Below are 72,089 nucleotides of genomic sequence, written 5' to 3'. Positions count from 1 at the left end.
CACCTTGTCCGAGAAGACAAGGTGAGCGCTACCATCAGTCCTGTGTCATGCCAACAGTAAAGCATCCTGAGACCATTCATGTGTGGGGTTGCTTCTCAGCCAAGGGAGTGGGCTCATTCACAATTCTGCCTAAGAACACAGCCATGAATAAAGAATGGTACCAACACATCCTCCGAGAGCAACTTCTCCCAACCATCCAAGAACAGTTTTGTGACAACCAATGCCTTTTCCAGCATGATGGAGCACCTTGCCATAAGGCAAAATTGATAACTAAGTGGCTCGGGGAACAAAACATTAACATTTTGGGTCCATGGCCAGGAAACTCCCCAGACCTTAATCCCATTGAGAACTTGTGGTCGATCCTCAAGAGGCATGTTTTCTCTTCTGGGTGTAACTTCCTGAAATGCTCTGCAAAGTGTCCCTTCTGGGTAAAGTGAGTGCCACACATATGGCAATGAAATAATTTCTCCCCTGTATGTATTTGCATATGTCTTTGAAGGTATTCCTCTGTAAGGAAACATTTACTGCACACATGGCAGCTACATGGTTTCTCCCAGGTTTGGATTTGTTGGTGGGATTTTAGATACCTTTTGTCAGAATGCTTTCTCAGAGTTAATGTACTACTCACATTGATGTGTGTTTTTTCATGTTGAATCAAATTAGTTTTAACATTAAAATACTTCCCACACGCCTTGCAACAATAAGGAGCATGGCTTTGACTGGGTGATTTCAGGGGGAGCAAATTTGTGGTTGTCATGTCTTGACTTTTGCTTTTCCTTCTTCGTGCTCTCCTTGTCAATAGCGGCTCTGACCCTGACAGTATCCCTCCACTCTCCACATCATCGACACATTCATTGTTTTCACTCTGAGCGGCAGAAATGTCTGAATTTACTGGAGAGAGGGGCTGTAATTCACTGTTTGGTATGTATAATCCGTAGTCCTCTACATCAGGTTCTATTTTGATGTCAAGTGAATCTACAGTATGTTGGTGTTGTGATGTCACGAGAGGCTGTGTCCTGGAGGGACGTTACATCCCCCTGAGATGGCTGCAAACCCAGACAGCTATGGCTCCATCTGCTGGTATGGTCGGGAACTCCACCCCTCTATGGCCAATCTTCCCACGCAGCTGAGACAAATGAGGAGCTGATGAGCTGAAGGTTTGGGAAGGGAAGACACACAGTCTCCAACCTGGGCTCTCTGGAGGACAAGAGTGCTGCACGTCCACTTCCATGAGGAATATAAGGATTTGGAGATACTTACCTTTGGGAAATACTCACCTTTGGATATATGCACCTGTGGAAATACGTGAGAGACATTTGGAAGGACGTTTTGCTGGGTTGGCCACTAGCTGCAACGTGGAATACAGTAAGACTGGGGAAAAGTTATTTGAGCGAGGGAGAGTTATGATTTTGGAGGTGGAAGAGACATCCCTGAACTGTTAACCCTTAAAGAGCCACCAGAGTACAGAATTGTGTTATACTTTCGTTAGTTTCCCAAGACCTTTAATAAAATCCTTGTTTTGGTTGAACCTGGTCTCCTTGCACTACTTGAGCAATCCCGCTGAAAGCTGTGTAGCCTCTCGTGACATCACAGATGGTGGAGAATACAGGCACGCTCAAGCGTTAATAGTGCATGTCAGAGGAGGATACCGAAGGTTTGATCACCCAGTTTTCCAAGTTGGCCGTAGGCTCCCCGCCCGACTGAAATGGAGGACATATTGAAAGCCCTTGTTGCTGGCCAGCAAGCCCAGATGCAAGCAAACGTGGCTCTCTTGGAGGAGCAAAAGAAAGCCAACCTTCTGAAGGCAGAGGAATTGCAGTTGCAGAGACAGAGGGTGGTCCAAAATACCCGCCCAATAAAGGCAAGTGACTTTATATCTAAGATGGGAGCTACCGATGACATTGAGGCATACCTGCATGCATTTGAGGCCACGGCCACTAGGGAAGCCTGGCCCAAGCAACAGTGGGTTGGTCTGTTAGCCCCCCTTTCTAACCGGGAATCGCTGAATGCTGTCCGGGACCTGGGCCCTGACCAGGTTACTGACTATGATGCCCTGAAGTCTGAGATCCTCAGCAGATATGGACTCACAAAGTTTGGTATGGCCCAGCGCTTTCACAGCTGGACCTTCCAACCAGACCAACCTCCTCGGGCGCAGATGCATGAACTTGTCCGAATCGCAAGGAAATGGCTGGATCCGCAGAGGAATACAGCAGCGGCGGTGGTGGAGGCCGTTGTGGTGGATCGTTACCTACGCGCCCTGCCTTATGAGGCAAAACGGTTCATCAGTCAACAGGCCTTGACCACGGCTGATCTGACCGTGGAAGCTGTGGAAAAGTACCAGGCCACAGCGGAGATGCTGAATGCTTCCCGAAAAGACCCCAGGAGGGCGGCCCCACCACAAATGGGAAGAACCCGTCCAAAGGACCCCAAGGTCTCGAACCCAGCCACGTCAGGACTTATCCCGGCTCCAGGGGGAGCCAGAAACCAGGCGGGTCCAAGAAGAGTACACCAGGAGGGGGAAACTCGACAGTGTTACCGGTGTGGGGAGATGGGACATATCTCCTGGCAGTGTGGGAAACCAGCCGATGAACCTATGCCCACTGCGGAGTCCTCCAGCTCAGCACCCACACACCGTTTTGCCTCGCTCTTGGGAGTCGTAGATGGCGGCCCAGATCGACCCCCCCACCTGCCCGGTAACTGTGAATCACCATGATGTGGAGGCCTTACTGGATTCTGGTAGCCGGGCCACCCTGGTGCGTAAGGATTTGGTGGGCCCAACGTGTCTGACCCCGGGGAAAGTCCTCCCAGTTTCCTGTGTCCATGGGGACACCAGAGAATACCCCATTACTGAACTTACAATGACCAGCACACGGGGAACCATACACACGACGGCGGGGTGGTTGATTCCCTCCCTGTCCCTGTCCTAATTGGACGAGACTGCCCAGCCTTTTACCCACTCTGGAGAGAGTCTCAGGAGAGGATAACCCGAGTACCTCGGAAACGGAGAGGCAAAACTCATCCTGGGAAGGCTCCGGTGCAATCCTCCGAATTACTCACTCCCGCCCGGGCTCTGATAGGGATGGCAGGTGCCCAGACCGACACAGAGACGGAGCTACAGAATCTGGACAAAGAACTGTCTGGTCTGAAGGGGACCGCTGAGAGGTATCGTTTGTTAAAGCAACAGTTAGACATGAAGACAGAAGAGTTAGATATCCTCCAGGCTAAACTCCAACAGAGCTCCTTCCCTAAGCAACAGGAGGAGCTGGAGAGGCTGCGCAGGACCATCGAGGAGTGTGAGGAGACCCTGCGCAGTAGTAAGGAGGTCCAGAAGAAGGCAGAGGAGAAGTACAAGGTGTTGGAGAACAAGATGAAGAATGCGGAGGCAGAGAGAGAGAAGGAACTGAAAGCTGCTCAACAGAAGCTAAACTCTGCTAAAACCAAGGCTGATGCGTTCAGTAAGAAACTCAAGGAGCGACAACAGGAGGCTGAGTCCCTGGTCCTAGAGTTGGAGGAGTTGAAGAGAGAGCAGTCTGGCAAGCACCACGGCAATGCGGACGCCCTCTCCCGGCGTGATGCCTTCTTCGCTGCCTTTACCCCGACGAGGACGTCGGTCCCGAGGAGGGGGATGTGTGATGTCACGAGAGGCTGTGTCCTGGAGGGACGTTACATCCCCCTGAGATGGCTGCAAACCCAGACAGCTATGGCTCCATCTGCTGGTATGGTCGGGAACTCCACCCCTCTATGGCCAATCTTCCCACGCAGCTGAGACAAATGAGGAGCTGATGAGCTGAAGGTTTGGGAAGGGAAGACACACAGTCTCCAACCTGGGCTCTCTGGAGGACAAGAGTGCTGCACGTCCACTTCCATGAGGAATATAAGGATTTGGAGATACTTACCTTTGGGAAATACTCACCTTTGGATATATGCACCTGTGGAAATACGTGAGAGACATTTGGAAGGACGTTTTGCTGGGTTGGCCACTAGCTGCAACGTGGAATACAGTAAGACTGGGGAAAAGTTATTTGAGCGAGGGAGAGTTATGATTTTGGAGGTGGAAGAGACATCCCTGAACTGTTAACCCTTAAAGAGCCACCAGAGTACAGAATTGTGTTATACTTTCGTTAGTTTCCCAAGACCTTTAATAAAATCCTTGTTTTGGTTGAACCTGGTCTCCTTGCACTACTTGAGCAATCCCGCTGAAAGCTGTGTAGCCTCTCGTGACATCACAGTGTGTAGAGAGTCCCTCTCTCTGTTCTCCCTATTTTGAGTTTGGAAAAGAGGTGAGTGCTGAGGTGGGTCCTGAACACATTCACTTTTCACACATGGAAGAATGAATATAAACTCTTTGATATCAGACTCCAGACCCAGAAGCTGCTCATCCTCCTTACTGGTCCTGAGCTCCTCCTGCTCCTCTTTAGTCTGTGTGGGCTCTGGGTTCTCTTGGCCCAGACTGGGGCTCCACTCCTGCTCACAGTGCTGCTGCTTAGGGGGAACCACCTCTTCAGGGACAGGGAGAGAGGGCTGCTGGGGATCTGTAGAGATGAAGAAAGGAATAGCTAACTATATCACGATATACAGTGCACTCCCCAAAGAGTCGTTCCATGTCATTTCAGAAAGCCATGACACCCACCATCTCGATTGTTCTGAATTGTTTCTGCAGTTAGAAACAGATAAGATTGGCATTCCTGAAACATTATTTTGTTGAAATTACAATTAATTTCAGAGAAATTAAGCTAACTAATTGCACTCAAATAGGCCATTTTAATCTACAGGATTCAGATAATATTCAGAAAATACAGTACCCAACATCCGGACCTAACTTTTTCCTACTAATGAGTAAGACACAATTGTCAAAAGCCACCCACGGAAACCCCACTCCCCATGCCAATCCCACCCCAACAACCACTATACAGTATCAGTTCTCTGTTTGACAAGTAGTACAGTATGAAGCTGTGGCTTGGAGTATTGCTTCTCCATACTATGTAATGTATTCCCTGTGAATCTGGTGATGTTTTTTTCCCCCGTTCAGAGAAATTTGTAATTGAAGTCACATTATTTACCATAAAGTAGTGTGAAAGTAGCTGGTTCTGACCACTAGATGCTGCCGTTCCTGCTATACTGCCACACTCCTTTATCCATTGTGCTGGTCTCTTGTGTTTATTAAATAGATCACAACATTTCCTTTGCAACTTTGGGTAGAAAACCAATATATTTGGCTGATTATGAAAATAAATTGTGTGGTCATCCTCACAATTCAAGCCAGTCCTCCATGAAAGCAAATCAGTTTGTCCTTTTATGCTTAATCTCTGACCAGGAAACGGCCCCTTTATTCCCTTCAAAAAAGTCTGGACTAGTTACTGTAGACCATTCCTGGTGAACAAGCAAACTAGAAGGCTAAAGCAGTTCTAATGGTAAAAATCCCAAACACGTTGGATTTAATGGTAAATGTCTCTAATCACAATACATATAGAGCTGTTTCCTGATAATTTTATTACATTTTAGTTATTTAGCAGACACTCTTATCCAGAGCGACTTACAGTTAGTGAGTGCATACATTATTTTTATATTTTTCATACTGGCCCCCCGTGGGAATCAAACCCACAACCCTGGCGTTGCAAATGCCATGCTCTACCAACTGAGCTACATCCCTGCCTGCCATTCCTCCCCTACCCTGGGCCAATTGTGCGCCGCCCCATGGGTCTCCCGGTCGCGGCCGGCTACGACAAAGCCTGGATTTTAACCAGGATCTCTAGTGGCACAGCTAGCACTGCAATGCAGTGTCTTAGACCACTGTGCCACTCGAAAGACAAAATACATAAAATGCCATGGAATTAATTATTTTATTAGGGTTGATACAACAGTTTAGTCCCTAGCCCATTTCTCCATCAATGTTTTGGGCTTGTAGGAAAAGTCTTCATATGAGAATTACATAGGGATAGCCCTCTCAGAGAGCGGCCACTTGTTGGACTATTCAAGGAAAGTTGAGTTGAAGCATTTGGTTCCTAAGAGAAGGACAAACTAAATTGCTTTCATGGAGGACTGGCTTGAATTGAGGATGGCCACAATTTATTTATGAGTCAAATCTATTGGTTTAGAACCCAAAGTTGCAAAGGAAATGTTGTGATCTATTTAATAAACACAAGAGACCAGCAAAATGGATAAAAGAGTGTTGCGGAATAGCAAGAACAGAAGCATCTAGTGGTCAAAGCCTGGTACTCTCACACTACTTTATGGTAAATGATGCAAGCAACTTCAATGACTAATTTCTCTGAAGAGGGGGAAAAAAACATCACCAGGTTCACAGGGAATACATTACTTAGTATGGCGAGGCAATACTCCAAGCCACAGCTTCATAGTATTTGTCAAACATAGAGAACTGATACTGTATACTGGTTGTTGGGGTGCGATTGGCATGGGGAGTTGGGGGTGTGTGGGTGATTTTTAATAATTTTTTACAATGACTAAGACAATTCCTTATGTCTTAGTCATATGTAGGAAGAAGTTTGGTCCAAATCCGATGTTTCCACACCTGGATTGCACAATATTTGCCAATTGTTATTTTCAAAATTCTTCAAGCTCTGTCAAGTTGGTTGTTGATCATTGCTAGACAACCATTTTCAAGTCTTGCCATAGATTCTCATGAAGATTTAAGTCAAAACTGTAATTCGGCTACTCAGGAACATTCACTGTCTTCTTGGTAAGCAACTCCAGTGTAGATCTGGCCTTGTGTTTTAGGTTATTGTCCTGCTGAAAGGTGAATTCATCTCCAAGTGTCTGGTAGAAAGCAGACTGAACCAGGTTTTTTGTTTCTTTTTTATCCTGAAAAACTCCCCAGTCCTTAACGATTACAAGCATACCCATAACATGATGCAGCCACCACTATCCTTGAAAATATGGAGAGGGGTACTCAGTAATGTGTTGTATTGGATTTGCCCCAAACATAACACTTTGTATTTAGGACAAAAAGTTAATTGCTTTGCCACATTTTTTGCAGTATTACTTGCAGTAATATTTTTTATTCTGTACAGGCTTCCTTATTTTCACTCTGTCAATTAGGTTAGTATTGTGGAGTAACTACAATGTTGTTGATCCATCCTCAGTTTTCTCCTATCACAGCCATTCAATTCGAACTGTTTTAAAGTCACCATTGGCCTCATGGTGAAATCCCTGAGCAGCTTCCTTCCTCTTTGGCAACTGTGTTAGGAAGGACGCTTGTATCTTTTGTAGTACCTGGGTGTATTGATGCACCATCCAAAGTGCAATTCATAACTTCACCAAGCTCAAAGGGATATTTAATGTCTGCTTTTATTTTGACCCATCTACTAATTGGTGCCCTTCTTTGCGAGGCATTGGAAAACCTCCCTGGTCTTTCTGGTTGAATCAGCTTTTGAAATTCACTGCTCAACTGAGGGACCTTAAAGACAATTGTATGTGTGGGGTACAGAGATGAGGTAGTCATTCAAAAATCATTTTAAACACTATTATTGCACACAGAGTGAGTCTATGCAACTTATCATGTGACATGTTAAGCAAATTGTTACTCCTGAACTTATTTAGGCTTGCCATAACAAAGGAGTTGAATACATGGTGAACACTCAAGACATTTCAGCTTTTTATTTGTAATTAATTATTTAAAAATTTATAAAAACATAATTCCACTTTGACATTATGGGGTATTGTGTGTATGTCAGTGACAAAAACGTTCAACTTAATCTATTTTAAATTAAGGTTGTAACACAACAAGAATGTGGAAAAAGTCAAGGGGTGTGAATAATTTCTGAAGGCACTGTACAACTAGTAGCCATTTTGGTTGTGAAGTGCATTAGCAAAAGGCTTTGTCCTTTCTTTAGAACAAAATGCAATTCACCACTTGGCTGTCTATTATATCACCCTTTCACACCACCTCATAAGCTTGCCTGCTGCAGTTGTTCAAGAGATGTCAATTTTGCAGCCAAACATGCAACATAGAGAAGACCAGCAAGGGGGCCCTCATCAGCATCATGCAGACATGCCCTTGCTGTGAGCATTCCTATGAATGGAACATTCATCCACATGTTGGCAAGTATCCAACCATACAACCTTCACCTGTCAGCGGCAACAGCTTTCACAGGTTCATAATTCTTACAAATACAGAGTGTAATCCACTTAATGACTTTGATACATTTGATAACCCAACTGTGAAACATAATTTATGTAAACTGACATTATTTGTTACTTATTTTCTACTTCTTAGAAAATACTTAATATAATGTCCAGGGCATAACCTAGCCTGGTGGAACCAGACTGATCGCTGTGTTCACCATTCTATTTCACTTCAAATGTTATGATATCTGAATGAAATAGAAAGGTGAATGCAGCGATCAGGTTGGTTCCCCCAGGCTATTCATAACCACAATTGATAATGTAAATCAGTGCTCTGTCTGTGTGTGTGTTTGTGTGACCGACCAGTCTCTTTGATGAGGGGCTAGAAGCTGATCTACACTGCTATGCCCATCAATGGGGCTCTGGCAAAGACCTCATCTCTTGCCTGCTCACCAATAGTCGTCGATGGGGAAAACGGAATTAGGTAGGTTTAGTCTGACTTGTTCAAACTTCAACATAGTATACACTACCGGTCAAAAGTTTTAGAACACCTAGTCATTCAAGTTTTTTTTCCTACATGATTCCATATGTGTTATTCCATAGTTTTAATGTCTTCACTATTATTCTACAATGTAGAAAATAGTAAAAATAAAGAAAAACCCTTGAATGAGTAGGTGTTCTAAAACGTTTGACCAGTAGTGTATGTTTGTGTGTCAGATATCACCTATCTCTAACTGGTAATAGAACAGTGACTGTGTGTATGTGTTCACAGATGTATGAGATGCAGAGAGAGCTGGCACTCACTCAACACATCCACAATGAGGGGGTTTCTAATAGTACAGTACAGCACACATGTCCAGTAAAAGCAACACCCATTCATTCCATGTGTCACTGATTAACTCTGTCTCAACTCTGACTATTTCTACCGAAGGACAGGAGATGCTTTTGCCAGACGGCAGCCTCAGTCATTTGATGGGGAGACCATAATTGGTTACGTTTTATCTGACCAATTCAAACTTTCACTTAGTACCTGTTTGTGTGTCAGATATTACCTATCCTAACTGCCATTGGTAATAGAACAGTGACTGTGTGTATGTGTTCACAGAAACATTACATTTACATTTTAGTCATTTAGCAGACGCTCTTATCCAGAGCGACTTACAGTTAGTTAATACGTTATTTATTTTTTATAGTGGCCCCCCGTGGGAATCGAACCCACAACCCTGGCGTTGCAAACGCCATGCTCTATCAACTGAGCTACATCCCTGCCGGCCATTCCCTCCCCTACCCTGGACGAATTGTGCGCCGCCCATGAGTCTCCCGGTCGCGGCCGGCTGCGACAGAGCCTGGATACGAACCAGGATCTCTAGTGGCACAGTTAGCACTGCGATGCAGTGCCTTAGACCACTGCGCCAAACATGTATGAAGCCAGCACATGGAGACTTGCAAGATGATGTGATGAAGTCCAGACGGGCTTGATACTGATGTCTCTGAATGGAGAGAGCCCTGGTACTTTTAATTGTATTGTATTTTTTTATTATTGAATTGAATGGTATCAGTCAATATTGGGAGGGATAAACCCTGTGTAGCTATGACCACTCTGACATGTTTGCCAAGATTGCCCTATTACCTATTATCGGCTGAGAATGATAATGAAAGATGTACATTGTTATATTAGTAGAACACAGCATCTATGGTATTATGTAAAGGGTTGTTTATTCTACATGAACCTGTTACTACATTTGAAAGTTATTTACATTTTAGTCATTTAGAAGACACTCTTATCCAGAGCCACTTACAGTTAGTGCATTCATCTTAAAATATCTAGGTGGGACAACCACATCACAGGCTTAGAAAGTAAAATATTTCTCAATAAAGTAGTAACTGTTTGAAGAGGTAGGGTTTCAGATGTTTTCAGAAGATGGGCAGGGAATCTGCGGTCCTAGCTTCAGGGGGAAGCTGGTTCCACCATTGGGTAACCAGCTTTAAAAAAAACATGGTTTAGAATATCTACATAAATTCAGCAATTACATTCTTCTCTTATTACTCTGTAGGCTACTGACCTATTCAAAGCTTCTTCTGGCATCTCACAATACATCTGCCTGTAGTTATTGAACTCAACCTGCAGGAGGTTTGTTTGTTTTGATTGAGTGCGGGGAAACTGCTGCAGGCAAGGTTTTGACAGATGGGTGTGTCTTGGTGGTGGCAAGGACACACCCCCAAGCCAGATGCATTTACATGAAGGAAAAGATGGCGGAGGCGGAGGCGGACGATGAGGTGGATTGTGAATCTAATGGCGGTAGAATCAAGGAGGATTGGAGTATTGTTCAAAAGAATGGAAAAAGGAGCAAAGTAGGGTACAGTGCAGAGAATGTCCCTTTATATCTTGTAGGAGTAAGGTTTATTAGTGAGAAGCAGCTTATAGAAATAACAATCTTGAAGAATACATTTGAGCTATCCAAACTGGTGGAGAGAGTGATGTGTAAAGTGAAGGATGTGAGGATCACGAGAGGCGAGTTTGTTTAGATTTGTTGTACTTCTGAGGATCAGAAGGAACGTGTGTTGCAGCTCTCCCGATTTGAAAAGTTAGACATGTCGTGTGTGTCTCTTCAGAACAGGGCACCCCTCAAGTGGGTAATATCTGGCGTCTTGTGGGATGTCGATGTTAAAGAGATGAAAAATATTCCTAGATTGATTGATGCACGTCTGATGAATCAAGTGGTGAATGATGAAAAAGTGAAGAGTTGATCTGTTCTTTTGTTTTTTGATATGGAGTGTCTCCCTACTCAAGTGCAGTTGGAGTGTATAAACTACAAAGTCAGAGCATTTATCCCAAGACCAATGCAGTGTGATCACTGTAAAGTTTTTGGTCATGTGTCAAGGGTTTGCAGAAGGGAGAAACCGAGATGTCCAAGTTGTGGAAAATATAATTTAATGTGTTGTAAAGGTGATGAAAAAGTAAAATGTTGCAATTGTGGTGGGAACCATGAAGCCACGTGTTTTGAATGCCCGACAAGGGTGAAAGAAAATGAGGTGGCCAAAGTTAGGGTTGTACAGAGCATTTCCTATACAGCAGTGGTTAAAAGGGTTGAGGGTATATATGTTGCTCATGAAGAGACCATGGTGGTGGATTGGCCTTCAATGCAAGCTGCAGGGGTTGCCTTTCACCAAGATGATCCTGACATTTTAAAGGTTAAAAAGGTGGACTTTGTGGCCTTTATCGCAATGGTGATAAATGGCACTGCTAAGGTGGAGAACAGATCTAGGAAGATTGAAATCATTGTGATTGCGGCGGAGCGGTTCCTGGTGCTGAAAGATTTCACAGCAAAGGAGTTACATGGAACATTAGAACAATGCTTATGAGGAAGTAAACCATTGACCCACGCAGCCAACACATTTTTTTTGCAGGTGTGCAGTCCCAACATGCGACAACGCAATGAGAAAACATGGTCCGATAACTTCACGAACTTCCTTTGGACGACACAGATTTACTGAGGCCTTGGCTAGTTGTTCTTCATAGACGCATAAACACTCCCGTCCGCAGACTTCGTGCTTTGGATCTACGGGTATGTAGCGAGCATTTCTCCGATGCCAACTTCCTTAAACCACCACCAAACAGAAAAGTAATTGGTAACGAAAACATATTTGAAGAAAACAGCTGTACCAAACGTAGTAGGACGTCGCCGTGCCTGTCTAGGACCTACAGAAAGTGAAGTGGAGGTAATAAAACCCGTCCTGTGTTGATCACACTGAAATAAAATGTTTTGTATTTCACACTTTTCTCCAGGACAGCTGAACCCAACAAACAACTCATTTCTGCCCCTGTCATACATAGTAGCATGAATAGTGATATTAGCCCTATAAATAGTAAGCCAAATAAACTTTTACAATAGGACATTGTCTTTCAAAAGTAAAAAGATAATGTCCAATTGTAAAAGTGTATATAAAACACCATGAATGTGGTGTACTATAAAACAAAGAAAAATAGGTGCAGTGAATTGTTGGTTTTACAGGGTCAGCCATAGTAGTACAGAGCAGCCATGGAGCAAATTAAGGTTAAGTGCCTTGCTCAAGGGCACATCGACTGATTTTTCACCTCGTTGGCGCTTCGAACCAGTAACTTTTCGATTACTGGCCCAACGCTCTAACCGCTAGGCTAGGAGAGTGACTGTAGTTTGTCTTGTCCCTCTAGAGCCTGTCTGTGTCCACCAGCCCTTTGGACCTTCCATCCAGCTTAGACAGCCGACTCAGTATGACTGTGGACCTTCCATCCAGTTTTGACAGACCTATGGACCTCCAGAGCCTGTCTCTGCCTACCAGCACTGTGGACCTTCCATCCAGCTCACAGACCAGACCCAGTAGGAGGACTGTGGGTACGTAGCAGAGTATGTGAGCGGAGCATGCCCAATTTGACTGGAGCGCGGAGTGAGTTTCCCCAAGGCTGGAGCGTCTGCCTTCTCACCCACTCCAATTTTGCCCCAATACTGCTCTTGTAGCACTCACTTCACCATCTCAGGGCATGCCCTGCCCAACATGCATTTGTTGGCTACTTGTGTGCTGCTATATCCGCTTGCTTTAGCTACTGTCATGAAGTTTGCTAAATATTTTCATAAAGAAACTGATAAAGCACACAGGTGCAAAAATCTAGGTGACTTACAAAGATGAGGACCAAGATCAAGAGAAGGAGTGATGTAGTGTCCACAACTAAATAATCATTGTGGAATCTGAAAAGACGCGTATCCCGAAAGCATGATGGTGGACTACGTGCACATGTTAAAAGAAAGGAACGAGGTGGGTAGATAACTAAGTGTGTCATTGTAGCAAAGTATTTATAAACAAAAAATCTGATCTATTAAAAGTTGCATTCATTTTCGTTCTATTAGCTATACAATAGGCTATCATTGATTTTGGCCCATAGGCCTGACATATTACCTTTTTCAAGGAGCTTTCTTTTTTGATAGGGTAATTTTGCCTAAATACCTTTAGGCCTACCTATAGAAATGGTAAAAACAACTCTGCATCCCTGCCCAGCCTCGCAAGAGTGGCCGAAGTAGGGCTGGTTGATGTGGCCTAAAACTCATATCTCTATTTATTTATTTTTATTTTTACTTATGGCCGATTCACAATATATATCTAGAAAAATAAAATACAAAAATCTCTAAATAAGCTTTGTTGTACAATTAAAGGTCAAATACACTGCATTTAAAACAGTGCATAATGCACATTCACATTCACATTCACCATGCATAATGCACATTCACTAATAATGTAGCAGGCATTATAGAAAATTAAAGGTCTCATAAACAATATCTCAAGCACAAGCCCACGTGCTAGTGAGTAGCCAGCTAATATTTATATTACAAGTTTAGCCAACTTGTGTCTAGAAATAATTTCACAAGCTCTGAATTCAGCTAAACACAGCCTTCTGTCCCTCTCTTAACTGTTTGAACAGCATGCTAGCCTGTCCACTTTGTTCAGATGTTGAAATCAAGTGGCCTACTTTATTTCTTAGAATGAGAACGAGTTGCCAATTCCTTATAATTGTTTCATGCTTATTGCACATTTATAAAACACAGACTAAACAGTTAGTATAACAATCTTTATTTAACTAAAATGCTGCAAGCGATACGTGGTACCGTAATGCGTGCGCGACAAACTGAGCATACATTTTCCAGAATGAATGTTCATTGGTACATCCTTTTTAGTAGTGTCTGCTCTGCTCAAAATTTGAGGTGTTGAAACATAAACAAGGTATGGTTTGAAAGATTAACTTCTCCTCTATTACAGTAAAACAATGTCTCCATGAGTTTCGGTGTCCATATGACCGATTCTTTTGGACCAAACCTCAAATGCAAATAGCTAGTTGAAACCGTTTGTCAGAGAGGAAGAAGTGATCTCTCATCTTTGTTGTTGTGAATGGTAGGGGGAGGGGCTTAGGATAAAGCGGCGAAGTGAGAGGTTTCACTCTCGCCAAAATCTGTCGAAAATAAACCCAATGCGCTTATTTCGAACCTAAGCTTGTCGCCTGCCTTCCAGCCTTTGGGACAACGACTTTCATTGTTAGGGCGGAGACATGAGCATCTCGTCATTTGTATACAGATCTCTGGTGTGAATGGGAAGGTGCACAGCACAGAAGGAGCGAACGAGACGAGACCAAAAAGAACAAGCGGACATAAACGCTCATAAAAACGGAAAATAAAAAAATAACAAGATTATGCGATACAGGCATTTGAAATATCGCGCATAAACATTAATTTGATATATCGCCCAGCCCTAGGCCGAAGCGTGTTTAGCATCCCCCAGTGGCTCTGCAAGCGTGGAGAGGGTATTCTCAGCTGCTGGCCTGCTCTCCAGGCACCATCGCATGAGTCTGAAGCAGCGGACTCTGGCCAAACACGTGTTTCAAAAGTTAATTTAAAGGCATTTTTCGTTTCGTTTTTATTTAATTCTAACTAAGTCACAGCCTACATGCGCAATTTATAGAATATAATGATTTGATACAACTAAATATTAAAATGCTGAGCCTTAATGTTCCTGCCAGCCAAGTGTGTCACATTCCCATATGCTTCACACTTTATTTATTTGTAGGCTATAGCCTTGAAATAATTGAAATAATAGGCTAATAATATAACCTAAATTCGTTCATTCTTAGGCTACCTGTGTGGTTTCTGACCTATTTAGTGTTTATATGCTGTTTAATATGACATGTAGCCTATTTGAAATGATGAGCGCTTCTTATAGTCACCTTTTCAAGTTTATTAAAATACTCTTCATTCAAATAATATAGTTTGGTTTCAATACTTCAAAACCAAATGGTAGGTCCAGGTAGTCACAAAAATAGATGGATGTTGGTTAAATGCAGATGTTCTTTTTTTTAATGGTGCGGATTTGGAGCGGCTATTTTATGATATTTTTTGTAAGTGAGGAGCGGTTTTTAGCAGAGCCATTGGAAAGGATGTGGAGCACTGGTGCGGTGCGCAATGCAACATGAGCGGGATTGCCTACTGCTTTTTGTTGTGTGCTCCAACTCTTTTCTGCCTCAAATTAGTCCTTTTTGATTTTTTTCTTGGTAAACTCTTCTCTTGACGTTTGATTGACTGTTGTTCTATCTGAACATGGTGTTGTTCCCAGGTTGCCACGTAAGGCCGGGCAGGAGGAGTGTAGGAGTATTTGTCCACCTGTCAGAACCCGGGCCATCGCTGAACAGAGACAGTGGCAGACAGGCAGTCTACACGCAGTCAGTGTACACACAGACCTCTCCGATGCCCCAGCAGAAGCTACGTGGTGGTGATGATGATGTTGATGATGATAGTGACCAGCTAGAGAGGTAGGCCTCCCGGTCGGAAAACACCATCATAACAACATACTACAGTTGGATTGATTTTATTTGTATTTTATTAGGGATAGTTCGGGATTTTTGCAATGAGGCCCTTTATCTACTTCCCCAGAGTCCGATGAACTTGTGGATACCATTTTTAGGTATCTGCATCCAGTATGAAGGATGTTAGCTTGCTAGCTGTTCCGATAGACTTCCAGTCATTTTGCTAACGCTAGTTAGCAATTGCACAAATGCTAGATAGCAACTTCCTTCAAACTGCACGCAGACTAGAGCTCTTTTCACTCTGTCAATTAGGCTAGTATTGTGGAGTAACTGCAATGTTTTTGATCCATCCTCAGTTTTCTCCTATCATTAAACTAACTGTTTCAAAGTCACCATTGGCCTCATGGTGAAATTCCTTCCTTAAACACTATTATTGCACGCAGTCCATGCAACTTATATGACTTGTTAAGCAAATGTTTACTCCTGAACTTATTTAGGCTTGCCATAACAAAGGGGTTGAATACTTATTGACTCAAGACATTTCAGCTTTTCATTTTTAATTAATTTGTAAAAATGTATACAAACATAATTAGACTTTGACAATATGGGGTATTGTGTGTAGGCCAGTGACAAGTCTCAATTTAATCCATTTTATATTCAGGCTGTAACACAACAAAATGTGGAAAAAGTCAGGGGGTGTGAATACTTTCTGAAAGCATTGTAGACATTTTTTCCTGAACTATCCATTTAAACAAGGACCCAAGGCCTGTATCCACAAAGCCTCTCAGATTAGGAGTGCTGATCTAGGATCAGTTGTGCCTTTTAGATCTTTGTGGATTCGGGCCCAGGTCTCTTTTTCAACGGAGCGCACTACATATACTGTTGCTGGTACCTCCCTACCTGTTTGTGCCTAACTAACCTGTGTGTGTGTGTATGATAGGGCCGTGCCCATGTTCCCAGTGAGCGAGGCCTGTCTCCTGCAGTTCTTCCAGGACTGTCCTAAGTGTTGGAGTGACTATGATCTCCACTCTGCCACCCGCGGTCAGGAGATCACCATCACCCAGAGCTGCTGCAGCTTGCTGCGGTGCTGGAACAGCCTCAACTTCCCAGGCACCAGCCGCAGTGCTGGATGCTGGACTCTCACTCTAGAATAAGGTTGGTTTCAACATTGCATTTTGGCATTTAATTTATAATATATATCTATAATTGTTTTATGTTTCTAAATAAGCTTTGTTGTACAATTAAAGGTCAAATACACTGCATTTAACAGTCAGCAATAATCTAATGAATTCAGAGTTTGTGAAATTATATCTAGGCTGAATATATGCCTTCCACAATCATAAGACCCACTAATAATTAAGTAATTTCATCAAAATAGTTGTACCTGCTTTTTTTTGCAATAATCACTGATCTGGCTTTCAGGTCTGTCTATAAAAATGCCCTTTTTGTAAAAAAATTAACCAGAACCATGCATAATGCACATTCACTAATAATATAGCAGGCATTATAGAAAATTAACAGCGGTCTCATAAACAATATCTCAAGCAAATAGAACTATCTTCTGTATACCCCCCCCCCACCTTGTCACAACACAACTGATTGGCTCAAACGCATTAAGAAGGAAAGAAATTCCACAAATTCACTTTTAAGAGGGCACACCTGTTAATTGAAATGCATTCCAGTTGACTACCTCATGAAGCTGGTTGAGAGAATGCCAAGAGTGTGCAAAGATGTCATCAAGGCAAAGGATGGCTATTTGAAGAATCTCAAATGTAAAATATATTTTGATTTGTTCAACACTTTTTTTGGTTACTACATGATTCCAAATGTGTTATTTCATAGTTTTGATGTCTTCACAGTTATTGTACAATGTAGAAAATTGTAAAAATTAAGAAAAACCCTTGAATGAGTAGGTGTTCTAAAACGTACAAGCCCTTAACCAACAATGCAGTTTTACTAAATAAACTAAAGTAAAAAAAAGAAGTAACACAATAAAATAACATTGAGGCTATATATGGGGGTACCAGTACCGAGTCAATGTGCGGGGGTACAGGTTAGTCAAGGTAATTTGTACATGTAGGTAGGGGTAAAGTGACTGCATAGATTCACACCTTGAGAAGGTGCCTCTACTAAATCATCTCAAGTGAGGGGTTTGGTGTGAAATACACTCCCTTCTAGATGTGCTGGGTGGTACCGCCTCAAGGGTTACTACACTGAACAAAAATATAAATGCAACATGCAACAATTTCAAAGATTTTACTGAGTTACAGTTCAAATAAGGAAATCAGTCAATTGAAATAAATAAATTAGGCCCTAATCTATGGATTTCACATGACTGGGAATACAGAGCTGGATCTGTTGGTCACAGATACCTTAAAAAAAAAAAGTAGGGGCGTGGATCAGAAAACCAGTCAGTACCTGGTGTTACTACCATTTGCCTCATGCAGCGCGACAGATCACCTTCGCATAGAGTTGATCAAGCTGTTGATGTGGCCTATGGAATGTTGTCCCACTTCTCTGCAATGGCTGTGCGAAGTTGCTGGATATTGGCGGGAACTGGAACACGCTGTCATACACGTCGATCGAGTGCATCCCCCCAAACAAGCTCAATGGGTGTCATGTCTGGTGAGTATGCAGGCCATGGAAGAACTGGGACATTTTCAGCTTCCAGGAATAGTGTACAGATCCTTGCGACATGGGGCTGTGCATTATCATGCTGAAACATGAGGTGATGGCAGCGGATGAATGGCAGGACAATGGGTATCTGCATTCAAATTGCTATTGATAAAATGCAATTGTGTTCGTTGTCCGTAGCTTGTGAATGCCAATACCGTAACCCCCCTGCCACCATGGGGCACTCTGTTCACAACGTTGACATCAGCAAACCGCTCGCACACACGACGCCAGACACACTATCTGCCATCTGCCCGGTACAGTTGAAACCGTGATTCATCCATGAAGAGCACTCTTCTCCAGCGTGCCAGTGGCCATCGAAGGTGAGCATTTACCAACTGAAAGCGATTACGATGCCTAACTACAGTCAGGTCCTGGTGAGGATGACGAGCACGCAGATGAGCTTCCCTGAGATGGTTTCTTACAGTTTGTGCAGAAATTCTTTAGTGGTGCAAACCCACAGTTACATCAGTTGTCCAGGTGGCTGGTCTCAGACGATCCCGCAAGTGAAGAAGGTGGATGTGGAGGTCCTGGGCTGGCGTGGTTACATGTGGTCTGCGGTTGTGAGGCCGGTTGGACGTACTGCCAAATTATCTAAAACGACGTTGGAGGCTGCTTATGGTAGAGAAATGAACATACAATTATCTGGCAACAGCTCTGGTGGACATTCCTGCAGTCAGCATGCCATCTGTGGCATTGTGTTGTGTGACAAAACTACACATTTTAGAGTGGCCTTTTATTTTCCCCAGCACAAGGTGCACCTGTGTAATGATCAGGCTGTTTAATCAGCTTCTTGATATGCCACACCTGTCAGGTGGATGGATTATCTTGGCAAAGGAGAAATGCTCACTACCAGTGATGTAAACAAATTTTAGCACAATGTGAGAGAAATAAGATTTTTGTATGTATGGCACATTTCTGGGATCTTTTATTTTAGCTGATGAAACATGGGACCAGCACTTTACATGTTGCGTTTATATATTTCTTCAGTGTAAGTTGAAGAGTTGAAAATATTTGTTTGAAAACCAACTAGTCGCCAGTTATTGTTGACCGTGGTGTAATCATGTCTAACCAGTTGGCTAATGTAGCTTGTGTGCCCATGAGCTCCCAAGTCTAGATAGCTGTGTCTTTTCGTGTTCACGATTAGCTAGCTAGCTAGTTGGCTACTGCATGGCCAGTGTGAGCCAGCGTGCTAGCTAGCCAGCTTCATTTCATTCAGTAGCTGTCCTTCTAAATGTGATTGTCACTGGATAAACTAGCAATGAGTTGAACACATTTAGCTGAAATCGAACTAGTAGAAAGTTGTTGTTGTCCATGGTGGAATCATATTTAACCCACTGGCTCCTGAAGCCTATGTTCCCATCATGAGCAACCGAGTCTAGCCAGAGAAGAAGAGGCAAAGAGAGAGACCCAACCCGACTGAAAATTGGTCTCCCTCTAGCAAGTGGCTTTTTTTTTCTCCCACCAAGCAATGCATTTTTGTATGGAGGTCAATGAGCGTGTTGAATTTGGGGAACAAAAAAACAAATGTTTTATTTGCTACGTGAGGTTTATTTGATTGAATAGAAGTTTCTAAATGCTTATGTTGTTACGAGTGTACTGATACAACAAGTAGGATGTGACATCCCGGCAACTTTGAGAAAGAACACTTTATATCGGAGTTGTCTCGAGATGGCTATGCATATTCATATTTTCATTGTATGTTAACTGCAGTGGAGGCTGCTGAGGGGAGGACAGCTCATAATAATGGCTGGAACGGTGCGAATGGAATGGCATCAAACACAAGTAAACCAGGTGTTTGATGTATTTTATACCATTCCACTATAGAACATCTAGTGAAGTCTTGTAACATATATTTCCTTTTTCAGAGGTGAAGGGAAACACTGTAGTAAGTAGTTCATAAGAATGTATTACATTTTTTAGCTACAAAATGATATCCATCTATAAAGTGCGTTCGGAAAGTATTCAGACCCCTTGACTTTTTCAACATTTTGTTAGGTTACAACCTTATTCTAAAATGTATTAAATTGTTTTTTCCCCTCATCAATCTACACACAATAACCCATAATGACAAAGCAAAAACAGTTTTTTTGAAATGTTTGCTAATTTATTAAAAATAAAAAAAACAAAATATCACATTTACATAAGTTTTCAGACCCTTTACTCAGTACTTTGTTGAAGCACATTTGGCAGAGATTACAGCCTTGAGTCTTCTTGGGTATGACACTACAAGCTTTACACACCTGTGTTTGGGGAGTTTCTCCCATTCTTCTTTGCAGATCCTCTCAAGCTCTGTCAGGTTGGATGGGGAGCATTGCTGCACAGCTATTTTCAGGTCTCTCCAGAGATGTTCAATCGGGTTCAATTCCGGGCTCTGGCTGGGCCACTCAAGGACATTCAGAGACTTGTCCTGAAGCCACTCCTGCGTTATATTGGCTGTGTGCTTAGGGTCGTTGTCCTGTTGGAAGGTGAACCTTCACCCCAGTCTGAGGTCCGGAGTGCTCTGGAGCAGGTTTTCATCAAGGAACTCTCTGTACTTTGCTCTGTTAATATTTGCCTCGATCCTGACTAGTCTCCCGCTCAAAACCATCCACACAACATGATGCTGTCACCCCCATGCTTCACCGTAGGGATGGTGCAAGGTTTCCTCCAGATGTGACGCTTGGCATTCAAGCCAAAGAGTTCAATCTTGGTTTCATCAGACCAGAGAATCTTGTTTCTCATGGTCTGAGAGTCCAATCGGGCTGTCATGTGCCTTTTACTGAAGAGTGGCTTCCGTCTGGCCACTATACCATAAGGCCTGATTGATGGTGCTGCAGAGATGGTTGTCCTTCTGGAAGGTTCTCCCATCTCCACAGAATAACTCTACAGCTCTGTCAGAGTGACCATTGGGTTCTTGTTCACATCCCTGACCAAGGCCCTTCTCCCCCGATTGTTCAGTTTGGCCGGGCGGCCAGCTCTAGGAAGAGTCTTGGTGGTTCCAAACTTCTTCCATTTAAGAATGATGGAGGCCACTGTGTTCTTGCAGACCTTCAATGCTGCCGAAATGTTTTGGTACTCTTCCCCAGATCTGTGCCTCGACACAATCCTGTCTCAGACAATTCCTTCGACCTCATGGCTTGGTTTTTGCTCTGACATGCACTGTCAACTGTGGCACCTTATATAGACAGGTGTGTGCCTTTCCAAATAATGTCCAATCAATTGAATTTCCCACAGGTGGACTCCAATCAAGTTGTAGAAACATCTCAAGGATGATCAATGGAAACAGGATGCACCTGTGCTCAATTTCGAGTCTCATAGCAAAGGGTCTGAATACTTATGTACAGAAGGTTTTTCAGTTTTTTATTTTTATTACATTTGTAAACATTTCTAAAAACCTGTTTTCGCATTGTCATTATGGGGTATTGTGCGTAGATTGCTGAGGATTTTTTAAATTTAATCCATTTTAGAATAAGGCTGTAACGTAACAAAATGTGGAAAAAGTCAAGGGGTTTGAATACTTTCCGAAGGCACTGTAACTAATGAAAACATATGTCATACTGCAGCAGAATAATTCAAGATTCCTTTGACTAAAATAATAATTGATTTGAGAATTGCCTGAACTCCTGTAGTATACTGTCTATTGGTGCAAACAAAATTTTTGAATGAAATCGTTATACAATACAATATTTCCATTATCATCTATTAAATGTTGAAAAGATCAGATACATTTCGCCATTCACTCATTGTAAAATAAGGATTTTCTCTTAGTGAAGTTATGTTTATATATTAGTTTCCAATAATGGAGGACTTACTGATGAAATGCAGATAACTTAATGGGCAGTTTAGAAATCTCAATCACATCTTAATAAAAAACCGATATCACTAAAACTAAGATTTTTGAAGGAAAATCATACCAAAAACGTTCACATTTTAACTTGATTGTACCATTCATTGGATCAAAAGTCAATTGCATTCAGACCACCTTCCTCAATAGACTTTACAACATCCGTAAGACTGCACTCAATGAGCTGTATAAGGCCATAAGCAAACAAGAAAATGCTCACCCAGATTCGGTGCTCCTAGTGGCTAGGGATTTTAATGCAGGAAAACTGAAATATATTTTACCTCATTTCTACCAGCATGTCTCCTGTGCAAATAGGGGATCAAAACCTCTAATCTACACACAAACTCATACAAAGCTCTCCCTCAACCACAATTGGGAAAATCTGACCATAACTCCATCCTCTTAATTCCTGTTTACAAGAAAAAAGTCAAACAGGAAGTACCAGTGATGCGCTCAATACGGAAGTGGTCCAATGAAGCGATGCTAAGCCACAGGACTGTGTCGCTATCACAGATTGGAATATATTCCTGGATTCATCCGATGGCATTGAGGAGTTTACCACATCAGTCACCGGCTTCATTAATAAGTGCATTGACGACCTAGTCCCCACAGTGACCGTATGTAATATCCTAACCAGAAGCCATGGATTACAGGCAACATCCGCATTGAGCTAAAGGCTAGAGCTGCCACTTTCAAGAAGCGGGACACAAATCTGACTAAGATCTAATCCTACTACGCTGGCTCTGACGCTTGTTGAATGTGGCAGGCAAGATGCCCAGTGAAGTGAGTCTACCAGATGAGCTAAATGCCTTCTATGTTCGCTTCAAGGAAAGCAACAGTGAACCATGCATGAGAGGACCAGCTGTTCCATACGATTGTGTGATCACGCTCTCCGTAGCCGATGTGAGTAAGACCTTTAAACAAGTTAACATTCACAAGGCCGAAGGGCCAGACAGATTACCAGGACGCGTACTCATAGCATGCGCTGACCAACCAGCAAGTGTCTTCACTGACATTTTCAACCTCTCCCTGACCCAGTCTGTAGTACCCACATGTTTCAAGCGGACCACCATAGTCCCCATGTCCAAGAATGCCAAGGTAACCTGTTTAAGTGACTATCGCCCCATAGCACTCACATCTGTAGCCACAAAATGCTTTGAAAGGCTTGTCATGGCTCACATCAACACCATCATCCCAGACACCCTGGACCCACTCCGATTCGCATACCGCCCAACAGATCCACAGATGATGCACACTGCCCTTTCCCATCGTGACAAAAGGAACACCTATGTGAGAATGCTGTTCATTGACTACATACAGCTCAGCGTTCAACACTATAGTGCCCTCCAATCTCATCACTAAGCTAAGGACCCTGGGATTAATTAATACCTCATAAACTGCCGGCCCCTGAAATCGGACACTAAAATTACTTTTAAAAAACTATTTATGTGTTTACATTACTTATTTGATTGATTTCCCACCATTTTATGAGTCAGAAGACAGACATCCAGATCTTCCTAGGACCATGTAGAGGTCCTCTGTAGAACAAACTTGTATTTGCCTCCCTCTGGTGGTCGGCTGACTCCTTAAATCGATTTAAATCACTTCACTGCGAAGTCATGTTAAAGGGGCTGTCCTTAGAAAAACATTTATCCAGCTCGACTGCTTCATTGCACAGATATGGCAAAGCAATTGCTGAATTTGTCTCGAGCAGGCGGATCTAAATACATTTCAAATCAAATCCAATTTTATTGGTCACATACACATATTTAGCAGATGTTATTGCGGGTGTAGCTAAATGCTTGTGTTCCTAGCTCCAACAGTGCAGTAGAATCTAACAATTCACAACAATACACAAATCTAAAAGTAAAATAATGGAATTAAGAAATATATAAATATTAGGACGAGCAATGTCAGAGTGGCATTGACAAAAATACAGTTGAGTAGCCGGGTGGTAGCCGGCTAGTGATGGCTATTTAACAGTCTGATGGCCTTGAGATAGAAGCTGTTTTTCAGTCTTTCGGTCCGAGATTTGATGCACCTGTACTGACCTAGCATTATGGATGATAGTGGGGTGAACAGGCCGTGGCTCAGGTGGTTGATGTCCTTGATGATCTTTTTGACCTTCCTGTGACATTGGGTGCTCTAGGTGTCCTGGAGGGCAGGCAGTGTGCCCCCGGTGATGCTTTGGGCAGACCCTACCACCCTCTGGAGAACCCTGTGGTTGCGTGCGGTGCAGTTGCCGTACCAGGCAGTGAAACAGCCCAACAGGATGCAATCTGTAAAAGTTTCTGAGGGTCTTAGGGGCAAAGCTGAATTTATTCAGCCTTCTGAGGTTGAAGAGGCACTGTTGTGCCTTCTTCACCACACTGTCTGTGTGGGTGGACCATTTCAGATTGTCAGTGATGTGTACGCCGAGGAACTTGAAGCTTTCCACCTGCTCCACTGCGGTCCCATTACAAAAAAGTGACAACTACTTTATCAATGCCCACAGATGGTGCTGGGATCTCTCCCCTTTCTAGGCTATGTAGGGGAACTGTAGCAGGACAGCCTGCTGTTTCCTGAGGTCCACGATCAGCTCCTTCATTCTGTTGACGTTGAGAGAGAGGTACTTTTCCAGGCACCACTCAGCCAGGCCCTCACCTCCTCCCTGTAGGCTCTCGTCATTGTTGGTAATCAGGCCTACTACTGTTGTGTCGTCTGCAAACTTGATGATTGAGTTGGAGGCGTGCGTGGCCATGCAGTCATGGGTGAACAGGGAGTACAGGAGGGGGCTGAGCACGTACCCTTGTGGGGCCCATGTGTTGAGGATTAGCGAAGTGGAGGTGTTGTTTCCTACCTTGCCCACCTGGGGGCGGCCCGTCAGGAAGTCCAGGACCCAGTTGCACAGGGCGGGGTTCAGACCTAGGGCCCCGAGGTTAATGATGAGCTTGGAGGGTACTATGGTGTTGAAGGTTGAGCTATAGTCAATGAACAGCATTCTGACGTAGGTATTTTTTTATTTATTTTTATTTAACCAGGTAAGCCAGTTGAGAACAAGTTCTCATTTACAACTGCGACCTGGCCAAGATAAAGCAAAGCAGTGCGATAAAAACAACAACACAGAGTTACATATGGGGTAAAAAAACATAAAGTCAAAAAATACAACAGAAAATATATATACAGTGTGTGCAAATGTAGCAAGTTATGGAGGTAAGGCAATAAATAGGCTATAGTGCAAAATAATTACAATTAGTATTAACACTGGAATGCTAGATGTGCAAGAGATTATGTGCAAATAGAGATACTGGGGTGCAAAAGAGCAAAATAAATAACAATATAGGGATGAGGTAGTTGGGTGGGCTAATTTCAGATGGGCTGTGTACAGGTGCAGTGATCGGTAAGGTGCTCTGACAACTGATGCTTAAAGTTAGTGAGGGAGATAAGTCTCCAGCTTCAGAGATTTTTGCAATTCGTCAAGTCATTGGCAGCAGAGAACTGGAAGGAATGGCGGCCAAAGGAGGTGTTGGCTTTGGGGATGACCAGTGAGATATACCTGCTGGAGCGCAGACTACGGGTGGGTGCTGCTATGGTGACCAATGAGCTAAGATAAGGCGGGGATTTGCCTAGCAGTGATTTATAGATGGCCTGGAGCCAGTGGGTTTGACGACGAACATGTAGTGAGGACCAGCCAATAAGAGCGTACAGGTCACAGTGGTGGGTAGTGTATGGGGCTTTGGAGACAAAACGGATGGCACTGTGATAGACTACATCCAATTTGCTGAGTAGAGTGTTGGAGGCTATTTTGTAAATGACATTGCCGAAGTCAAGGATCGGTAGGATAGTCAGTTTTACGAGGGCGTGTTTGGCAGAGTGAAGGAGGCTTTGTTGCGAAATAGGAAGCCGATTCTAGATTTAACTTTGGATTGGAGATTCTTAATGTGAGTCTGGAAGGAGAGTTTACAGTCTAACCAGACACCTAGGTATTTGTAGTTGTCCACATATTCTAGGTCAGACCCGTCGAGAGTAGTGATTCTAGTCGGGTGGGCGGGTGCCAGCAGCGTTCGATTGAAGAGCATGCATTTAGTTTTACTAGTGTTTAAGAGCAGTTGGAGGCTACTGAAGGAGTGTTGTATGGCATTGAAGCTCGTTTGGAGGTTTGTTAACACAGTGTCCAATGAAGGGCCAGATGTATACAAAATGGTTTCGTCTGCGTAGAGGTGGATCTGAGAGTCACCAGCAGCAAGAGCGACATCATTGATATACACGGAGAAAAGAGTCGGCCCAAGAATTGAACCCTGTGGCACCCCCATAGAGACTGCCATAGGTCCAGACAACAGGCCCTCCGATTTGACACATTGAACTCTATCTGAGAGTATTCCTCTTGTCCAGATGGGATAGGGCAGTATGCAGTGCAATGGCGATTGCATCTTCTGTGGATCTTTCGGGTGGTAAGCAAATTGGGTCTAGGGTGTCAGGTAAGGTGGAGGTGGTATGATCCTTTAACTAGCCTCTCAAAGCACTTCATGATGACAGAAGTGAGTGCTATGGGGCGATAGTCATTTAGTTCAGTAACTTTGCTTTCTTGGGTACAGAAACAATGGACATCTTGAAGCAAGTGGGGACAGCAGACTGGGATAGGGAGAGATTGAATATGTCCATAAACACTCCAGCCAGCTGCTCTGCGCATGCTCTGAGGAAGCGGCTAGGGATGCCGTCTGGGCCAGCGGCCTTGCGAGGGTTAACATGCTTAGATATCTTACTCAGGTCGGAGAACTAGGGCCCACAGTCCTTGGGAGCGGGCCGCGTTGGTGGCACTGTGTTATCTTCAAAGCTGGCAAAGAAGGTGTTTAGCTTGTCTGGGACCAAGACGTTGGTGTGGTTTTCCCTTTTTAATCCGTGATTGGCTGTAAACCCTGCCACATACGTCTCGTGTCTGAGCCGTTGAATTGCGACTCCTCTTTGTCTCTGTACTGACATTTGCCTGTTTGATTGCCTTACGGAGGGAATAACTACACTATTTGTATTCAACCATATTCCCAGTCACCTTGCCATTGTTAAATTATTATTATTATTATTCTATTTTTTTTAACCTTTATTTAACTAGGCAAGTCAGTTAAGAACAACATTTTATTTACAATGACGGCCTACACCGGCCAAACCCGGACGACACTGGGCCAATTGTGCGCCGCCCTATGGGACTCCCAATCACGGCCGGTTGTGATACAGCCTGGAATCTAACCTGTGGGTCTGTAGTGACGCCTGAAAATGGAGTCGTGATCTGTTTTGCCAAAGGGAGGGCGGGGGAGGGCCTTGTAAGCATCTCTAAAAAGCGAGTAGCAGTGGTCTAGTGGTTTTCCTAAGCGAGTACTACAGTCAATGTGTTGATAGAACTTCGGTAGCTACAATAAATGCGGCCTCAGGATATGTGGTTTCCAGTTTGCATAAAGTCCAGTGTAGTTCCTTGAGGGTCGTCATGGTATTGGCTTGAGGGGGAATATACACGGCTGTGACTATAACCAAAGATAATTATCTTGGGAGGTAATGCGGTCGGCATTTGATTGTGAGGTATTCTAAGTCGGGTGAACAAAAGGACTTGAGTTTCTGTATGTTATCACAATCACACCATGAGTAGTTATCATGAAACATACATCCCCGCCTTTCTTCTTCCCGGAAAGTTCTTTATTCCTGTCTGCACGATGAACTGAGAACCCAGCTGGCTGTATGGACGGGGACAGTATATCCGAGAGAGCCATGATTCTGTGAAACAGAGTATATTACAGTCCCTGATGTCTCTCTGGAAGGAGATCCTCACCCTGAGCTCGTCTACTTTATTGTCCAGAGACTGAACATTAACAAGTAATATACTCAGAGGTGGTGGATGGAGTGCCCGCCTTCTGAGTCGGACCAGAAGTCCACTCTGAATGCCTCTTCTCCACCGGCGGTGTCTTGGAGGAGCCTCTGGGATAAGTTCAGTTGCCCTGGGGGGTACGAACAAATGATCAAATTTGGGAAAGTCATATTGCTGGTTGTAATTCTGGTGAGCGTTAGGTTCTAAATAAACAGAGTAAAAACTAACGGACAACTAGTCAAAGTTCAAACCAAGTTTATTCACCCACTGGGTCAAACAGCTGCAAAGACAAAGACATGTTTACACAAGTACATATATTTATACCCTCAACTGGGCGGAGTCAACGCCTTGCAAATCTAGACAGCCAATACATCTCTGTTGCTAGGCAGGAAATTAAGTGATGTGTGTAATGAAACTGTTCCTTCTTCCTTCATGTGACCTGACCTGACCTCGGCCCACATTCCTCACTAATCCACAGCTATCCACCCTTATCAGTGACCGCAATCATGTGATTGCCTTTTCCCTTACTTAGTAACTTTCCAGGCCCCTGGCTCTTATCCAACCTCCTTTGACCCCACCATATACATTCCTCATAGATGTACCCATTAACTTCTAGTATAGCAAGTATTTCAAACTAGAACCCAACATGAGTTACCGCCGCTCTGATATCCAAAATGTATTTCTGGCTGTATGTAATAACACCAGAACATTTTCTGGCCTAATAATGTAAGAAATAACCCACAAAAAAACAAAATACTGCAAAGTTGCTTAGGAGCTAGAAGCAAAGCTGCCATGTCTGTCAGCACCATCTTGCTGTCGGTGCGATTTCATAGCTCTACGATTAAGAATGTGACCTACACACTTCCTTAAACCTAAAATAGGTAAAGAAGTAATTTTGTGTGGAAGTCTATCATTTTTTTCTATGTCGGAGGCAGACACATTGCATATGCTCACAACAAAAAAAATGGAGCCCTTTACATAGCCCTTCTCCCCTTGTCTATAGGAGGGACGCCCGCTGTTTAAATGGTCCAAATGTTGATTTAGACGTTCACAAATTTAGCAGATTTTGACTATCACTAATGTCTTGATATGTTTGGTAAAGTAATAAAGAAGATGAAATATTTTGGGTATACAGTGCATTCGGAAAGTATTCAGATCCCTTGTTTTTTTCCCTCATCAATCTACACACAATACCCCATAATGACAAAGCAAAAACAGGTTTTTAGAAATGTTTGCAAATTTATTTAAAATAACAAATATATCACATTTACAAGTATTCAGACCCTTTTACAAGTATTCAGACCCTTTACTCAGTACTTTGTTGAAGTACCTTCGGCAGTGACTACAGCCTTGAGTCTTCTTGGATATGACGCTACAAGCTTTGCACACCTGTATTTGGGGAGTTTATCCCATTCTTCTCTGCAGATACTCTCAAGATCTGTCAGGTTAGATGGGGAGCGTCGCTGCACAGCTATTTTCAAGTCCGGGCTCTGGCTGGGCCACTCAAGGACATTCAGAGACTTGTCCCGAAGCTACTCCTGTGTTGTCTTGGCTGTGTGCTTAGGGTCGTTGTCCTGTTGGAAGGTGAACCTTCGCCCCAGTCTGAGGTCCAGAGTGCTCTGGAGCAGGTTTTCATCAAGGATCTCTCTGTACTTTGCTCCGCTTATCTTTCCCTCAATCCTGACTAGTCTCCCAATCCCTGCCGCTGAGAAACATCCCCACAGCATGATGCTGCCACCACCATGCTTCACCGTAGGGATGGTGGCTGGTTTGCTCCAGATGTGACGCTTGGCATTCAGGCCAAAGAGTTCAATCTTGGTTTCATCAGACCAGAGAATCTTGTTTCTCATGGTCTGAGAGTACTGTAGGTGCCTTTTGGCAAACTCCAAGCGGGCTGTCATGTGCATTTTACTGAGGAGTGGCTTCCGTCTGGCCACTCTGCCATAAAGGCCTGATTGGTGGAGTACTGCAGAGATGGTTGTCCTTCTGGAAGGTTCTTCCATCTCCACAGAGGAATTCTGGAGCTCTGTCAGAGTGACCATTGGGTTCTTGATCACCTCCCTGACCAAGGCCTTTCTCCCCCGATTGCTCAGTTTGGCCGGGCGGCCAGCTCTAGGAAGAGTCTTGGTGATTCCAAACTTCTTCCATTTAAGAATGATGGAGGCCACTGTGTTCTTGGGGAACTTCAATGCTGCAGAAATGTTTTGGTACCCTTCCCCAGATCTGTGCCTCGCCACGATCATGTCTCTGAGCTCTACAGACAATTCCTTTGACCTCATGGCTTGGTTTTTGCTCTGACATGCACTGTCAACTGTGTGACCTTATATAGACAGGTGTGTGCCTTCCAAATAATGTCCAATCAATTGAATTCAATCAAGGGGGGGCGGGGCGGGGAAGCACTACTACATTAATAAAATGTTATCCTTTTGCTGGTTTGATGACTACTGCCATAGCTAAACTGTGCAAAACTGCTGTCAGCTCAACTTTAAACACCTCCCTCTGTAATTGGATACTGGACTTTCTGATGGGCCACCCCCAGGTGGTGAGGGTAGGCAACAACATATTCACCACACTGACCCTCAACACGAGGGCCCCTCAGGGGTGCGTGCTTAGCCCCTCCTGTACTCCCTGTTCACCCTCGACTGCGTGGCCGCACACGACTCCAACACCATCATTAAGTTTGCTGACGACAAGACGGTGGTAGGCCTGATCACTGACAATGATGAGATGCCAGAGCAGTGTGGTGCCAGGATAAAACCTCTCCCTCAACATCAGCAAGACAAAGGAGCTGATCGTGGACTATAGGAACAGAGGGCCAAGCACACCCCCATTCACATCGACAGGGCTGTAGTGGAGACGGTCGAGTGCTTCAAGTTCCTCAGTGTCCACATCACTAAGGACCTATCATGTTCCAAATACACCAACACAGTCATGAAGAGGGCACAACAACGCCTCTTCCCCCTCAGGAGGCTGAAAAGATTTGCCATGGGCCCTCATTGAGAGCATCTTAATTGGCTGCTTCACAGCTTGGTATGGCAACTGCTCAGCATCCGACCGCAAGGCGCTTGTCACGCCCTGGCTCTGGGGACTCTTAAATGTTGAGCCAGGGTGTGGATTTGCTATGTTTAGTTTTCTAGGTTTTTTGTTCTAGATCGTTTAGATCTATGTTGGCCAGGGTGGTTCTCAATCAGAGGCAGCTGTAGCTCGTTGTCTCTGATTGGGGACCATACTTAGGCAGCCTGTTGGCACCAGTTAGTTTGTGGGATCTTGTTCCGTAAAGGTTTGTGTTTATGTAACCTCAGGACTTCACGTATCGTTTGTTTGTTGTTTTGTGTTCGTGTTAAGTAATTAAATAAAATGTACGCTTATCACGCTGCGCCTTGGTTCCACGAGTCAGTAAACGAGCGTGACAGAAGATCCCACCAAAAGAGGACCAAGCAGCGTGTCCAGGAACAGATAGCCTGGACTTGGGAGGAGATCCTGGACGGAAAGGGATCCTGGACTTGGGAAGAGATTCAGGCCGGAATGGATCGCCGTCCTTGGGAGGAGACTGTGGAGGCGTGCTACAGAGAGGAGCAGCGGCAACGCAGAGGGTACCGGCCAAGGAGGAAGCCCGAGAGACAGCCCCAACACATTTTTTTGGGGGGGCTAAAAGGGTGGTTGGCGGAGCCTAGAGTTAGAGCAGAGCCAACTCCCCGTACTCAGGCTAGGAAGCGTGAGACTGGGCAGGCTCCGTGTTATGCGGAGCCACGTACTGTGCCGCGAGTGTTCCGGCACAGCCCTGTACGTCCTGTGCTAGCACCACGCACGTGTCGTGCAAAGATGGGCATGCAGCCAGGACGGGGTGTGCCGGCTCAACGCTCGTGGTCTCCAGTACGCCTCCTCGGTCCCGTATATCCTGCGCCAGTGCCACGTGCTGTAGCGCCAGTACGAGTGCACAGCCCCGTACGTCCTGTGCTGATGCCTCACACATATTGTGTGGAAATAGGCATTCAGCCAGGACAGGTTGTGTCAGCTCTCCGCTCCAGACCTCCAGTCCGCCTCCACAGTCCGGCCCGGCCCGTTCCGGCTCCCCGCACCAAGCCAGTGGTGCGTGTTCCCAGTCCAGCCCGGCCTGTTCCTGCCCTCGCACCAAGCCTGTGGTGCGCGTCGCCAGCCCGGTCCGGCCTGTTCCTGTCCCTCGCACCAAGCCAGTGGTGCACGTCGTCAGCCCGGTCCGGCCCGTTCCTGCTCCCCGCACCAAGCCAGTGGTGCGCGTCGTCAGCCCGGTCCGGCCTGTTCCTGTCCCTCGCACCAAGCCAGTGGTGCACGTCGTCAGCCCGGTCCGGCCCGTTCCTGCTCCCCGCACCAAGCCAGTGGTGCGCGTCGTCAGCCCGGTCCGGCCTGTTCCTGTCCCTCGCACCAAGCCAATGGTGCGCGTCGTCAGCCTGGTCCGGCCCGTTTCTGTTCCACCGGTGCCAGAGCAATCCGCTCCACCGGGGTCCGGTCCAACTCCAGTCAGCGGATCCACTCCGGAGCCAGAGCAATCCGCTCCACCGGTGTCCAGTCCAGCTCCGGCCAGCGGCTCCAGTCCGGAGCCGGTAAGATCCGCTCCACCGGTGTCCAGTCCAGCTCCGGCCAGCGGGACCAGGGGCGCAACGGGGAGGTGGAGAGAAGGTGGTGGTCACGCCCGGAGCCGGATCCGCCTCCGAGGCGGAATGCCCACCCGGCCCCTACCCAGTTGTGTTTTTGTGGCGCGGTCGCAGTCCGCGCCTTTGGAGGGGGGTACTGTCACGCCCTGGCTCTGGGGACTCTTAAATGTTGAGCCAGGGTGTGGATTTGCTATGTTTTAGTTTTCTAGGTTTTTTGTTCTAGATCGTTTAGATCTATGTTGGCCAGGGTGGTTCCCAATCAGAGGCAGCTGTAGCTCGTTGTCTCTGATTGGGGACCATACTTAGGCAGCCTGTTGGCACCAGTTAGTTTGTGGGATCTTGTTCCGTAAAGGTTTGTGTTGTTGTAACCTCAGGACTTCACGTATCGTTTGTTTGTTGTTTTGTGTTCGTGTTAAGTAATTAAATAAAATGTATGCTTATCACGCTGCACCTTGGTTCTACGAGTCATTAAACGAGCGTGACAGCGCTACAGAGGGTAGTGCGTACGACTGAGTACATCATTGGGGCCGAGCTCCCTGCCATCCAGGACCTCTATACCAGGCGGTGTCAGAGGAAGGCCCTTAAAATTGTCAAAGACTCCAGCCACCCAAGTCACATTCTGTTCTCTCTGCTACCTCATGGCAAGCGGTACCGGAGTGCCAAGTCTGGGACCAAAAGGCTCCTGAACAGCTTTTTCCCCAATGCCATAAGACTTCTGAACAGTTAATTAAACCGCTACCACGACTTTCTGCTTTTCACCCCTACCTTCCCTGTTAAAATAAAGGTTAAAAAAAAGATAGTATAGTTTTACTTCACATTTTTATAATTAAACACGTGACAATGATTTTGAGAAATGAAAAACGTTATTATTAAAATGAAACTGTTCCACCAAAATGCCTGTCTAAATGACTATCGCCCCGTAGCACTCGCATCTGTAGCCATGAAGTGCTTTGAAAGGCTTGTCATGGCTCACATCAACGCCATCATCCCAGACATCCTGGACCCACTCCGATTCGCATACCGCCCAACAGATCCACAGATGATGCACACTGCCCTTTCCCACCATGACAAAAGGAACACCTATGTGAGAATGCTGTTCATTGAGTACAGCTCAGCGTTCAACACTATAGTGCCCTCAAATCTCATCACTAAGCTAAGGACCCTGGGATTAATTAATACATCTTAAGCTGCCGGCCCCTGAAATCAGACACTAGAATTACATATAAAAATTATAATAACTGGCATGCAGACTCGTAGAAATGGTAGGATAAATTGTAAGGTTCCCCAAACTTGAAACTCAGAGCTGCCTATGGTCTTTACTATAAAAAAATTGTGAACATGCAAACGCGTGCACACTAAAGAGTTATTGTGAAAAAACATGCCTGCCTATGGAAATCAAAGGCCATCCAACTGATTCATTATGGCGCAGGCCCTGCATGACCAAATATGTTGATGAGAGGAAGCCCAGTGTCCGACATTCTGCTAATTTTTTCATAGATGAAACATTCCAAACAGTCCAAAACTAGAATCTGTAACAAAGAGAGTGGACTGCGTTTTGTAGACGGTACCCTTTGCCAAAGTTTCTAAAAATTGCGTTGTTTAGAAGGAGTGCAAGGGCGAATTTAGTTATTGCGCACTTCACAGAGTAGGCTTTCCCTAACGGAAATTTGCAAATAATGCTAGAACGCATCAATAGGATCTTACTAGCTCGTGCTTGGCTCTGCCCACCTCCTTGCTTGTTCTGCCCACTATGATTCATTTGCACCCATTGGAAACAACAGGCTCTGGTCTATCTTGGGTTAGTTAGAAAAATCTTTGCTTTGAATGGATGCAGCTCTGAGTAATCCCAAATGTAGGCTTATACGATTGAACCATACTCTTCAATATTTACATATCTTTGAGAGCACTTACTCCCTGAGGAGAGGTTTGAGAACCCCTAATCTAATCCACGTGAGCCAAACAATACGAATTGATTCACTTTTATTCCACAAAATGCCAAAAGTACATCTGCTGAATGTGTTTCTTACTGAGCGATTAACAGTGGCTGTTGAGATATTTGGGGTAGTGGAAAAACGGTATCAGAGAACCAGGAAGAAATCTCCTGTTCAAAGGTGGAGATCGGTTGTCTACAAACTCTACTGGACATCATTACCCAACCAAACATAAAGTTGCATAGAGCAGATTTGTAGCAACTATTACCTCAATCAATCAAGCACGCTCTGAAAGCCAGGCCTGAGGCCACATTGCAATAACCAATTCACCAATTGTGCCTTGAAAAAGCATGGATTGTAAATACACATTATTGATTGATTAATTTACTTTTCAATTTACTTGCAGATCCCCCAGCATCACTCTCTCCCTGTCCCTGAATAAGAGATTCCCCCTGAGCAGCAGCTCTGTGAGCAGGAGTGGAGCCCCAGTCTGGGCAAGGAGGACCCAGAGCAGACACATACTAAAGAGGAACTGGAAGAGTTTGGGACCATTCAGGATGAATAGCAGTTTCGGGGGCTGGAGTGCAATATCAAAGACAGAATTCATATTTTCTTATACCTGTGTGAGAAGTGAATGTGTCACGACCCTCCTCAGCCCTAACATTTTTGCCAAACTGTGGAGAACAGAGAGAGGGAATATCTTCCCACCAACACAACCGAAGACATCAAAACATAACCTGATGGAGAGGACTACAGAGTATCGGAACCAACTAATGAATCTCAACCACTATCTGTAGTAAATCCTGAATGTTCTGCAGCTCAGATTGGGAACAGTGATTATGAAGATGGGGTGGACAATGGAGGACTAATGTAAAGTTTAAAGCCACACAAATCAAAGAGAACACAGGCAAAGAAAGAACTAAACTCCCAGATCTCTACCCAATGAGCAGTAAGCTAAAAGTGCCATTGAAGGCTCACACAGGGGAGAGATCACACAGGTGTCCTGTATGCAGGAAATTATTTCTGAAAACTAGCATTTTAAAAATACATTTGAGAATTTACACTGGGGAGAAACCATATCAGTGCAAAGAATGTGGCAAATATTTCAACCCCAAGCCTAACCTGAAAGTCCATATGAGGGCACACACTGGGGAAAAACCATATTGCTGCAATGTATATGGCAAAAGTTTCAGTCGGAAGTTAAACTTTACCAGGCACATGATGACTCACACAGGGGATAAATCATATTGTTGCAAGGATTGTGGCAAATGCTTTGTCTGAATGGGAACCCTTACTGACTATATGAGAACACACACTGGAGATAAACAATATCAGTGCAAAGAATGTGGCAAATGCTTTGGTTACAGCCAAACCCTGGCAAATCATATGAGGAGTCATACAGGATCGAGACGATATCAGTGTTGTTATTGTGAAAAAACGCATTACTCAGAAGAAAAACCTGAAAGAAGATATTCGTTTTCACAAAGGTGAGAGACCATATACAGTTGAAGTCGGAAGTTTACATACACCTTAGCCAAATACATTTAAACTCTGTTTTTCACAATTCCTGACATTTAATCCTAGTAAAAATTCCCTGTCTTAGGTCAGTTAGGATCACCACTTTATTTTAAGAATGTGAAATGTCAGAATAATATTAGAGAGAATGATTTATTTCAGATTGTATTTATTTCATCACATTCCCAGTGGGTCAGAAGTTTACATACACTCAATTAATATTTGGTAGCATTGCCTTTAAATTGTTTAACTTGGGTCAAATGTTTTGTGTAGCCTTCCACAAGCTTCCCACAATAAGTTCTCCTGACAGAGCTAGTGTAACTGAGTCAGGTTTGTAGGCCTCCTTGCTCGCACACGCTTTTTCAGTACTGCCCACAATTGTTCTATAGGATTGAGGTCAGGGCTTTGTGATGGCCACTCCAATACCTTGACTTTGTTGTCCTTAAACCATTTTGCCACAACTTTGGAAGTATGCTTGGGCTCATTGTCCATTTGGAAGACCCATTTGCGACCAAGCTTTAACTTCCTGACGGATGTCTTGAGACGTTGCTTCAATATATCCACATAATTTTCCTTCCTCATGATGCCTTCTATTTTGTGAAGTGCACCAGTCCCTCCTGCAGCAAAGCACCCCCACAGCATGATGCTGCCACCCCAGTGCTTCACGGTTGGGATGATGTTCTTTGGCTTGCAAGATACCCCCTTTTTCCTCCAAACATAACGATGGTCATTGTGGCCAAACAGTTATATTTTTGTTTCATCAGACCAGAGGACATTTCTCCAGAAAGCACGATCTTTGTCCCCATGTGCAGTTGCAAACCGTAGTCTGGCTTTTTTATGGCGGAATTGGAGAAGTGACTTCTTCCTTGCTGAGCGGCCTTTCAGGTTATGTCGATATAGGACTCGTTTTACTGTGGATATAGATACTTTTGTACCTGTTTCCTCCAGCATCTTCAATCTTCTTCTGGAATTGATTTGCACTTTTCGCACCAAAGTACGTTCATCTCTAGGAGACAGAACGTGTCACCTTCCTGAGCGGTATGATGGCTGCGTGGTCCCATGGTGTTTATACTTGCGTAGTATTGTTTGTACAGATGAACATGGTACCTTCAGGCTTTTGGAAATTGCTCCCAAGGATGAACCAGACTTGTGGAGGTCTACAATTTTCTTTCTGAGGACTTGGCTAATTTCTTTTGATTTTCCCATGATGTCAAGTAAAGAGGAACTTAGTTTGAAGGTAGGCCTTGAAATACATCCACAGGTACACCTCCAATTGAATCAAATTATGTCAATTAGGCTATCAGAAGCTTCTACAGCCAATATATCATTTTCTGGAATTTTCCAAGCTGTTTAAACTTAGTGTATGTAAACTTCTGACCCACTGGAATTGTGATACAGTGAATTATAAGTGAAATAATCTGTCTGTAAACAATTGTTGGAAAAATTACTTGTGTCATGCACAAAGTAGATGTCCTAACCGACTTGCCAAAACTATAGTTTGTTAACAAGAAATTTGTGGAGTGGTTGAAAAACAAGTTTTAATGACTCCAACCTAAGTGTATGTAAACTTCCGACATGTTCCCCATTTGTGTAAAATGCTTCAGGGCAGCAAAACAACTAAAATAGCACCAGCTGTCACAGAGGAGAACAACCACATTGTTTTTTTTAGTGGTAAATGCTTTACTTGTAATAATTATTTAACTGAGTGATATGATGTTTTCATAGTGTTGTGGACCAGGTTAGAGTTAGTAGATAAGTGTCTTGGTGCCACAGAGTCTGCATTCCGTTATGTCAAAGGAGATTACTGATGTTTATGATAGCATGATTGATGGACAGGTTATACTGACTTGGGGTAAAGGGTAATAACATCAAAGAAGGGAGTGCCCATTGATGGTTAACAGATGTGGGTGAAGAAACAGAGTGTATATAAGCTGAGATAATGTCTTTGTTCTGTAGTTCGGAATAGCAAGAGGCTAGCTGGTAGAGCTCAGCTGGTAGAGCACGGCGCTTGTAACGCCAAGGTAGTGGGTTCGATCCCCGGGACCACCCATACACAAAAAAAAAATGTATGCACGCATGACTGTAAGTCGCTTTGGATAAAAGCGTCTGCTAAATGGCATATTATTATTATTATTATTAGAGCTCTGTCCTTCTGTTATAACACACCATGTTACCTATTAAATATTAAATTAACTTCCCAGCTAAGTGTTAAATATCTCCTTGCATCATGAATTACTTGATACCCTAGAAACTCATCATAACAGATTGGCATCTAAACGAACAGGATGCAGTTTACAGCCGAACTAACAGGTATGCAGACTTTCATTTTTTTGGATTATGTCAAATTCTGCTTATCTTTGGTGAAGCTGAGCTGTAACAAACTTTTAAAATTCAATATTTTAAAGGGGGACGATGAGTGATATTTAGTTATTTAGTGAGATGTAAGGAGAATATCAAATTGGACAATGACATGGTGCTTTGATTCAAAATGGGGTGTGTTTAAAGTACTGAGTAAAGGCAACAGAGGAGAAACGGGTGGGCGCAAGTCACCCTTAATGATAAAACATTATAAAGAGAGTGGGCTCAGGGCATCCTTGATGTAAGATACATCATAAAGAGAATGGTTGTTATTCTCTTAATGTAAAAGTACATTATATAAGAGAGTGGGCGCAGGGCATCCTTGATTTAAGATACATCATAAAGAGAATGGGTGTTATTTCTTTAATGTAAAAGTACATTATAAAAGAGATTGAGTATTCCCATAGTGTGGAAGACATTATAAAATAATAGGTTCATTTAACTCGAAGAGAGAAACAGGAAATGACTAAATTATTACAGGCGCATTTAGAATAAGTATTTTGTAAAGTAATGTAAATTAAGTAAATTAGGGTTTTTCAATGTGGGACCATACCTTGGTGATTTATCAGCATGGATAGATAATGAGTAATTTTTTTTTTTAAAAGGGATAAGTTACAGATTAGCGCGAAAATATATAATTGACAATATTGTCTTAAGCAACACGAAATGGGATATACATTATATGAAAGAGGCATATAAAGCATGCGATTTAATGAGCGCACGATGGCAAGGAAATATAAGTATTAAGGTAAGACGCAGTTTGTTGTTGTGATAAAAAAAAGGATGTTTGTTATTGACGTTCTTTGATTAATAGTTTAGTAAGTGTTGGTCATAGAGGAACACGGCTATCACTGTTGGAATATGTGAGGTAGCAGCTTTCGAATGGTGTATCTTTTGTGTAGATAGGTTGAGAAAAATACATTATCTGTCTACGAATATACGGGCATGCACGGTTTCAAAATACAGTACTGATTTTGCTATATGCTTATATATTTGCTTGGAGTCTGAATATTATTTCATTTGGGCAACAACAGTTTAGCTAGATTCACAGTTGAGACGCTTCTCGTTCCAGTAGTGTATAACATTCAGGTATTCACACATGTTTAAATACCGTACTACGTCATTGTTTGCGATTGCGGGAGGAGTACCCTGGATATGGGGAACCTCGGGCTGAAGAGGTTAAACAAACACTAGGGATAATGTAGCATTGTTGGAAGGAAGTGTCACACCCTGGCTCTGGGACTCTATATGTTGAGCCAGGGTGTGTTCATTCTATGTGTTCTGTTTCTATGTTGGGTGTTTCTAGTTCGTCATTTTCTATGTTTGACTGAGTGACTCCCAATCAGAGGCAACGAGTGTCAGCTGTGTGCTGGTTGTCTCTGATTGGGAGCCATATTTAACTGTCTGTGTTTCACTTTGTGTTTGTGGGTTTTTGTTCCTTGTCGGTCTTTGTCACCGTGGACTTCACGAGTCGTTTATTGTTTTGTGTATTGTATAGGTTATCTCTAAAGATAATAAAGATCACCATGTTCGTGCAACACGCTGCGTATTGGTCTACTTCTCGTCAAGACGATCGTGACAGAAAAACCCACCATAAAAGGACCAAGCAGCGTGTCCAGGAGCAGGCAGACTGGACATGGGAGGAAGCGCCAGGAAAGGAGATGGAGAGGCTGGCGATGGCCCAGGTGGGCAAATCGTGGTCCTGGGAGGACATGCTCGGGGGCAAGGGACCTTGGGGTAGGATTAAGGTCCTGGCGAGAGAGGAGCAGCGGCGTCAGCAGTGCCATCGTCGGACGGACGAGAGGCACCCCAAAGAATTTTTAGGGGGGGCACACGGCATGGGCGACTGGGCAGCAGGAGGCTGCCACAGGGCGAAATGGGAGACGAGGAGAGAAGGCCACCGGGTTACGGAAGCCATTGGCGAGAGGAGGGAAGGAAGTTGTAGAGGCACGGCGAGAGGTACTGAGGTGTATTGCCAGTCCGGTCCGGCCCGTTCCTGATCCCCGTTTAAGGCCAGTGGTGTGTGTTCCCAGTACGGTCCGGCCTGTTCCCGCTCCACGCACCAAGCCTACGGTGTGCGTCGCCAGCCCTGCCCGGCCTGTTCCTGCTCCACGCACCAAGCCTACGGTGTGCGTCGACAGCCCAGCCCGGCCTGTCCCTGCTCCACGCACCAAGCCTACGGTGTGCGTCGCCAGCCCTGCCCGGCCTGTTCCTGCTCCACGCACCAAGCCTACGGTGTGCGTCGACAGCCCAGCCCGGCCTGTCCCTGCTCCACGCACCAAACCTACGGTGTGCGTCGCCAGCCCAGCCCGGCCTGTTGCTGCTCCACGCACCAAGCCTACGGTGTGCGTCGCCAGCCCAGCCCGGCCTGTCCCTGCTCCACGCACCAAGCCTACGGGTGCGTCGCCAGCCCGGCCCGGCCTGTCCCTGCTCCACGCACCAAGCCTACGGTGTGCGTCGCCAGCCCAGTCCGGCCTGTTCCTGCTCCACGCACCGAGCCTACGGTGTGCGTCGCCAGCCCAGCCCGGCCTGTCCCTGCTCCACGCACCAAGCCTACGGGGTGCGTCGCCAGCCCGGCCCGGCCTGGCCCTGCTCCACGCACCAAGTCTACGGTGCGCGTCGCCAGCCCGGTCCGGCCTGTTCCTGCCACTCGCACCAAGTCTACGGTGCGCGTCGCCAGCCCGGCCCGGCCCGTTCCTGCCACTCGCACCAAGCCAGGGGTGCGAAGTCGTCAGTCCGGCACAACCCGTGCCTGGGTCATCGGTGCCAATTCAGGTACCGCTCAACTGCTCCACTAAGGAGCTGAAGCCTACCGCTCCTGCTACGTCCAGTCCAGCTCCAGCCAGCGGGGCCAGACCGGACCAGGGGCGCTATGGGGGGTTTGTTGGAGGGTGGTGGGCAAGCCCGGAGCCGCCGCCGAGGAGGAATGCCCACCCAGCCCTCCCCTGTTTTGCTCGTATTTAGGCGCGGTCGCAGTCCGCGCCTTTAGGGGGTACTGTCACACCCTGGCTCTGGGACTCTATATGTTGAGCCAGGGTGTGTTCATTCTATGTGTTCTGTTTCTATGTTGGGTGTTTCTAGTTCGTCATTTTCTATGTTTGACTGAGTGACTCCCAATCAGAGGCAACGAGTGTCAGCTGTGTGCTGGTTGTCTCTGATTGGGAGCCATATTTAACTGTCTGTGTTTCACTTTGTGTTTGTGGGTTTTTGTTCCTTGTCGGTCTTTGTCACCGTGGACTTCACGAGTCGTTTATTGTTTTGTGTATTGTATAGGTTATCTCTAAAGATAATAAAGATCACCATGTTCATGCAACACGCGGCGTATTGGTCTACTTCTCGTCAAGACGATCGTGACAGGAAGCAGAGTATGAAAGACTGAGGAATATGGCAACTTTTGGTTGAGGTCACTACAGAAGAATTATGGACATACTATCGTAACAGATAAACTGAACCAAACATGACGTTACTACAGCAATTTAGGATGGTTAATGTTGTTACGTTAGTTTTTAAACGCTACGATAGAGGTAAATGCAGAACACTGTTTGAGGATATGTTTTATTTTGTCTACTAGTAAAAATTGAAGAGTTTCCATGCTTTTGTCTGCGGGTGTTAGCCATTGGGGGCTCGCTGAAATGTGAGAGAGCTGTAAGGGACATTATGGGTTACGTTTGGTGTGAAAGGGCTAACTAGTTAGTGGTGAGAACTAGTGGCGTTTAGAGTGGTGACGTAACTTGCTATGCGACGTGGAAGTAGTTGTTTAACTTGCTTTGCAAGGACTGTGGATTTTGTGGAGCAACGGGTAATGGTGTTTCGATGGTGAATGTTGTCGATGTGTGTAGAGGGTCCCTGGTTCAACCCCATGTAGGGAAGGAAGCAGAAATGTTACATTGATGATGTTGACGTGAATTACTGGTTTCATTGATATAATTATACGAAAGAGATTGTCTTACCAACACATAGCGGATAGTATAACATAGTAATTAAAGTTGCATCTCTGTGAATAGATGTTTTGTTTGTTTTGACTTATAATAAATAAATAAATAAATAATTTGTCATATGTTGAAGTACCGTTAGATGGAAAGTCAGCGGTAGAGAATAATATATATTGTTATGGGTTTTCTGTGTTAGAAGGATAAGGAGGTTAATTGGGTGATGAGAAATGTTGACTTGGATTGTTTGAAGAAGATTAAGTAGGATCATTGGGAGATGTGAAATGTTGAATTTAATTGTTTGAAGACGGTTATGTAGGTTTATTGGGAGATGTGAAAGGTTGACTTGGATTGTGTAATAGACTTGTATTAAAATAATTATTTATATTTAGGTGAATGAAAATATGTTGTTAAGTAGTGGTTTGTGGATAGAATTTACTAATGACATGATTTAGTAAGAGGATGAAAAAGACAGTGGTGATAGTTGGGCTATATATTGGGATATAAAGGACGCAGAGGGTGATGTGAAGCACATATCTAGATAGTTGAATATAGAATGTTCTTTGATAATTTTTTATTATGATTATTCAATTCTAAAGTTTGTTTAAACAACAAGGAGTTATGCAGACAGTTCATTAATTCTAATAATGATAATCTGTTTATGGTATGTTGAACAATGGGAGATAGTTGTTACTATTAGGCTGATGGAGTAGTATTTTTTTTTGTAATTTATGAAGTTATTAAACAATAGGTTGTTATTTTAAAACATCAATGCAACAGGTTGCGATTGATGGAAATTGATGGAAATCCCCTACAGTATATGTTAAGGGAAAGTAGGAGACAACGTATCAAACATTTAAAAAATAGATGCCTGGGATTAAATATCACGTCTTACTTACGCGGAGTAAATGATTATATTGGCAAATGAATGAAATTACATTTACAGGGGTGACAGGAACAATATAAGGGGAAACAGATATTTCCTATGTTGTTGATCAAGTAACGATAAAGGATAATTTGATATGGAATCACATGGAGCAGATTTAGGGCTTCAATAATCATTGTGAGATTTAAAGAGGATATGGTCTGAAGGGTAATCAATTAAAAATACTCATTATAAACTCAAAGAACTTTGAGTGGTTTTCATCTTTAGAGAGATTTTATATAATCTTCTTTTGGAGTAGTTATGAGGAATTACATTGACACAAACGATTATTGATGAGATAGGACAGTGTATATCTGTTCATGTTTTGTGTGTAATTACTATCTTTGGATTACTGATTGTAATTCAATATTAATAAAATGTATAATTTCTCTTCCAGGAGAAAGGGGATTTCCTTATTTCTTATTGGAATGTTGCCCAGGGCTAAGGGGAGAAGTTAGTAAAGTTAGGCGTTATTAGGTCGTAAAAGGGAGCTACCAACTTAACTAAGGCCTGGCTATATTTGTATATTCTTTTCCAATAGGGTTTTTCAAATAAACTCACAACCCACCTATTACAAGGTTTATAAAGGGTTGTTATTTTGATTTTAGTTTTTTTTTGACAGGTCAAAGTTGATAGGTCTTAAAGTCGCACACAATTAATTTTATGAAGTTTTTTTCTTTTTTGAGTGAGTTTTGGTTACAAATGTGATTTCTTATGAGAAGGAATGTCATGAGGACTTAATGTACACTTGGGATACATAACATTTATGAAATGTTTTGACTGTTGTTAATGATTAGTCTACTATAGAATGGAGCAATTCTTTGAAGGGTTTCAATGACCTCTGAACTCTGTCCTGACTTTCTAGTGTGAATTGATCACCCACACTGGAAATCCTAGGGGCATGGGATGAGGAATTTAAGGTGATTTATAATACAGAATTGGGGTTTATTTATAAAAAGGATAATTGTGAAGAAGTTTATAATTTGGTAATAAAATATATGATTCGGACCATGAAAAGAAAAGAGAGAGAGATCTATCCCTGGATAAGGGATACCTGGAGCTAGTCAATTGTACTATTCTTGAATTACTTTACGGGATAAAAGTAAGTTAAGGTATTATCAAATATGGTCATTTAAATTTCATTTATTATTTTGGTTTAATAGGCAATGTTGGTGTTTTGTTTTTGAAAGCATGAATCACGTTGCGAGTCATGTGTTCAAAAGGGGGTAGTACTGATGGTATGAGGATTTATTGGTACATTTGCATAGTGTATTAGGAATATGAGCAGTAGTAATTAATGTGTTATGGGTTAGATTAAATGTTTTAGGTGAAAATGTATTTGTGGTCTATGAAACTAGTGACTATAACAAGCTGCAAGAATGTGCACTTCCTAATCAAGGCTTATCATGACTGATAAGAAGACAGTGTAAAGTAGCATACTGTGTCTCACCTAACAATGTTCTGAATACTTTCTTTCAAAAGGTGAAAGTTTCTCTGCCAACCTAACAGGATAATCTGGGCATTTTCTGATTTGGAGACTGTGTGGCAGTAAAGGATTAAAGAAGTAAGAGCTGGAAAGAATCTAGGTGGAGAGGTTAGTAATAGGTGTTGCTGGCTACCTCGTTGGAAGGGAAAGTAGTAGATACAGATTTGTGCATCTATTTGTCCCACTGTAGGAGGTAATCAAAATCAGAGGAGGAAGATGTAACTGCCACTGTGGAGCATTGTTTTTGTGTTTGTGTCTATGTCTGTTTGTCGTTGCAGCAGTGAATCTCGACTTCCCTATTGGTGCGATGCAAGAAGGACACACTACACAGAGCGATGTGAATAGAAATTGGGAAGTATATCAGAAATTGGTATTAAGAATAATTGTTAAAACATGATCATTTGTTATATAGTCAATGATTATATGGATTTATTGGATTAGAAATTCAATCAATTAAACTGTTATGTTTGTCTTCTAGTGAGGTAAATACAGATGGTGTCTTGATGCATAGCAGGAATAATTTGGCCTAGAATGGTGTGAACCTAAATGAAAGAAACAACCTATGAACCGGCTGAAAATGAATATCAGAGGCGTTGAAGATATTTCTGTAAAGTACCACTTCTACATGCAACTGGTGTACAACAGCCAATCGAAGCTATCAATGGATTTTCTTATGTTTTTATATCAAGGGAGTGGGACAGGAGTCCACCATTGAGTGAGAATGGAGAAGGATATGTTCAGATACAACATTTTTAATGTTGTGGGCATAATGGTTGGCAAATGGACAAGAAAATTAGGTTGTAGAGTTGGTGGTGAGTCGGATGAGACATTGTAGTTGTGACATTGTCATGGGCAAGTAATTTTGAAATGTGAAGATGTATGAAGAACATAATGAAGAGACGCTAGAAGATTTAAGTGCCAGGAAAAAAAGGGGTTGCTTGGCTGTGTTGATAATAAAATTGGATTCATCTAAATTTGCTAATTTGAGTAGTAGGTATATACACTGCTAAATGAATAGTATTAAGAATGAATTGAGATAATGATCTGTATTTATTATCAGGATGAGGAAAGTCATAATAGAATTGTGGATGTTTATACTGTATGTTAATATAAGTGTACATTCTGACAGTTGTAATCGGTGGTAAAGTTGAGGGTTTAAATTTTGATTGATAAGGACTGAGTGAATCAATAACAATTGAGTGATTTAAGTAAATCATTAGTATGTATTAATATACATATTTTCAAGATGAAGAATATTGCTTGTACAATTTAAAACTGTCTTATATAGGTATTAGGTTAAAACAGTGATACATTATGGTAATGTCTTAGGATACACTTATATGATTTATTTTGAGTAGACATTGTTGAATCATACTGTTTGACACATGGAAGTTAATGTGAGGATTGTGACTGAAATCATGAATATGTTGATTAATTGGGTTAATGTATTAACATATTAGTCATTATATACATTTGAAGTATTGGGTGATATTGATATGGATGTTTAGAGTGGTACATATATATGTTGCTAGGCAGGTACTTAACTGGTTTCTATCATGGGGTTATGCTATTTTCATCTGATCTGATTGTGGTTGAATATTTCAATCCTAAATAGTTTATGGATGTACTGATTTATCAGGGAGTGAAAACAGAGTGTTATAATGTATGTCTTCTCAGGCATATTAGGAGAACAAAGTCAGAAATTAACATTGTATCTTTTAACAATCATGGGTTTTCAAGAAATTGGGTTTGAGATGTCACTCATTAGAGTATGCAATTGATAATCGCATAGCATTGGATGCTATTGTAGTAGATAAAGAGGGGATGTATGCGATTATAGGGGGAGAATAAGGTTGTACACAATTGCCATAAGGTTTTGGGAATTTAACTAAAGCTATGGGAAATATTAGAGACATGCAGGAAGGCATTAAGAGTAATAATTATTAATATATATCATGTTATTCCAGTTTAGAGTCCATTGATAATGTTGATTAAGGAATGGGGAATGTTAAGTTGGAAATGTATAACGTGGATTTTAAGGTTTACATGATTGAAGATGTGGAAACAAGACTACCTCAGTCAATCAGATAGTGCCCCAAGTGACCAGAGAAGCTTGGGGTTCCTCTGAATGAACATGGATGAAGAAGACTGACGTTATTTTTATTTTGATATATTCATTTGAATATATTGAAATATCCATGTAACTTAGGAAGTGTCATGAAATCTTTGTATTTGTGGGGATGATGTCATGATGTTCACAATTTATTATATGTTGATTTTTCTTGGTAGCATGTCTAAGATGATGGGTCAGATATCTAGCATAGTTTAGACTCTAGTCATATATATATATACTAGTGATTGGAGAATATTGTATTTTATATGAAGTTTTATGTGAAGTGTTGGAATTAAGTAATCTTACTTACCACAAAAGAGAGACTATTTTGGGGGGGATTGATATGATGTTTTCATAGTGTTGTGGACCAGGTTAGAGATAGTAGATAAGTGGCTTGGTGCCACAGAGTCTGCATTCCGTTATGTCAAAGGAGATTACTGATGTTTAAGATAGCATGATTGATGGACAGGATATACTGACTTGGGGTAAAGGGTAATAACATAAAAGAAGGGAGTGCCCATTGATGGTTAACAGATGTGGGTGAAGAAACGTGTAACATAGTGTATATAAGCTGAGAGAATGTCTTTGTTCTGTAGTTCGGAATAGCAAGAGGCAGAGCTCTGTCCTTCTGTTATAACGAACCATGATACCTATTAAATATTAAATAAACTTCCCAGCCAAGTGTTAAATATCTCCTTGCATCATGAATTACTTGATACCCTAGAAACTCATCATAACACTGAGCATATGAGGATGAACACAGAGGGAGAAACATGACAGTGCTGCTCGGGGCAAAATCTAACTCACTAGAAGGACCTTTCCATAGTAAAAAGCTGTTGTTTCATAATAACCCCTCTGAGCATGGCACAAAAGTAGATAATATGTTGTGTAGAACTTAGTTGTATTTTTAGTTTCCAAATTAAACTTTTAAAAGTTTTTCCCAACATGTGAGTCTCTCCCCCACTTGGAGTAGTAGTACATTGGTATTATCTACTAAAGATATTTACACTTTGAGGTGAAAGGTCTCCAGTCCTTCAGATTTCAAGATAGTAGTAGTAGGAGGACAAATAAACCAATCCAGTCACTGATCTTAATTGAATATATTGTGAATGTTTTCGAGAAATAAACATGCACAACACGAGAACCATGCATTTTTAAGCATATGTAGCTACTTTCTTATTTTATTTAAAATTATACACAATACATTTCAGTGACTGTCTTCTAGCTGACTTAATACAGCAAATATTTTGTTTCATGAAGAAGGAACCTTGTTCAAGTGTTGGAGTGTCACCTCACCAGCTGTAGTGTGAGTCACCTCTTATGTTTGTGTAGTGGGTTTGACATCACTGCATGATGCTCTTTCTAATAAACCTGACAGTCCCAGTCCGTGTAATGCCATGCTATGTAGTTGTGAGCATCTTCGAGTGGATTGGTACTGTATATTATGCCCATGGCATATATTTACATTTACATTTTAGTCATTTAGAACCAGCGACCTTTCGGTTACTGGCACAATGCTCTTACATAATATTATAATATTATGCTTCTTGTGAATAAATCTTATTTTATTTTATTAGTGTCTATCTTTTATTTAATTTTAAACTTTGTTTTAGAAGGCTATTTTATAGATGAATTAGGACAGGGCTCAAATGAGCTCAAGTAAATTGAGTGTCTCAACCTTTATTTATTATTAGACAAAATATATCAGGTAGATATGTAAGATATATCACATTACTGGATAACTTTTTCTGTGTTTTAGATTGGCATATCTTTGGGACACACTTGGAGCCAGGTGGACATTGGTCAGTTCAGTACTTGACAGCTGGAGGTTCGAGTCTGCTTGGCTATGGCATTACATGCTGTTCTCCATTAGTAATATCTGTTATTACATTACAATGAAGCTATTGTATCTTTATCTAGCTACCATTTTGTTAAATCTTTATGTCAGACTGTTTAATGTTACTCAGAACAATCCTATGCATAATTTTAAGGCTTTTCAGTGATTATTGTCTATTTTTCTCGGTTTCTAGCCTGGCTGACGTGACTCACGTGAATCACAGTGAGGTAGAGGCTGTTGGAAGTTGTAGTATTTGCACAGAGTTGTGCTTATTTCTGGCTGAGCTTTGATTGGTTATCTCAAAAGTTGTTTTTTTTGAGACCTCACGTTGTTTGGATTTTTTAAAATCCAACAGTGCCCAAACTGCTTGAATCAATGTTGTTTCACGTAATTTCAACCAAAACGAATCCATGTGATGACGTTGAATCGACGTGGAAAACTGATTGGATTTGAAAAAAGTCATTTAGTATTTTTTTACCCAACTTTTAACCTAAATCCAATGACGTGGTGCAATTTTTTTTTAATGTCACATTGAATTCACGTTAATTGACAACTCAACCAAATGTAAATTAGAACTAGATGTTGAACTGACGTCTGTGCCCAGTGGGTGGCATTGGAAGGGAGCAGCGCTCGGGGGCTGTGTGTGGTTGTCCACGTGGGTTTAAGTGAGAAAGGTTAATCAGTAAAAAAGTACATCCCCTTTTTCATTGACGCATTGTGCCGACAACATCAAAATAGACTTTCCAGACTCTGAAGTCAAGAGGACTTTGAGTTAGGTGTTTGCAGACTCCTCAGTTTCACCCTTTCCCAGACAATAAACCTGAGTACAAATGGATATCCTGTCTCCAGAGTCTCTATTAGGGTGAGGTGTTTAGCTGCCTGTCAAATTATACTCAGAGAACAGAACAGGTACCAGCAATTGTACACTTACATGTCTTTTTCACATTTGTTTTATTGAAGAGAAATTCTAAAGTTTGGTCAAATACACACTGCTCAATAACAACACCATCACAGAATACATAAATCAGTTTTAATATATCAGTTTTAATACATAAATAAACATGAATACACACATTAATAAATATTCCTTTCAGGTAACTTATCAAATAAATTATATGTGTTAACAGAAATGTAACATATCAAATATTACAACATATTACAACAGTTACATATTTTATAATAATAATAATAATATATAATAATAATAATAATAATAATAATAATAATAATAATAATTATATATATTTTCATATAAGAGATGAGGGAGAGAGATAAGGAGAAAAAATCTGGGGGAGACGATGGTGAGATGAGGGAGAGAGGATGGAGAGATGAGGATGGAGAGATGATGGTGAGAGGAGGGGGAGAGGATGGAGAGATGATGGGGAGAGGAGGGAGAGATCAGGGGGAGAGGATGAATTTTGCATTTTTAATGGCTGCAAGCCCAGGAAATCAAAGCACACAGCGGATCCGGAATATTCTGGTGTAACAGGAGAATGTGACTCCGATCAGCTTTCTTCTTGGAAATGTAGGGCAGAACACTTGATGCATGTTTAATGTAATCAATCAATCACATTTTATTTATGAAGCCCTTTTTACATCAGCAGATGTCACAAAGTGCTATACAAAAACCTAGCCTTAAACCCCAAACGGCAAGCAATGCAGATGTAGAAGCACATGTCCTTTGCAATAAAAAAAGAAAGTTGCACATTCATCTCTTCTTACTTGTGGATTTATTACCAACGATTCGTCTCTGTAGCCTTCATCCCATTGTAAATCCACAAGCAAGGAGAGATGAGTATGTAACTTTCTTTTTTCATTGCATAGTTATTCTTCCATCAGTAAGCACCTCACTTTGAGGGTGTGCAGTCTTTCGTTCCTTTTTCATTTATGTAATACATGTCCTAACCATAAGAGGTCAGCATTACAGTGTTCATGGCAGCGAGTTTTGGTCCCCCTGGATAAAAGCTCCTAGGTACTGTACCCCATCGCAGCTGGGAGAGATTGAAAACTTCTGATTAGAACTCTCTAAGTCAGTTTTGCAGTACCCAGACTGCTGGACTATAAAGCGCGTTGGTTACACTTTCTTTGACAGTGTCACTGCAACATGAACACGAAGGGTCACGTCATAGTGTAGCTCAGTTGGTAGAGCATGGCGTTTGCAATGCCAGGGTTGTGGGTTCGATTCCCACGGGGGGCCAGTATGAAAAAATAAAAAAATAATGTATGCACTCACTAACTGTAAGTCGCTCTGGATAAGAGTGTCTGCTAAATGACTGAAATGTAAATGTAATAGTGAAACTGTCAAATGAAGTGTAACCAACACTTTCATTGAAAGTGCTTTTTAGTCCAGGAATAGGTTTACCATAATGTGTCCCTCTAACTTAAACATCTACAAGTGTTCCTCTCTAAACCACTTTCCCGCTGCAGACTCTGATCTCATTGTTCCAAACAAGGTTTGGCTGTTGGGCTGATGGTATTTAAGCCCTAAGGCAAAGCTAAACAGAATTCCTGGAGTGAACGAGATGTTTACAGTTACTGTTGTAGAACGTGTCATTTCCAGGACTCCTGCTGGATTATCTGGTATTTCTTGGCAAAATATCATAGCTATGACACAACAAGAGAGAAGAAAAGTCGTCTCTACTTCCGACTGTTGAGTAACAAATGGTTTGAGTTCAATTTATTTTTTGCTGACGTGTCATGAGGAGAGAGGTTAGGCCTGCGTCTTGAGGAATGTCATCTATTACACACAGTATGTGGATAGGGGTGCGTCTATGCTTACTGTTTGTGAATAATTGTGGGGGGTGGTTTACATTTGCAAACTACATTTTTATCCTTTCCTTGTAATGTAGTTTGACCTACAGTACCAGTCAAAAGTTTGGACACACCTACTCATTCAAGGGTTTTTCTATATTTTTACTATTTTCTACATTGTAGGATAATAGTGAATACATCAAAACTATTAAATAACACATCATGTAGTAAACAAAAAAGTGTTGAACAAATCAAAATATATTTTGTATTTGAGATTCTTCAAATGGCCACCCTTTGCCTTGATGACAGCTTAGCTGCTCACCAAGACCTTAACTAGCTGAACCAGGAACTCAGATGGAAAGGAATGATGTGGATAGGAAAGGATACATAATTTGGCCAAGAGCACATTTTATTTATTTTCTTTGTACACAACTGCTTTATACAAAAAAAACAAGGATATAATTATATATATTTTTATAAACAAAGTACATCAAAAACACAGATTCCCCAAGGACTACATGGTAGTAACTGCAGATACATCCATGCTTCAAAGACGTAGTCAATGCAACGGGTTGGTTCTTAGTTTTATAAATATTTGTTTCGATGCGTGAAATATTCCTGAAGTTGTCAAAGCTGTACAGCTAGCATTTTACTCAGGTTATTTGACCCATCTGAAATAGTAGTGTGTGTGTGACTGCGTATGCGCAAGCATGTCTGTTTGTGTCCATGGCGTGTGTGTGTGTCCGTGCGTGGCCTTGCGTACATCTGTGTAGGTTTGCTGCCGTTTGCTGACTGTGTGTGTGTGTGTGCGTGTGTGTGCATGTATGTGTGTGTGTGTATTTGTGTGTGTGTGCTGAAGCAACCCCTGACTTCAGGCCTGGTTCTAGACAACGATGGACGTGAGGTGTCTGAAACACATGATGACGTCCAGAGGGACAGGAGGACTCAGGTGGTTCCCATCCAGACGCAGGTACCTGGTGGGTGTCAATTAATCAATAAATCAATAAATCAAGCAAACAATCAAGCAATCAATTGATCGATCAATCATTAAATCAATCAATCAATTAAACAATATTTCAATTAAACAATCAAAGACACAATCAATTAATCAACCATGCCTATTGCGTTGTGTATATGAAGTTATATTACCTGAGTCTGGGAATCAGAGCCTCATCAGTCAGACTCTCAGAGGACAGACTGAATGGACACAGCTGGGTCCCGTTAATACCTGACACAGTTAAATACTTTATTTGAATCCACCAATCAAATTGACATTAAAAAAGGATCCAAACATTTCAAAGGTCCTTGTATGCATGGACACTCAAGGGTACAGAAAGCAAAGCACCTCCTTCTCCAAACAGCTTGGCTGCTGAAACAGAGCAATACCTAGCCAACACACACGCACAAGTTACTCACTCAATTCTGTTGTGGTTATGTTAGCTACTTATGGTTGTATTGCCATTGTGTGTTACTCATTAGTAATGCTGTTATGGTTGTGATGTAGTTGTGGTCATGATATGTTGTGTTACTTACTCTCGAAGGTGTTGTGGTTGTGTTGTGGTCATGTTACGGACCTTAGTTCAGTCTAATGTTAAGCTACTCACTCTCGATGCTGTTGTGGTTGAGGTGCAAGTGCACCAGCTGGGAGTTGAACAGGGGGACAGAGGTGAGCTGGTTGTGGGCCAGGTGAAGGTCTAGCAGAGTGGATACATTGAACACAGCCTTAGGGATTCCCTTATCACTCAGCTGGTTGTAGTTGAGCCTCACAAACGCCAGTTTGGAGAAGCCTTGGAAGTAGTCCCTGTATGGGGAAGACAAGTGGGTTTAATAGAGGGTTCTTAGTGTAGCACCCTCATGTATTATCAAGGTTGTTGAAAAAATATATATATATTCCAGGTGCATCGAGGATAGAGAGTTCAGCACAATGTCATTAATGATTTACTGTATGTCACACCAATGTTTCAGTCAATAGATCATGCGTGTGTGTGTATGAGTGAGCGTGTGTGTGAGTATGCACGCTTGCATGCCTGCCTCGTGCGTGCGTGCCTGAGTGTGCTTACTTAGGGATGTCGTCAATGTTGTTCCTGTCCAGGAATAGCTGTGTGATGCCATTGGGGATGTTAGCTGGCATCTTCTTCAGGATGTTATGGGCCAAGTTCAGCTGAACCAGGTTCTTCAGGTCTTTAAACGTGTTCTTCCCCATGTCACTGTCACTCAGCTAAACACAACAGAGAACACATAAAGAGAATACACAGTGTGTGTGCGTGTGTGTTTATATGATTGTTTGTATACGTTTCTGCGTGCATGCATGCATGTTTGCAGATTTGTGCGTGTGAGTGTGATTGATTGGTTGCACATTTGTGTGTGTATGTATGTGTGTGTGTGCTTGCTTGCTTGCATGGATGTGTGTGTGTACCTTGTTGTGGTGCAGGTCGAGCAGAGAGAGGTGCTCCATCTTGCCGAAGGCTCCAGAGGGGATCTTGGAGATCTGGTTGTGGCTGAGTCTGAGCTGCTCCAACCCAGCTGGCAGGTCATTAGGAACCTCCTTCAACTGGTTCCTCTCCATGTAGAGAAACAACAGACCAGGTACCTTCTCAAACGTCTGAAAGAGAGAGACAGAGCGCGAGACGGACAGACATATAGCGAAATAAAATATTAAGAAATATTCATGAAAATAGCTGAATACATTACTAAATAAATAAAATACTAAAGAAATATAAAGAAAAAAGCTCTCACCTGCTTGTCCACTTTTTTGATGCGGTTGTTGGCCATGTTGACCCATCTCAGCTCTGTGGCATTGTTGAAGGGTTCCGCCGTTACCTCGGAGATGTAGTTGTTCTGCAGGTACAGGTAGTGTACTCTCGAGGGGATCACAGGGACCGTACGTAGGTTCCGGTTCTCACAATAGAGGGCATTGGGGAAGGAGGGTGGGCAGAAACACTCCCGGGGACAGTCAGGGAACATGGAAGGGGGGCCAAGGATGGGAGGGGGGAAGTCTGTGGGCTCCTGGGGTTCTGGTTCCTCAGGTTGTGGGGCAGGCTTGAAGTAGGGGCGCTTGGTGGGCTTTGGAGGCTTAGCAGGTTTCTTAGGCCTTGGTCTCTGGCAAAACACTGCCCCCATCAGGAGACAGAGCACCAGGGCAGTGTAGATTCCCACACCTGTCTTCATTGTCCTGGATGGAAAGAGCGGATGAGGAGGAGAGAAAGACAACGTGAGAGAGGGGTTGGAGGAGAGAGATACATACTGTATGTAAGAAAATGTAATACTATACAAGGGGTAAGAAAAGGGTTATACCACATTTGACATTTGGTAAAGCACCAGATTTCAGGAGATAATCCTTAATGCAGTATGACTGTGTTTCTAAATGATTTGTGATGCATCTACCAGTAGGTCTTCTAAGTTATGAAGGCATCATTATGCCCTAAATGTTATCAAGTGGTGGATTGCTTGCTAGTAGCCACTAGTAATATTTTCCTCTAGCCTTTTGCAGGGGTTTTGTAAGCTGCTTATATGAAGGCTGAGTTGAGTGCAGTGACCTGTGCAGGCGAAGGACACAGACATTTTTTTTTATTTATTTATTTATTTCACCTTTATTTAACCAGGTAAGCCAGTTGAGAACAAGTTCTCATTTACAACTGCGACCAGGCCAAGATAAAGCAAAGCAATGCGATAAAAACAACACAGAGTTACATATGGGGTAAAAAACATAAAGTCAAAAATACAACAGAAAATATATATACAGTGTGTGCAAATGTAGCAAGTTATGGAGGTAAGGCAATAAATAGGCTATAGTGCAAAATAATTACAATAGTATTAACACTGGAATGCTAGATGTGCAAGAGATTATGTGCAAATAGAGATACTGGGGTGCAAAATAGCAAAATAAATAACAATATAGGGATGAGGTAGTTGGGTGGGCTAATTTCAGATGGGCTGTGTACAGGTGCAGTGATCGGTAAGGTGCTCTGACAACTGATGCTTAAAGTTAGTGAGGGAGATAAGAGTCTCCAGCTTCAGAGATTTTTGCAATTCGTTCCAGTCATTGGCAGCAGAGAACTGGAAGGAATGGCGGCCAAATGAGGACATGGTTCTCATTCATGTCTGGATGAAGCATTAGCTTTTCCTTTACAAATGTTAAAAAATAAGAGAGAGAAGGAAAGAGAGGAGGGTGTGATAGAGAAAGGTGGGGATAGAGAGAGGTATAGAGAGGAGAGAGGGAGAGAGAGGAGTTAGAGAGGGAGGGAAGGAGGGGAAAGAAGAGAGGATGAGAGGAGAGAGAGAGAGAGGGGTACAAAGAGAGAAGTTAGAGAGGGAGGGGGGAAGAGGGAGAGAGGATAAGAGATTGAGAGGGTGAGAGAGAGAACGGGGAGGTGGGTGAGTTAGAGAGGGAGAGAGTGGGAGAGACAAAGAGAAGTAGAGAGGGAGCTCAAGGATAAAGCCTCCATTGTGTGTGTTGGTCCAGAGAGAGTTTCTTCCTAATGAGGGGGAACAGAGGGGGCTGGATGGGATGGGCTGTTGCTCCAGAGTGGCTGGAGCCTGGAGCTCTGAGACGGGTGGAGGGTTGGTTGTCTAATAGCATAGAGGATACTCTCACTAGGAATCTCCATATACATCTCTCTCTCTCTCTTTCTCTCTCTGTCTCTCTCTCTCTCTCTCTCTCTCTCTCTCTCTCTCTCTCTCTCTCTCTCTCTCTCTCTCTCTCTCTCTCTCTCTCTCTCTCTCTCTCTCTCTCTCTCTCTCTCTCTCTCTCTCTCTCTCTCTCTCTCTCTCTCTCTCTCTCTCTCTCTCTCTCTCTCTCTCTCTCTCTCTCTGTCTCTCTCTGAACACCCAGAAGACCACTGCATAACAGAGGAAAACAGTCATGGGTCATTCGTTTGTAGCTATTTTCCTGGTCACTAGGATACATCTGGTTACTGTGATTCTGACCCAGGGATTTCTATGTGAAACTGTGACTACTGGCAAAAAGACAAGGTGTTATGGGTCAGCATCTTACAACAGTGTGGGATTGACTGTGTGTTTCTATGCTTTGTTTGTTGTGAGAAAGGCTTCTTGACAGTATTTGAACTGAGTATGTCCAGGCAAGGAAAAACAGCTCTGAACTTTCCTTCCTTTCAAACTAATCGTGCTCCCTGGCAAGGCTACTCAGGCCAGAGTGTAATTTCACTTTTCCTCTCTCAGTAGTCCAGAATGCCAACAGCCGTCATGGAGACGTCAGGACTTCAGTACAGAGAGTTAGTGCTGTTGTTAGACAACAAGAGAGAGATGACAGTCTGGAGTTCACCTATACCATAGTCACAGCTAATCTGCGAGTTAGGGTTGTAAGTCAACAAGAGAGACAACACTCCAATATTCAGGGTTCAGCACACCTGGGTCACAATTGTGTTAGAGTTGCCCACTTGCTCCAAGTTCATCCTGGAAAGATTATAAGAATCCTTCAGCTTTATTAACTTTTTCATTATGGATTTCATTGAGGCACGATAAAATCTCCCGGAAAAGCTTTACTGCTCTCCCGGACAGAAGGGTTGGCAACTCTATTGAGAGGAGAACTAAAGGCGAGTCAGAAATGTGACTGGTAACACGTCAACTTTACTGGGCTTTGACTCACCTAAAGCATTTAAAACGGTCATAAATAGATAAAGTCATGTTTCCTAACCACAACAACCCTGCAGGATTTAGATCCCTCCCAAGATGGCCTGGCTGTGATGCCCCTTTTGGAAAATAATGAGAAAGACAGAGCAGGGTCTGCAGACAAGCAAGGGAAAACGTTGGACTGTCTGCACTGTTAAGCCTGCTTGAGATGGCAGGCAGATGTATAGCCTGGCTGTCTAAACTTCTGGGTGACCCAAATTTTTAAGGAAATATTGCCAGCTGTCAAATAAGAAACTATCAGTTGTTTTGGCAGAATGATATAGATGCTTTATAGCAAGTATTAGACAACAAATACATGTTGTTCGAACAACAATGATCCATCTTCACAATGTTCTGAATTCTTATCAATAATGAATGACAGAGTTTTATTGTTGTGTAGAAACACAGAGATCCAATCCAACTGAACCAGACCACAGCCCATTATGAAGGAATGAACGTTCCTGAGATGTTTCTGGAGATTTCAGAAAGCTTCTCCTCTATTTTCGAAGACATTGATCAACAATAATCTGCATATAATTGTGACCTGCCAATCCTAGAAGCTATACCTAGTCTACACATGTGACATGTGGCAGAACAGTCCTCTGAAGCACCTAGAGACAGACAGACAGACAGACAGACAGACAGACAGACAGACAGACAGACAGACAGACAGACAGACAGACAGACAGACGCACAGAGAGACAGACATACGTCTTGAGGAACAACTGGACAGTTGTCAAGCCCTATGTGATGTAAAGCATAGCGCTGTAGATGGTAGAGTGATATAGTCTCGCCTGCACCAGCCAAAAAAATCACAGCAGTGTTTTCATAAGCCAGACTGTGAAAAAGATCAACTTCGCATTCTGTTCAGTCCATTAGCCACCCAGTACTACCCTTCCATCAACTTGAAACAAGAAATCAGCATGATTAGCTGAACGAAGGTGAAATGGATAGGTGTGTCACTATTTGTCTGAATGTCACAGAGCAGCAGTGTTCTAGAATCTGCTTTGTGAGAGAACTTTAGCAGAAGCAACAAGCATTCCAGAAGCAACAAGCGTTCTAGAACAAGCTCACTCTCTGGGAAGAGATTTCAGTACCGCTCTTATTCAGCGTCTCTATAGAAACACACACTGTCAGGCTCTGTTCACGTCCGCCTCTCTGCCAAGACACGCACATACACACAAACACACACACACACACACACACACATACACACACACACACCTCACACATTCTGAGACACACACACTCTCTCCTGGCCTCGCTTTGTTTACATGCTGTTATCGAGCGTGTCACATCTATAAGCACCCCCCCTGGAGAAAAGAAACAACAAACAATGTCTTACCTGCCAATGGTACCTGCCCTCTTTTATCAAATCGAGAGTTTTCTGTGTCTCTGCTTTTTGTCTCTCCCACCCTTCTCTTACCCCTCCCTCTCTCTCCCCCTCTCTCTCCCTCCCTCTCTCCTTCTCTGTGGACAAGCCTCCTATTGGGTTGGTTCCCTGGCTATCTTTCCCTCTGAAGGTCATAGTGTTTCCTCCTCTCCTCTCCTCTCCTCTCCTCTCCTCTCCTCTCCTCTCCTCTCCTCTCCTCTCCTCTCCTCTCCCTCTCCTCTCCTCTCCTCTCCTCTCCTCTCCTCTCCTCTCCTCTCCTCTCCTCTCCTCTCCTCTCCTCTCCTCTCCTCTCACTCCCTCCTTCCCTCTCACTCTGGCCCTCCACAGCAGAGATCAACATTTCATCTCCACTCCCATCCTGTTGAAGGAGGATGTATTCTCACCAGACTCAGTGTATATAGTCCAGGATTAGGTTTACTCTGTGTTCTGGAAGCTTTGTATTATATGAGGTGGTTTATCGCACAGAGCAGCTGTTTGGTTAGTGCAATGGGGAGTCTTATTAAGTGTGTGTGTGTTCACGTGCGTGCAGTCATGCTTATGTGTGTGTGTCAGGCTGAGGTTACAGACACGTTAGCAGTACATTCCTGCAGAATCTGAGCAGCATGCAGCTCAGGGTAACGAGGAGAACACATGTGGAGAACTGTTTCACACACCCCTTCCTCTCCCTCACTCTCTAACTCCCTTGCTCCCTTGCTCCATCCATCTCACCCCTTCCTCTCTCTCACTCTCTCATCCCTCCGCTTCTCCCTCTTTCTCACTCCCTCCCTCTTTCCTCCTTTCGTTCACCCCTCCATTTCCACCTCCTTCCCTCTCTCCATCACCCCTTCATTTCCACCTTCCCTCTCTCCATCACCCCTTCATTTCCCCATACTTACTTTTACTGTACCCTACACCCATATTCCAACTATAACCCCCACTGTTACTGTTTCTGCATCCTATACCCACTATATCCCCACTATTCCAGTGGTGGACACTACAGCAGCTGTTTTCCAACCATAGGCCAGTCATAATCAGGCCAGCCAGGATGAGGTAGTCTGGGTAAAAGTGCTGCAGGAACGTCCTGTTCTGTCATTTAGAAGATGACTGGATTGATTCCACTGTTTAGGCCTCAGAGCCCAGAGCTGAAGAACTTAGAGTCCCAAATGGCACCCTATTCCCTATTTAGTGCACTACTTTTGACCAGGGCCCATAGGGCCATTTGCGACTCAAGCCTTCGAGTCTGTTGGGCTAGAGCCAGAGACCTTAGAGATGCTTGTCTATGGAAAAACACACTGACTGATCTACAGCCAACACTGCAATATTCCCACTGTAACGGCAGTACACAGCAATGTGCCTGCACACTGGATACAGCTTTACAAGAACATAGGACCGTGCTTAATGTTTATTACCAAAGTATCATCAATTATGTTAATGGTAAATAAATGATATGTTAATAAAGCGTAAACATTCCCCTTCATCACTCCCAAAGACACAGAACTGACATATTTATGGGGCTATGAAATTAAAGTTAACAGTCTAAATCAGAACAGCCATCAGATTTACTGCTGAACAGGTAAGTATGCATGCTGTTGGCAGTCACAGTGTTTAAGGAAGAAGGCTGGAGACGTTAGTTATCTCAATCAATCAAACTGTATTTCCACAACACAACATTTTACAAAGTAATTTATAATGTAATGTTCATCAAAACCCTGGACCTGAACTAGCAAAACATTTACCGAAAAAGAGAAGCTAAAGGGGAAAACAGCGGCGACGGGAAAAACCAGACTCTAGGGAGCCAATGAATTGGGACCCAATGGCCAACTGGGCATTAGATGGGAGTGATGCCAGGCACGTGCACAGATAGATGTCTAAGCTTGCCTGAGCTCCTGCCCTTTTGACTGTTTGTTAGTAGCCCTGAGAGGCAGATGTCAGCAGCAGAGCAAACTACAATCACAGGTAAAGACTAGATAGACTGTTTCAACAGAATAGCTAGCTAATTAGCTGATTCTGCATTCCCTATGATCAGCTGATAGCCCACCCCTCTTTGCCCTCTCTTTCTTAAAGTGGGATGAGTGTGATTTTGCAGAAAATAAAGGTCTATGGAAAAAATATATGTTGAAATTTGGCAACAGGAACATTAGATAATTCGTTATGAATCTAAGAAATGTAAGTCAATGTTTTTTGGGGGGAGGGGTGCCCTTTTTTTCACTTCGAGCACCTGTCCCTCGAAAGGTCTGTGCACGACCCTGAGTGATTCCATTCAAAAGCACTCAAAGAATGGTAAAGGCTAACAAAAAGTTTGGAACCAACATCAAAGCCCATACGCGTGCAAGATGGGTGATTCTTTGCTGAGCCTGCTGATGTACCTTCCACTGCAGCTCATCCATCTATACCACAGCCAGACAGAGGGGCCAGCCATGTAGGAGGACACCTAAAGCCTTTAACTGACTTACTAACTCACTTAATTCACTTCATTTCTGGAGGAACATAGGGCTTGACCTAAAGTTTTCCAATTCCGCAGGTCTTTCTGGCTGCTTCCTTTGCCTCTGGCCATGACAAGTGGATCTTCTTGAGTTCTACGTTCAGACATCTAGGCCAGGTCTTCTGCTGAAGGCTGTAAGACAGAAAATAACTCATCATGTGCCTCGTGTCAGGAGCTCACCAGAGCCAATCAATCATCCCTCATATTATATCAGACACAACCAGACCATGACCTAGAGCAGTAACACAAGATTAAAGATCAGACAAATAGACAGACAGACCTAGAGCAGTAACATGATAATACAGGTAACTGCCAAAATAAAGGAAACACCAACATAAAGTGTTGGGCCACCACATGCAGCCAGAACAGTTTCAATGCATCTTGGCATAGATTCTACAAGTGTTTGGAACTCTATTGGAGGGATGCAACACCATTCTTTCACCAGAAATTCCATAATTTGGTGTTTTGTTGATGGTGGTGGAAAACGCTGTCTCAGGCGCGCTCCAGAATCTCCCATAAGTGTTCAATTGGGTTGAGATCTGGTGACTGAGACGCACACACGCGCACACGCGCACACACACACAAACACTTTAAACCCCCTATGATCCTTTGAGACCCCTCTTTCAAAGTCACTCAGATCTCTTCTTCTTGCCATGGTAGCCAAAATAATGGGCAACTGGGCATACATGACACTAAGCATGATGGGATGTTAATTGCTTAATCAACTCAGGAGCCACACCTGCTTTCAATATACTTTGTATCCCTCATTTACTCAAGTGTTTCCTTTATTTTGGCAGTTACCTGTAGATCAGACAGAGCAGTAACATACGATAGTAGATACATTTTCATGTAGATGTCTCATTAATATTGATGCATGATTTACGTGAAAGTCAGAGTTATGCTGGCGGATCTCCAATCAGAATTCAGCCCAGACTGCAGAGGGTCATGCTCCATTTCACTTCTCCAAGGCTCTTATCTTCAGCTGACTCTTACATAAGACTACCATCCACTTGACAGGTGTGCTGATCTGGAGAAAGGATTAGTTCCTCAAAATTGCTATAACTGCTCTCTCTCACACACGCCAACAATCTACACAGTTCAAACACACACCAGCTAACAACAAACGTTCCCACAACTGTAGAGAACGTTCCCTTAAGAGTCTCATTAGGTCATTAACTTACTTTTTCATAGGAATGTTCCCGTGATGTGCAAGGAATGTTTCCAAGAGACCATTCCCTTAATGTCAATTAGAACTTATCCAAAATGTGGTTGCCAGAATAAAGTATATTAATGTTCTAGACATTCCAAGAACATTCATGTGTCCAGTTTTCTGTAGGTTAGGAGAATATTCCATTAACGTCCCACCAGACATACACAGAATATAGTTGCTACGTTCTCAGTATATAAGATATTAATGTTCTAGACACATTTCATGAGAATGTTGCAAGAACTTTCCTGTATCCAGTTTTGTGAGGGTTAGGAGAATATTCCATCAATGTCCCACCAAACATACACAGAACATGGTTGCCATGTTGCCATGTTCTCAGAATATTGTTCTAGAAAAGTTTCATGGGAACGTTACAAGAACATTTATGTGTCCCCCAAAAATGTCTTTGCACATCACGTCTTGTTACTGTTGCCGAGCCAATCAAGGCCCTGATTGGTGAACCACTGATTAGAGCCCTGAACCAAAGCCATGCCCGTGACGTTCAGGCCCTACCCTACCCAGGCCCGATTTATTTTGGCAAATTTAAGGCCCTGCTCGAAACCCGAATTCCGAAATAACTTCCTCCGTTAGTAAATCCATTAGCTGCTCCTCTCTGTCTGTCACACGCTCCCTGTGCGCAGCTATCTCTGCATGCACTCTGCTCAGCTCATGGCGGCTCTTCTGTCTGTGAGTATTCATAGCAACGACTCTGCTAGGGCTGCTCGGCTCAATGAAGAGACATAAGAGAGCAATTAGCTGTTAGCTACTTTTCATTACTCTATACTCAGATAAAACTCAAGGAACATTATAATTTTATGTTAAATAATCTTTCCTGTCTTAAATTTGATGAGGTTGAAGCACTTCTGACACCATGTTATGATCTTAGTCAGATATGACTGTACTGAGCAGCAGAGCACAAGCAATTGGCTCAGCTTCAAAATGTTAGTGATCAATTTAGTGATACCTGAGCCCTGCCCATACCATAGTTATTAATGAAAAAACAGGCCCTACACGGATGTATACTGTCAGGGCCCGGGTAGCAGAGCTCTATCACTGATCCATTCATAGCTCTTTGTCTGTTGTCAAGGTTAGGGATACTCACACAAACAGTGCTTTTAACATACAGTGTTTTCAACTGACATATTTGACACACGATTGCAATGTTCATGTATACAGTAATTATTATTCAACATGTCCTCACCTGGGATTTGAACTCATGGTTCAGAGTAATCCTCTCTTGCTGCTGCGCCACCATGTCCGTGTCCAGTATCAGTTAATCTGACTCTCATCATTAATTTTATTGACTTATTTCAGCACTTTAAGGGCTTTCTGTATAGTTGTCTAATGTTGGTGGGGAATATTAGCCTGTTTTAATGATACTCCTGAATCACTATGATCAATAAATTATTTTCTTGAGTGTACTTTTAACAGAGCTGAGATTTACTTCAAAGTGCATTCCATAGAGAATAGTAGAGAAAGCATCCCTATATAGTTCCCATTATGGCGTCAGTGGTCAGGGTGTTTGTCATTGATACTGGTGGCCTGGGTTTGAGACCTGCTAGGGTAATCACCCTACTCTCACATTCTTAGCAATATATGTTATTTGCATTTATCAGACAATTGTTTATATGGAAATGTAGTTTATTACTATAATGTGTATCGATTTCTTCTCTCTCACGCATTTCTGGAACTTTGGCTACCAGCTTTGTGCCGTTGTGCATGATCTCCAGATGCTTTTTCAGGTTTGATGTGGTGTTTCTGGATGAAGAGATCAATGCTGCATTTGCAAAGATCGCATTTGACTAAAATGTTGTTCTCTTTCTCCTCGATTAACCACCTAGAGTCGATGTCTGTACCAACGTGGAAATCTAATTAGCATAATAAATACATCCCCATACAAATCTGTCAGTTTAAGCTAGAGGTACATGTTTTTCTGTATTGGATGCATTTCAGTCCCCCTCTTCAGCCTATGTCGCACTTCCACATCTGTGGTGAAAGGTGACAGAGCTAGAGCAGTGTTTGTCAGACCATGAGACATCCCAAAAAACGGTCTTCTCACAAAATCGTCTGTAGCGTCCGAATGGTTTGGCCTACAAACTATTATCGAAAGATGAGAGTAGGGCTGTGGCGGTCACAACATTTTTTCAGCTGGTGATTGTCAAGCAAATAACTGTAGGTCTCACTATAATTGACCGTTAATTAACATAAACACATTTAGCATCTCCTGGCTTCCACACATAGCCTACAAGCCACTGATGCAGACGTTTTGAACATCTACATTTAAAAAAGTATAATAAATCCATGTAATATAGCCTACACCTTCACAATAAATCCATTATTTATTTTAGACAGGTCTAAAGAAACATGATATGAAGAAAATGTAGTCTATTTCAGAAGAACAGAATAGCATGCTCTGAGTTGTCCTTATGTTAGGTCCTGATCTGGCTATGCCATATGGCTGTGGGCTACATTAGTTAATTTAGCAGACAAGATTTGGTTAGAATTCCTTGCATTATTTTATATTATTTCATAACAGGAAGAATACAATTGAACAAAGCTGAATAAAATATAAAAGGATATTTACTCCAAACGATTTGAGAGTGCGCACATGCGGCTATTCTGTGTTGAGCGATTAACAAACAAATAGGTACTCCTATATGCTTAATTTAGAGGTATTAATGTAACTTTAGTTGTTCTACAAATGTTGGGCTGTATGTTTTGATTGTTAATATATGTTTTGATTTGACTCTAATGATGATTTGAAAAAAGTTGCTTGAAAGGCATGAGCTCTGCTTTGTTTTTTTGCACAGGCTCCACACACTTCATCAGTCTCTCATTCACAATTTCACAATCACTTGATAATGCCTCGAATTTGTGTGGCTGTAACGCACCCTAAATAAATCCATGCCGTTTGCGGCCAGTGGCCGTTGTTCCCTTCTCCCTGAGTGCTGCGTGCTCCGAAGCACCTCTCACTCACATGGCTCGCCATCACGTGATCGGGTATTTCTCACAGGCTACAAGTGAAGAGAGACACTTCGGGGACGCAACTGTGCACGTCCTTATCCAATTCCGAGGTGCATGTTGAAGATATTGGAAGAACTGTCCACATTTAGGTTTCGTCAGCCAACAAGATGATTTGGCCCAACGAACAGCAAAAGCACTAGCCTATGTCAATCTACTATCCCCATAGTACAAAAGTTTACCTATTCTATTCTGTGAAAGAAAGAAATATTCCAAACATAGTCTGGGACAGTTGTGGGATGCGATAGATCCCAAATGAATACAACCACTGGCATCAAAAAAACTTTTTTATGCAATGAGGCTGACGCAACAGATCTGTCACACCCTGGCCTTGAGAGCCCGGTTTTCTTTAGTTGGTTTGGTCAGGGTGTGAATTTTTATGTGTATGATCTAGACATTGTAGATCTATGTTGGCTGGGTGTGGTTCCCAATCAGAGGCAGCTGTCGATCGTGCATTTTTATGGTGAAAATTATCTTCCCCAAACTTGAAACTCATGCGCTGCTTATGTATGCTTGTTAGGCTCTACATCTCTTGTAAAGTGGATTAATGTGCTTAATTTTAAGAAGTTATTTGGCCACTTTAGTTGTGATACAAACCTTATCAAAACATATAGGCCAACGGGCTAGGCTACATGAGGTGTCCAACTATAATTCGAAAAAGTAGAGAAAAAAAAAGGCATTCTTTCTTGCCTTATGCTGGGCATCATTCACAAGTGATAATACAGTGCAACCGGAAAGAAGTCAGACCCCTTTACTTTTTCCACATTTTGTTACATTACAGACTTATTCTAAAATGTATTAAATAAAAATTTTCCCACATCAATCTACACAAACATGTTTTTAGAATTTTTTACAAAGTTATTAAAAATAACAAACAGAAATACCTTATTTAAATAAGTATTCAGCCCCTTTGCTATGAAACACGAACTTGAGCTCGGGTGCATCCTGTTTCCATTGATCCTTCAGATGTTTCTACAACTTGATTGGAGTCCACTTGTGGTAAATTCTATTGATTGGACATGATTTGGAAAGGCAAACACCTCTCTATGTAAGGTCCCACAGTTGACAGTGCATGTCAGAGCAAAAACCAAGCAATGAGGTTGAAGGAATTGTCTGTAGAGCTCCGAGACAGGATTGTGTCGAGGCACAGCTCTGGGTAAGGGAACCAAAAAATGTCTGCAGCATTGAAGGTCCCCAAGAACACAGTATTTTTCAGCGGCAGGGACTGGGAGACTAGTCAGGATCGAGGGAAAGATGAACGGAGCAAAGTACAGAGAGATCCTTGATGAAAACTTGCTCCAGAGCGCTCAGGACCTCAGACTGGGGTGAAGGACTACCTTCCAACAGGACAACAACCCTAACCACACAGCCAAGACAACGCAGGAGTGGCTTTGGGACAAGTCTCTGCATGTCCTTGAGTGCCCCAGCCAGAGACCGGAGTTGAACCCGATCTAACATCTCTGGAGAGACCTGAAAATAGCTGTGCAGCGATGCTCCCCATCCAACCTGACAGAGCTTGAGAGGATCTGCAGAGAAGAATGGGAGAAACTCCACAAATACAGGTGTGCTAAGCTTGTAGCGTCATACCCAAGAAGACTCAAGGCTGTAATCGATGCCGAAGGTGCTTCAACCAAGTACTGACTAAAGGATCTGAATACTTATGTAAATGTAATATTTCCATTTTTGATATTTAGTAAAGTTGCTAACATTTCTAAAAACCTGTTTTCACTTTGTCATTATGGGGTATTGTGTGTAGATTGATTAGGAAAAAAAACTATTTAATCAATTTTAGAATAAGGCTGTAACGTAACAAAATGTGGAAAAAGTTAAGGGGTCTGAATACTTTCCGAATGCACAGTATAAGGCTAATATTGTCACCCAGACTATTTTTGATTTAATCTTGTCTTTACATATACTAAATAATATATGTGTGAAATTTGTTTTGATTTAGAATGGAACATTATCATGCACCTATCTCGAAACAGGGGCAGGGAAGAAATACATATAATCTATGCATTGAAATAGCGAATGGAGGACGCTTTTCCCGTGGTTCATTTTCATGCCAGGCAGTTAGGCTATACTCCTGTTGTAAAGATAAGCAATGTGCTTAATATTAGGAAAGTTCAGAAATAAATATAGTAGGCCTAGCCTATAGAAAGCTGATGGGATCCTCCTCTTTTTAATAGAGGCCATCACTCTGTTTTCTCTCGCAATTGCATAGCCTATAGAAATGTTGCGCAACATGAGGTCATGGGCTCTCATTAAGTGTTTGATTAGATTTTTGATGACATTTCCATTGATGTCAGAGTGATTAGCGGGACAATAGAGTGCTGAGTACCAGGCAGTTAGCAAGTTTAAAATCAAATCACATTTTATTTGTCACATACACGTGTTTTGCAGATGTTATTGCGGGTGTAGCGAAATGCTTGTGCTTCTAGCTCCGACAGTGCAGTAATATCTAACGAGTAATATCTAACAATTTCACAACATATACCCAATACACACAATTTTTGTAAGTAAGAAATTGAATTAAGAATATATACATATATGGACGAGCGATGACAGAGCGGTATGGACTAAGATACAGTAGAATATTATAGAATAGAGTATATACATATGAGATGAATAATGCAAGATATGTAAACATTATTAAAGTGACTAGTGTTCCATTTCTTAATGTGGCCAGTGTTTTCTGTAGGCAGTAGCAGCCTCTAATGTGCTAGTGATGGCTATTTAACAGTCTGATGGCCTTGAGATAGAATCCGTTTTTCAGTCTCTCGTCACAGCTTTGATGCACCTGTACTGACCTCGCCTTCTGGATGGTGATACAGCCCGACAGCATTCTCTCAATTGTGCATCAGTAAAAGTTTGTGAGGGTTTTAGGTGTCAAGCCAAATTTCTTCAGCCTCCTGAGGTGGAAGAGGCTATGTTGCGCCTTCTTCACCAAACTGTCTGCGTGGGTGGACCATTTCAGTTTTGTCAGTGATGTGTACGCCAAGGAACTAGAAGCTTTCCACCTTCTCCACTGCGGTCCCATCGATGTGGATAGGGGGGTGCACCCTCTGCTGTTTCCTGAAGTCCATGATCATCTCCTTTGTTTTGTTGACGTTGAGTGAGAGGTTATTTTCCTGGCACCACACTCCCAGAGCCCTCACCTCCTCCCTGTAGGCTGTCTCGTCATTGTTGCCAATCAAGCCTACTACTGTTGTATCGTCTGCAAACTTGATGATGGAGTTGGAGGCGTGCTTGGCCACGCAGTCATGGGTGAACAGGGAGAACAGGAGGGGGCTGAGCACGCACCCTTGTGGGGCCCCAGTGTTGAGGATCAGCGAAGTGGAGGGGTTGTTTCCTACCTTCACCACCTGGGGGCAGCTCGTCAGGAAGTCCAGTACCCAGTTGCACAGGGTTGGGTTCAGACCCAAGGCCTCAAGCTTTTTAGCAGCCCGAGTACAGCAGTTGATATGTTGATAGAACTTCGGCAGCCTAGTCCTCAAATTTGCTTTGTTAAAATCCCCAGCGACAATAAATGCAGCCTCAGGATATGTGGTTTCCAGTTTGCATAAAGTCCAGTGAAGTTCTTTGAGGGCTGCTTTTATTGTAGCTGGGGATATACACGGCCGTGACTATAACCAAAGAAAATTATCTTGGGATATAATACGGTCGGCATTTGATTGTGAGGTATTCTAGGTCAGGTGAACAAAAGGACTTGAGTTCCTGTATGTTACTACAATTACACCATGAGTTGTTAATCATGAAACACACACCTCCGCTTCCCGGAGAGATATTTATTTCTGTCTGCGTGATTAACTGAGAACCCATCTGGCTGGACCGATTTCCACAGAATATCCCGAGAGAGCCATGTTTCCATGAAACAAAGTATGTTACAGGCCCTGATGTCTCTCTGGAAAGAAATCCTTGCCCTGAGCTCATCGACTTTGTTATCCAAAGACTGAACGTTAGCGAGTAATATACTTGGAAGCGGTGGGTGGTGTGCGCGCCTCCTAAGTCGAACCGCTCCGAGTGCCTCTCCTCCGCTGGCGATGTTTTGGGTCAGCCTCTGGAATCAGTTCAATTGCCCTGGGGAGAGCAAAATAAGGATCTGCTTCAGGAAAGTCGTATTCCTGGTCGTAATGCTGGTAGTTCAGGTGAGTTACCGCCGCTCTGATATTCAATAGTTTTTCCCGGCTGTATGTAATGATACAAAACACAAGTTTGGTAGGCTACTAATGACCATCAGCAGCATCAAAGCTTGGAGAAGCCTAATTACCGTGACTAAACAGACTCGTGACCGCCGGTGTGGTGAGACTCTCACGAACACGATGGTGTTCTCCGTTTTGCTGTACGACCCCCACAAGCGTCTTGGGACTCGTCTGAAGGTGGTACAGCCGATCTGCCAACTTCTGTCTGTAGCCTCCGAACAGCTTGGGGTTGATACTAATATGACCTCTCTGTGGAAAGGTGAGACTCTCACGAACACGTACATGTAACATTCTAAATCAAATAGCTAAATTATCCTTGGTATAACCTTCTTAACCCCCCCCGTCTGAGACAGGGCTTAGACTCTTATGGGTTAACTCCAAATAATGGGAGCATTTCCACAAGGAGCTGGGTAACAACACACAGGGTTGGGTAGGGTACTTTCTAAATGTAATCCGTTACAGTTACTAGTTACCTGTCCAAAATTATAATCAGTTACGTAACTTTTGGATTACCCAAACTCAGTAATGTCATCTGATTACTTTTTACTTTTAGGTTACTTTCCCAATAAGCGGCGCAGGTTAGTAGCTGGCACAGCCACAAAGTCATGCAATCAGATTTTAAACCTAACCCTAAACACACCGCTAACCCTAATGCATAACTGATAGATGAATTTGTGTATTAAAAATAATGACTAAAGAATTTCACCCCAAACACAGTATAAATGTTAGAATTATCATGTAGTGTCAACCCACTAACAGAGGGGGCGTTACTAACCATTCAAGGGGGAAGGCGGGAACTGTTTAAGAAAGGTGGGAGGAGCATAGTGTCTTTGTTTATCAAGGAGTATAAAAAACAGGATATTTGTGTTTTTGAGGAGAGCTCTCCATGAATAAATTTACTGATAATTACTTGCGGATTGTGGACCTTGAATCATTGATGATTAAAACCAGAGCTTTACAACCTCTGGTAATGATTCAAGCTTAGGTCGAATTAGAGATAGAAATTCACATGACAATAACCCTAACCTTAAATTAATAAGACCAAAAAGCAAATGTTTATTTTCATTCGTTTTTACAATATAGCCAATTTTGACTTTGCAGCTGGCCCATCTAGCAGAAATCGCTCAGTTCTGCCTCAAGGACAAGACACATCCCATAAACGTCAACCTGCTTAATGGGCATTAAAAGAAGACTAAAATGAATATTACTAATTGAATGACATCTATTGCAGTATAAATACATTTTAGGGTTTATGTAGCTGGAAATATGGAAATATAGATTAATCAAATTGTTTTAGTCCTACTTGAGCATAACCCAAAAATGAAGGACTGATTAGCCTAATCTGTTGTTTATGCTGCTCTCGGAACGGCATTCTTGAATGGCATTCTTTGAGCACTAACGAAAAGTGCTATTTGTGAAAAATTTACTGATAATTACTTGTGGATTGTGGACCTTGAATCATTGATGATTAAAACCAGAGCTTTACAACCTCTGGTAATGATTCAAGCTTAGGTCGAATTAGAGATAGAAATTCACATGACAGATTGGTCCTTCGAGCCGGATCTTAATACATCTTTATCGTTCTAGAGACACCGAAATCCGTGCACGGCCGGGTGATCGCATCCGTGAGAGAGTCCTGGCCTTCGACGTTAAGGTTAATAAACAGGCCGGTGATTACTCTTTATGAACGATAAAGACGTTAACAAGTTTGAAAAAGCATTTTAATCCAGACTGCGAGGAAAAGGTCAGTAATTTTTATTCATGGATTTTGGTAAAATTAGTTGAACTTAGTTACCAAAGTCAAAGAAGGTAATAATTATTACGACAGGGAGGGTCTGCAATTGATCCTAGAGGTAAATAGCTATTACAAAAAAAAACTAGTCCGAAATGACATGGTAGTGAATTGCAATCACAAATGTAAACTAAGTTAATATTGTCATTGTACGCATTGCAGTATGACAGTATAAACAGGGAAATAATTATCATCGTGTGAGAGGGATGTGTCAGGAGTTCTATATGCGACTGGGCATTTGCTAGAACTGTGCAAACAAGTTTAACAGATGATAAGGTCGTATGTGTGTGAGACTTAATCCCTCAGGAGACGTGATCATTATTTCAGGGGTGGAGGGAAAAAATAAGTCGCGTGAGGAAAATTGGGTAACTTACTCTTTTCATGAAACCGGAGTTTTAAATAGAAACTCTGGGTTAGGGGTTAAATAATTTTAAAGGGTTAATTACAAAAGCAAGAGGCGCACTAAGAGATTGGCTCCTACGGAAATAATTCGGAGTGAATTATTTAAAAAACAAAAAGGGGGGGAGGGATTTCTTATTGTTCCACGATGGGAAAGACATCTTCTAAACAAGTCCGAGAATTAACGGGAGATGAAAGATATATGTTAGGGAGGGATCGGAGAAATATGTTTTATGGGTCCATTTGGGAGAAGAGGTATGGATTTATTGGGCATCTCGATGTTGCAAAGTTAGAAAATATGATTACGCAAATGCATATCAACTGTGGAGCAAATGTTAAAAAACAGCGAGCGGAGGGGCTAGAGACAGCGAGGGTATGGCTTTTTGAAGCGCGAAGGAGAGAGGAAGGAGAAAAGAGGAAGAAGTTAGAGATGGAGAGAGAAAGGGATATACAGAAAAAGGAAGTTTCAGGACCTCCTCCACAGCAAAGAGCAGAGAGGTTATATCCAGAGTTGGTAGAGCAAGCTTGGAAAGAAAGCCCAGATGACACCGTTGTCATGTGTAAAAGAAGATTAGGGGTGATCCCCGTCCTTCCCCCACCATATGACGGCCAAGCCGGAATGTTGGAAGGGCGGGAAGACGGGGGGCAGAGTAAAGAGGCCAGTGAAGAGAACAAAGAGGGGGAAGTTTTACAACAGGAGGTAGTCAGGTTAAGAATAGAATTGGATAGGGAGAAAGAGGCAGGGAAAGCTAGAGAAAGTAAACACAGAGAGTTTAAGAAC

At 42.8% G+C, this 72,089-nt stretch overlaps 1 protein-coding gene across 1 annotated transcript; it reads right to left on the bottom strand.

The window, feature by feature from the left end:
- Nucleotides 1-51,596: 51,596 nt before the first annotated feature.
- LOC121575983 (prolargin-like) lies at nucleotides 51,597-58,269 on the bottom strand. Its single transcript, XM_041889284.2, has 7 exons — nucleotides 58,182-58,269; nucleotides 53,945-54,380; nucleotides 53,625-53,810; nucleotides 53,269-53,426; nucleotides 52,813-53,009; nucleotides 52,358-52,436; nucleotides 51,597-52,182 (listed from the first exon to the last, which is right to left on the bottom strand). Exons 2-7 carry the CDS (start codon nucleotides 54,374-54,376, stop codon nucleotides 52,092-52,094), a joined length of 1,143 nt encoding a protein of 380 aa, XP_041745218.1. The 5' UTR covers nucleotides 54,377-54,380; nucleotides 58,182-58,269; the 3' UTR covers nucleotides 51,597-52,091.
- Nucleotides 58,270-72,089: the final 13,820 nt, after the last annotated feature.

The sequence above is a fragment of the Coregonus clupeaformis genome, chromosome 10 (genome assembly GCF_020615455.1).
Source record: "Coregonus clupeaformis isolate EN_2021a chromosome 10, ASM2061545v1, whole genome shotgun sequence".
Classification (NCBI taxonomy): Eukaryota; Metazoa; Chordata; class Actinopteri; order Salmoniformes; family Salmonidae; genus Coregonus; species Coregonus clupeaformis.
Note: the sequence above shows the minus strand (reverse complement) of the source record. Positions and strands in the feature narration are given on the sequence as shown.

Excerpts from the sequence above, each read along its gene's own strand:
- LOC121575983 (XM_041889284.2), bottom strand. The coding sequence starts at position 54,376 with ATGAAGACAGGTGTGGGAATCTACACTGCCCTGGTGCTCTGTCTCCTG. Across the intron at positions 53,811-53,944 it reads TCAAAAAAGTGGACAAGCAG|ACGTTTGAGAAGGTACCTGG; the intron begins GTGAGAGCTTTT and ends TCTCTCTTTCAG. Across the intron at positions 52,183-52,357 it reads GCTCTGATTCCCAGACTCAG|GTACCTGCGTCTGGATGGGA; the intron begins GTAATATAACTT and ends GACACCCACCAG.